At 47.7% G+C, this 70,207-nt stretch overlaps 4 protein-coding genes and 1 pseudogene across 6 annotated transcripts; 2 read left to right on the top strand and 3 right to left on the bottom strand.

Moving 5' to 3' along the window:
- The first annotated feature begins 16,968 nt into the window (after positions 1-16,968).
- Positions 16,969-19,379, top strand: LOC125548125 (putative polygalacturonase At1g80170). Its single transcript, XM_048711803.2, has 8 exons — positions 16,969-17,195; positions 17,322-17,453; positions 17,555-17,704; positions 17,953-18,160; positions 18,274-18,355; positions 18,494-18,605; positions 18,778-18,891; positions 18,987-19,379. Exons 1-8 carry the CDS (start codon positions 17,151-17,153, stop codon positions 19,218-19,220), a joined length of 1,077 nt encoding a protein of 358 aa, XP_048567760.1. The 5' UTR covers positions 16,969-17,150; the 3' UTR covers positions 19,221-19,379.
- A 14,923-nt stretch (positions 19,380-34,302) lies between these two features.
- LOC147978785 (secreted RxLR effector protein 161 pseudogene) lies at positions 34,303-34,797 on the bottom strand (annotated as a pseudogene).
- Positions 34,798-38,128: 3,331 nt separating this feature from the next.
- Positions 38,129-42,171, top strand: LOC147978784 (polygalacturonase ADPG2-like). Of its 2 annotated transcripts, XM_087546534.1 has the most exons (10): positions 38,129-39,903; positions 39,984-40,157; positions 40,281-40,412; positions 40,527-40,679; positions 40,797-40,817; positions 40,924-41,131; positions 41,248-41,329; positions 41,466-41,577; positions 41,698-41,811; positions 41,885-42,171. In XM_087546534.1, exons 1-10 carry the CDS (start codon positions 39,901-39,903, stop codon positions 42,116-42,118), a joined length of 1,233 nt encoding a protein of 410 aa, XP_087402660.1. In that variant the 5' UTR covers positions 38,129-39,900; the 3' UTR covers positions 42,119-42,171. The 2 variants fall into 2 exon arrangements, with proteins under 2 accessions (XP_087402660.1, XP_087402659.1); XM_087546533.1 differs by having other exon boundaries at positions 41,698-42,171.
- Positions 42,172-42,217: 46 nt separating this feature from the next.
- Positions 42,218-43,174, bottom strand: LOC147978783 (Putative thiol-disulfide oxidoreductase DCC). Its single transcript, XM_087546535.1, has 3 exons — positions 42,713-43,174; positions 42,538-42,630; positions 42,218-42,451 (listed from the first exon to the last, which is right to left on the bottom strand). The coding sequence occupies exons 1-3, from the start codon at positions 43,108-43,110 to the stop codon at positions 42,361-42,363; spliced, it is 582 nt and encodes a 193-aa protein (XP_087402661.1). The 5' UTR covers positions 43,111-43,174; the 3' UTR covers positions 42,218-42,360.
- Positions 43,175-43,434: 260 nt separating this feature from the next.
- On the bottom strand, positions 43,435-45,664 carry LOC147978782 (uncharacterized protein At2g34160-like). Of its 2 annotated transcripts, none has more exons than XM_087546536.1 (5): positions 45,314-45,664; positions 45,167-45,215; positions 44,077-44,139; positions 43,768-43,874; positions 43,435-43,697 (listed from the first exon to the last, which is right to left on the bottom strand). In XM_087546536.1, the coding sequence occupies exons 1-5, from the start codon at positions 45,512-45,514 to the stop codon at positions 43,608-43,610; spliced, it is 510 nt and encodes a 169-aa protein (XP_087402662.1). In that variant the 5' UTR covers positions 45,515-45,664; the 3' UTR covers positions 43,435-43,607. The 2 variants fall into 2 exon arrangements, with proteins under 2 accessions (XP_087402662.1, XP_087402663.1); XM_087546537.1 differs by having other exon boundaries at positions 43,810-43,874; positions 45,314-45,656.
- Between the last annotated feature and the right edge of the window lie 24,543 nt (positions 45,665-70,207).

Genomic DNA, 70,207 nt, shown 5'->3' with positions numbered 1-70,207 from the left:
CAATGTTGATGTAGGTCATTCAGAGCAATCCTTTGGAGTGAGTTGCACTTTCAATACCTACACGGGTTAGTTCCACAAGGAACAAACAAGGATATCCATAGACATAGAGTGATATTCACATGAGATGGTGTCCATGAATGCATTAGGTTACCTTGTCCCTTGTCTTACCAACAAGAGGGTTTGTGACTCCTTGAACTAGTGCAAGATATGTAAGTTGTTTGCACTTGTCCTTGCCAAAATGATAAGAGTGAAGTATGTTGGCGGAGTCACCCTCAAGAACTCTCTAGTTCTTCTTCTTTGGGATCCACACCATCTTGATGGGAATCCTTGGAGTTGTAGTCGTACTTGATGAAGTGGAACTTGATGTAGTCTTGGGAACCCACTTGACCAAGGCCTTAGGTGCTTCTTCAAATGCATCAATCTCCTCTTGAAGCTTGTCCTTGCCTTTTAGCTTGTGGTCTTGTGGTGGAAGGTCATCTTGAGCTTGTGTTCCTTGGAAAGAAGTAGGATCATACTTCGCTTGTTGAGGAACAAACTTCGTCTTGGGGTATTGATCTTCTTCCCACTCAACTCCATTGGCATTGAACTTTCGTTCAAAACCAACACCTTGATTCTTCCGGTGTCTTCCTTGCTTGCATACAATTTCCTCAAATTGCTTGCTTCCGGCAAGACTCTTGTAAACACCTTTCTCTATAATTCCCTTCAATAAGCTATTTTCTTGATCAAGTGTAACTTGGCTAAGAGAATCATTAGTGGAATCAAGAGAACTACTAGAAGCAACAACATTGGATTTAGCATGATTGTTGTTACTACTAGAGGAAGAATGTTTCTTGTTCTTGTTGCTAGATTTAACTTGTGGCATGTAAGTAGACCAGAGTAAACGCTTGGCAATGTAAGAAGAACTTTTCTTGCGAAGATCATCATTGATTGCTTTTAAGAACTCATGCTCTTGCTCAAGGTTGAGCTTTTCAAAGCGTAGCTTCTCATGAGTCTTTAAAAGTTCTCGATGATCTTCCAAGGTAGTTTCATGAGCTAACTTAAGAGTGTTTAGTTCTTTAGTTAGACGCCCAGTCTCCTTCTTATCATCATCATTCGTTTTATCTTGATTATCATGATTAATAGCAAATTCATCATAGTTTTCATAACTAGAGTTGTCAACAAGTAAATCATCATCTCTTAGCAAATCATCTTCATCACTATTAAAATCAACATACTCGAGGTGTGTTACCTTTGGACCTTTAGCCATGAAGCATCTTCCAATTCCTTCATTTGGTGAGTCAAATATATCATAGGAGTTGGTTGACACAAGTGCTAGACCGGCAACACCTTCATCTTGAGTATATTCGGAATCGGAGTGATAACTCCTTTCGGAGTGATTGTCGGAGTTGGAGCCGGATACCCATTCACCAGCATGAGCTTGATGTCTTCGTTTTGTGTAGCTCTTTGATGACTTGCCCTTCCTTTCCGAATCCTTGCTTCTCCGTGATGTTCTTCGTTCATAACGATCATCTCTACTCCTTCTCTCTCTTGGTGGTGATTCTTCTCTTCTACTTCTTCTTTTGGGAGAATATTCTCTTCTTTTGTAGGGAGCCGTACACTCATTGGAATAGTGTCCGGGTCTTCCACAATTGTAGCAATTGCGCTCACGACTAGAAGATCTTTTGTCATTGTAGGACCTTGACTTGGAACTTCTTTCCTTGCTTCTACTATTGTAAAACTTGTTGAAGTTCTTCACCATTAGGCTCAGTTCTTCGTTGAAGGTTTGTTTCTCACTTGATGATGTGGGAGCATCACATGAGGCTTTGTAAGCACCACTTGACTAGTTGTGAAGCTCTTCCTTATCCTTGAGTGACATCTCATGAGCAACGATTCTTCCAATGACTTCCATTGGCTTGAGATATTTGTAATTGGGCATAATTTGGATCAATGTGCACACAGTATCATATTTTCCATCCAAGTCTCTTAGGATCTTCTTGATGATGAATCGATCAGTCATCTCTTCACTTCCTAAGCTGGCAATCTCATTTGTGATAAGAGCAAGCCTAGAGTACATTTCAGCGACACCTTCACCATCCTTAATTTTGAACTTGTCAAGTTAACTTTGAAGCACATCCAATTTGGATTCCTAAACAGATTCGGTACCTTCGTGCATATCAATCAAAGTATCCCAAATTTCCTTTGCATTCTCAAGACGACTGATTTTGTTGAATTCTTCGGGGCACAATCTGTAGAAGAGAATATCACAAGCTTGAGCATTGTACTGCAGCATCTTCAACTCTTTTGCGGTAGCTTCATGGTTCGGTTCTCTTTCATCAAAGAATTCACCTTGCAAGCCAATACACACAACAGCCCAAACGGCGGGGTTATGTCCAAGAATATGCATTTTCATCTTATGCTTCCAACTAGCAAAATTAGTACCATCAAAGTAAGGACCTCTACGGTGGTAATTTCCCTCACTAGACGCCATACTCTCCTAGGTTGTGAAACCAAGGCTATGATCACCAAAAGCTATGGAAATCAAAGCAAATGAAGACCAAAGCTCTAATACCACTTGTAGGATCGAAAGTATGTCTAGAGGGGGGTGATTAGACTACTTGACCAAATAAAAATCTAGCCTTTTCCCAATTTTAAGTCTTGGCAGATTTTAGCAACTTAGCACAATTCAAGTAATCAACCTACACATGCAATTCTAAGAGTATAGCAGTTGAATGTAAAAAAATTGCATATGAAGGTAAAGGGAGGAGTTTGGAGGGAGCAAACGCAATGTAGACGCGAAGATTTTTTTATCCATGGTTCCGATAGGTGGTGCTATCCTACATCCACATTGATGGAGACTTCAACCCATGAAGGGTAACAGTTGCGTGAGTCCACGGAGGGCTCCACCCACGAAGGGTCCACAAAGAAGCAACCTTGTCTATCCCACCATGGCCATCGTCCACGAAGGACTTGCCTTAGTAGGGTAGATCTTCACGAAGTAGGCGATCTCCTTGCCCGTACAAACTCCTTGGTTCAACTCCACAATCTTGACGGAGGCTCCCAAGTGACACCTAACCAATCTAGGAGACACCACTCTCTAAAAGGTAATAGATGGTGTGTTGATGATGAAGTCCTTGCTCTTGTGCTTCAAATGATAGTCTCCCAACACTCAACTCTCTCTCATAGGATTGGATTTGGTAGAAAGATGATTTGAGTGGAAAGCTACTTGGGGAAGGCTAGAGATCAAGATTTATGTGATTGGAATGGAATATCTTGATCTCAACACAAGTGTAGGTGGTTCTCTCTCAGAAAATGTATGTTGGAACTGTAGGCATGTTCTGATGGCTCTCTCCATGAATGAAGAGTGGGTGGAGGGGTGTCGGTGTCAAAACCGGCGGATCTCGGGTAGGGGGTCCCGAACTGTGCGTCTAGGCCGGATGGTAACAGGAGGCAAGGGACACGAAGTTTTACCCAGGTTCGGGCCCTCTCGATGGAGGTAAAACCCTACGTCATGCTTGATTAATATTGATGATATGGGTAGTACAAGAGTAGATCTACCACGAGATCGAAGAGGCTAAACCCTAGAAGCTAGCCTATGGTATGATTGTTGATGTGTACATTGTCCTACGGACTAAAACCCTCCGGTTTATATAGACACCGGAGAGGGTTAGGGTTACACAAAGTCGGTTACAATGGTAGGAGATCTTCATATCCATATCGCCAAGCTTGCCTTCCACGCCAAGGAAAGTCCCTTCCGGACACGGGACGGAGTCTTCAATCTTGTATCTTCATAAGCCAACAGTTCGGCCAAAGGATATAGTCCGGCTGTCCGGACACCCCCTAATCCAGGACTCCCTCAGTAGCCCCCGAACCAGGCTTCAATGACGATGAGTCCGGCGCGCAAATTGTCTTCGGCATTGCATGGCGGGTTCTCCTCCAAATTTCGTGTACCTGTTGAATTAAGTCCGGTTTCTTGTAGATGTTTGCGCTCCTTGGCTTCTACGCCCAATAATGGCCGCTTCCCACGTGTCAAACGAATATGAAAAGTCTGAGTGTTTTTACATTCACACCCCTAGCCGCATAAATGAGCTGCCCTATTTAAGGGGACGAGGATTTAGATCCAATCCACACCTTCTCCCCTCCGCGAGTGTTCATCAGAGCGCATCCGACAAAGGTCCATTCCACCATGGCCAGCCGTCGCAACTCCTCCCCTCGCCCTTCCAGCCCTAAGCCTGGATATTGGGAGAGATGTTCCATCCCGCATAGCGAGCTAGTGACGCTCCAGACCAAGGGATTTCTCCCCCCGGCCTATATGGTCCCGGTTCGAGCCGGTCTTGCCGTCTACAACGGCGGAGAGCAAGCAGAGAATGCCCCTAATCCCTCCAAAGGAGAGCGGGTGTGCCTCGTCCCTTACTTAATAAGGGGGCTCGGATTTCCAATCCACCCATTTCTCCGGGGGCTGCTGGAGTTCTACGGCCTCCAGCTACATAATCTCACGCCTGCCTTAGTATTGCATATCGCGGGCTTTGTAGCCCTCTGCGAGCTGTTCTTGGGTGTTGAAGCTCATTTCGGACTGTGGAAGGAGCCATTTTGCCTCGTGCCCCGTTCCAAGAAGGGGTCAATGTATCAAGTGGGCGGAGCTGAAGTGTGGCGCATCGCCGGGACCGGATATCTGTCCGGAACCCCAAAGAAGGCGTCCGAAGACTGGCCCTCGGAATGGTTTTATATAGAAGACGTCCCGCTGCCGGATCCTGTCCGGATCGGCCTCCTTGAATTCAACAGTGCTCCCTTAAAGAAGCGCCTAAGCTGGCGCCCACGGAGCCCTCAGAGGGGAGGTGACAGGGACATCATTTACCTGATGGGCCGAATAAGATTGTTAGCCCATTCCGGACTAACCATGATCGGGGTTATGGCCGAATGCATTATGCGGGGGGTGCAGCCGCTTCAGTATAGAAGCCACCCCATGTGGGACTTCAACGGGGAGGACGACGCCACCCGCTACGGCCATAAGGGGCCGGATTCAGCTGCCGCTCTACTAAAGATCTTGTCCACTTTGTATAAGGGAGAAGAGGAGGAATTTCTCCGCGTCAACCCTCAGGGGGGATTCTCCATGCACAATCCCCCAAGCTGGGTAAGCGGCCATATTTACTTGTCCATCCATTTTGTATTCCCATTGTTAAATATTCAGTCTGACGACTTCAACACAGGAACTGCGCCGGGCTGTTAAGGAAATAAGCAGCCCTCCTCCACAACCCGAGGACCCAGGACGGTCCCTCGACCCGGCCTCTCAAGAGGATCCGGACATATCTGTGGAGCTGATTGATGGAGTGTTCCATCAATTGAGCAAGGACAACGCCTTGGTGGCCATTACGGCCGATTACCCAGGGCTAATCCTGACCCCCCAGGTACCTGAGATCGAGGTCCCAGTACCCCGAATAGGTGTCAGCCCACTCATGTTCAGTTTCCTGATTGCAACCGAACTTTGCAGGGGAGGTTTTTAAGGCGGAAGGCCGAACCTGCGGCGACAAGCCAACGAGGGGTCGTAGGGCCCCGCGGGCAGAAAAGAAGTGCAGTCCGGACCGAGGCGTCAGCGCAAAGGTATGGCGCGCCCCCTTATCCCAGGTGGTATACCTTCGAGGCATATTGACACTCGCGCTCTTTTCAGGACAAAGAGACCTCGTCGGACTATATCCGGAGAGGCTGCCAATCGCGCCTCCACCAGCCAGGCTCCAAAGCCTGGTCTGAAGGTGGAGGCGAACGCAAGGCGCGCGCCAGACGCTCCTCCGACGGAGGATGTGGACGGGTTGTCTGCCACCAACTCTGAGGTGGAGAGTGCCATGAACCACAGGCGTCGCCGGGCAATTCTTCGCGACGCTTGTTTCTCCCAAGGGGTGTTAGATGCCTTCAACTCGGGAGATGCGTACCTCCGTGCCGCTCAAAATGGTCTAGGCAGAGCCACGGAGCAGTATGTAAAAGACATACGGGTAAGAAAATTCTGGTAATTATATGTATATACCAGTAGCCCCCGAGACTTGAAACAGTTAGAATAACTGATTTAAGGATCATTTGTTATGCAGGTTCTTACAGAAAAGAATTCCCTACTGTCCAAGGAGCTGGAAGAGTGCAAAGCCCAACTTGAGGCCGCACTAGCCGTGGCAGGGGAGCCCAAGGAGACCCCCTCTGGTAATATACATTTCAAAAGATAAGTATTTTGCGAAGCACGGCATTGGTGCGAATCTGACAAATGAAATTGCAGACGGCGCCGGATTGAATCCGGAAAGGCAACACCTCCTACGCTAGCTAAAGGCTGGTGAGAAGGTGCTGACAAAGGTGAGGCAGGAGAAGAACGATCTCCAAGATGCCAACAGCAAGCTGGGCGTCGAGCTGAAAGATGTTCGTGCCCAGCTGTCAGACTCCGTGAAGGAGAGTCAGTGGCTTCGGCGCGGCATATTTAGTAAGTGCTTGAACGAACCTTTGAAAGAAAGTTTGGCGGGGAAGTCGACTAACAGAGCAATGTCTGTAGGTGTGCTAACAGGTCATCCTGCAGAGGAGATACCCGGTTCTATGGGTGACCTTCTTCCCGAGCTCTCGCAACTGCTCGATCGAGTTCGGCAGGCGATGCAAGGCGTCGCCCAGGCCCTGTGGCCATCCGTCTCCATGCCCGAAGGTCTTGGAGAGCTTGTGGAGAAGCTAAAGGGAGCACGGCGGCGCTTCCGATTGTGGAAGATATCAGCATGCCATCAAGGCGCTAGGGAGGCCTGGGCCATGGTGAAGACGCGGTACGCAAAGGCTGACCCCAACCACATGGCCGAGGTCGGTCCTGTAGGGCCCGATGGGAAGGAGATCCCTGTAAGCTTAGTATACGGCCAAGTAGAGTTGGCCGCAAAGTATTCCCAGCAGGACTGTAAATTAGACAGCCTGTTAGATGGTATTGAAGAGGAATACAATCAGTCAAAATGACTATGTAATTTAATTGACATTTATAATGCCTTCTAGCTGGATTGTAGATCATTTGTCATGGCCGACCTTTTCGCTTCAGCCTTGGGACCTGACGGTCCGGAGTGTGTCTGAATTCCCATGCGGTTATATAGGAACCGGGGAATGCATGAAGACCAGGCGTAGGGGTCATTAGGGCTTGAACAGACAAGTGCCCGACTAGTTATGTTATATTACATGATTAGTAAGAAATATCTTCCAGGGAGAATAGTTCCGTTAGGGGTTCCTTTCCCTGGGAGGCATGCCCTAAGGTGCATGTCCATGCTGCGAAAAGAAACACAAGAAAAACATCTGGGGGCGTATAGCTAAAAATAAAAAAAGATCATCTTTAGTTCACCGACTGAATATTCCCTTAAGAACGCTAGCTTTCGGCTTCACCCAGTCTGAGGTACACGTCCGGCTGACCCGGCAGTAACAATCGCAGAGGTGCTCCCTTTACCACCTAGCCGAACAATCAGGAACGTAGGGGTAAGCACAGGAGCCAGGCAACCCAGCTTGGCCAAAACTTAAGTCATATCGATGCATATAATGGTGAATAAAAGGTACATGCGAAAGTGTGACACATTTGTTGGGCATGAAGCCCGTATGAATAAGCTTCTGTTTAAAGAAGCCCCCAGGTTTAATGAGCACGGATAGCGCGTCACTTTATGAGCCTTTAGAGGCTATAAGAGAGAGAGAGAAGAAGAGAAATGTAAGACAGAAAATATATAAAAAATGGACAGAGGAAGGAGACGAACACAGAGTCTGGCGCTAGGCATAGAATCTACGGAGACGGGCTGCTTTCCATGGGTTTGGCTCGAGTCGGTTATCCGATGCATCCCGCAGGCGGTACGCTCCACCAGTCAGGACTTGGTCAATTATGAAGGGACCTTCCCACTTGGGCTTGAGTTTGTCTTTTTTCTTGTCCGGTGGTCGTAGAACTAATTTGCCAACGTTGTAATTTTTGGCCCGTACTTCTCTACTTTGGTATCTTCGAGCCTGCTGTTGATAGAATGCGGAACGGGATTTTGCCACGTCACGCTCCTCCTCCAATGCGTCCAAGCTGTCCCGCCAATCGAGCTCGGCTTCTCTTTCTTCGTACATGCGCACTCGAGGTGAGTCATGAATTATGTCGCAAGGCAAAATTGCCTCTGCACCGTACACCATAAAGAATGGTGTGTATCCGGTGGTGCGATTCGGTGTGGTCCGCAGCCCCCAGAGTACGGAGTCGAGCTCCTCTACCCAGTGCGTGTTAGATTCCTTGAGGGACCACACTAATCTGGGTTTGATGCCGCTCATGATAAGACCATTTGCACGTTTGACCTTGCCGTTAGTTTGTGGGTGATAGACGGAAGCATAATTGAGCTTGATGCCCATGTTTTTGCACCAGAGTTTTACCTCGTCGGCCGTGAAGTTTGTGCCGTTATCAGTGATGATGTTGTGGGGGATGCCGTAACGGTGTACAACCCCGTATATAAAGTCTATCACCGGTCTGGATTCGGCCGTCTTAACAGGCTTGGCTTCTATCCATTTGGTGAACTTATCCACCATGACCAGTAAGTATTTTTGCTTGTGGGTTCCGCCTTTAAGGGGTCCAACCATGTCAAGCCCCCAGACCGCGAAGGGACAAGTAATGGGGATAGTTTGGAGGGCGGTGGGTGGCATATGGCTTTGGTTTGCAAAGAGCTGGCAACCGGTGCATCGTTGGACTAAGTCCTGAGCGTCTGCCCGGGCCGTCGGCCAATAAAAGCCTGTACGGAAGGCCTTGCTTACACGGGACCGGGCTGCAGCGTGATGACCGCCGAGTCCGGCATGAATTTCAGCCAGGAGGTTCTGCCCCTCCTCTTTGAAGATGCACCTTTGAAGGACTCTGGTAGTGCTTTTCTTATAAAGCTCTCCCTCGTGGACTCTGGAGGCTTTGGATCGCCGCACTATGCAGCGTGCCTCATTTTGGTCCTCGGGGAGTTCCTGCCTAGTAAGGTAGGCGAGGAATGGTTCTGTCCACGGGGCGATGACGGCCATTATTACGTGGGCTGAAGGTGTTATTTCATTGGCAGAGCCTCCGATTCTATCAGAATGTTCGGTGTCGGGTAGTGCGGTTGGGTCCGAGCTGTTATTGTTCGGCTCCCCTTCCCATACTATGGATGGCTTGAACAGACTTTCCAAGAAGATGCTGGGGGGACTACATCGCATTTTGCGCCGATGCGTGCCAGGACATCTGCCGCCTGATTATTTTCCTGGGCTATATGGTGAAATTCAAGCCCCTCGAACCGAGCTGACATTTTTAGGACGGCGTTGCGGTAAGCTGCCAGTTTTGGATCCTTGGCATCGAAGTCTCCATTGATTTGGGATATTGCGAGGTTCGAGTCCCCGCGCACCTCTAGGCGTTGGATGCCCATGGATACTGCCATCCGGAGACCATGTAAAAGGGGCTCATATTTGGCTGCATTGTTGGAGTCCTTGTACATAATCTGTAGTACGTATTGAACTGTGTCTCCTGTGGGGGACGTCAAAATGACGCCAGCCCCTAGTCCGGCCAACATCTTGGAGACGTCGAAATGCATGATCCAATTTGAATATGTGACGTATTCTTTAGGGAGTTCGGCCTCCGTCCATTCTGCGACGAAGTCGGCCAAGACTTGCGACTTGATGGCTCGTCGTGGCTTATAAGTTATGTCGAACGGGAGGAGCTCAATGGCCCATTTTGCAATCCGGCCCGTTGCATCACGGTTGTTTATAATATCGTTAAGTGGTACTTCCGAGGCTACTGTTATTGAACACTCTTGAAAGTAGTGTCGTAGCTTCCGGGATGCCATGAATACCGCGTACGCAATCTTTTGATAATGCGGGTACCGTGATTTGCAGGGAGTGAGGACAGTGGACATGTAATAGACCGGCTTTTGAAGGGGGAATTTGTGTCCGTCCACTTCTCGTTCGACGACGAGCACTGCGCTTACAACCTGATGTGTTGCTGCAATGTATAATAGCATTGGTTCGCCAATGTTTGGTGCGGCCAAGACTGGGTTTGTTGCCAGTATGGCTTTTATTTCGTTGAGTCCGGCCGTGGCTGCATCCGTCCATTTGAAGTGTTCGGTGCGCCGAAGAAGGCGGTAAAGGGGTAGGGCCTTTTCTCCCAAGTGGGAGATAAAGCGGCTTAGAGCCGCCACGCATCCGATTAACTTTTGTATTTGTTTGAGGTCCTTTGGGATATCCAGTTGCGACAGAGCTCGGATCTTGGCCGGATTTGCTTCAATTCCTCTACCGGATACGATGAAGCCCAGGAGCTTTCCGGCTGGAACACCGAAAACGCATTTTTCCTGGTTGAGCTTGATGTCGTATGTTCTGAGGTTATAAACTGTGAGCCTCAAGTCGTCTACTAGAGATTCAACATGTCTTGTTTTGACGACCACATCATCTACATATGCCTCCACTGTTTTGCCGATCTGGCTTGCCAGACATGTCTGAATCATGCGCTGATATGTTGCGTCGGCGTTTTTGAGCCCGAAGGGCATTGTGTTGAAGCAGAATGGCCCGTATGGTGTGATAAATGCCGTTGCGGCTTGGTCTGGTTCTGCCATCTTGATTTGATGGTAGCCAGAATATGCGTCGAGGAAACACAATGAATCGTGTCCTGCGGTAGCGTCGATAATTTGATCGATGCGTGGGAGGGGGAAGGGATCCTTTGGGCAAGCCTTGCTAAGGTCTTTAAAATCAACACACGGGCGCCATGATTTATCCTTCTTTGGTACCATCACCAGGTTTGCTAGCCAGTCCGGATGTTTTATATCTGATGAATCCGGCCTCCAATAGCTTTGCTAGCTCCTCTCCCATGGCCTGTCTCTTAGGTTCGGAAAAACACCGAAGAGCCTGTTTGACAGGTTTGAATCCTGCTTGGATATTTAAGCTGTGCTTGGCCAGCCTGCGTGGGATTCCTGGCATGTCTGAAGGGTGCCAGGCGAAAATGTCCCAGTTCTCTCGTAGGAACTCTCGCAATGCGGCATCGACATCAGGGTTTAACTGTGCCCCGATGGAAGCTATTTTATTGGGGTCCATTGGATGGACTTGGAATTTGACTATTTCGTCCGCCGGTTTAAAGGAGGTGGACTTGGATCTTTTGTCAAGTACCACATCGTCCCTATTCACCGTAGAGCGCAGCGCAGTTAGCTCCTCAGCCGCTAGGGCTTCGATAGTGCCTCGAGGGCCAGTGCGGCTGTCTTGTTTTTGGCGCGGAGTGCTATGTCCGGTTCACTAACGAGAGTGATGATCCCGTTAGGCCCGGGCATCTTGAGCTTCATGTACCCGTAATGGGGTATTGCTTGGAAGATTGTAAACGCTTCCCGCCCTAGCAAAGCATGATAACCGCTGCTGAACGGAGCCACCTGGAACGTGACCTCTTCGGACCTGTAATTATGCGGCGTGCCGAACACCACATCTAGTGTGATTTTTCCTGTACAGCGCGCTTCCCGACTGGGGATTATTCCTCTAAAGGTTGTGCTGCTTCGCTCAATGCGGTTCCAGTCTATTTCCATTTTTTGAAGGGTCTCCTCATAAATGAGGTTCAATTCGCTACCGCCATCCATGAGTACCTTGGTAAGACGAAAGTCGTCCAATATTGGACTGAGGACCAATGCGGCTGGTGCTCGGGCTGTTCGGGATTTAGGTTCATCATTGGCGTTAAAGGTAATAGCCGTGTCACTCCATGGGTTTATTGTTGCTACTTGGTAGACTTCGGCAAGGCTGCGGAGTGTCCTTTTTCGCATATTATTTGATGTGAAAGTCTCGAAGACTGTTAATACCGTATTGGTGTCTCTGGGGTGGCTTTCTGTGGCCTCCGGAATTAGGAGATTTTCGCCAATTTTGGCCACTTGCCGGAGTATCCAACATGCTCTAAGGCTGTGAGTTGGTGTGGCGTCCTCTATACTGTGAATTTTACAGGGTCCATTAAGCCATCCTTCCAGTACAGTTCCATGCCCTGTAGAGGGTTTTTGCTTTTTAATGCTTGACCCGGGTGACTGGTGATGATGCACCCTTTTATTTCGGACTGGGTTTGTATTCAGGGCCGGATTGTCCCAAAATTTTATTTCGGTTTTCCAGGCGCTTTCCATCGCACAGTACTTTCGTACAATGGACGCCAAGTCAGCGAAGCGCGTAATATCACGGCGACTTATGGCGTTGAGTATTCCCTTGTCCGTGCAATTATTGTAGAAGATTGAGATTGCGTCTTCCTCGCGACAGTCCCTTAGCCTGTTCTTAACCAGGAGGAATCTAGCCCAGTAATGATGTACTGTTTCATCGGGTTCTTGCCTGATTTTGGATAGATCGCTTATGTTGGGGTGGGTGGGTGGAATTAAATCCGAAGCCTCACCCCATCTAAGGCTCAGAGGCCGAGGAATTTCCGAACTCGAAAAATTGGATTCCTGGATGTTATCCAATGAATCCAGCCCGTCGCCTGACTCTAAATTCAGGCCTTGAGTGATATCCTCCCCTCCGCGGGTATCCGGCTTGGAGGGATCGGGAATCCGGATGTAGCGAGTCCTTAAGATAGATGAAGGGTCGCCGCATTGTCCCTCTACCACGGCAATGTGATGGGTGACTTGGGGAGAGTTAATCTCTCTCAGATCGGATTTAGGCCCAATCTGGTCATAATCCGTGGCGACTCCCAGGGCGGCGAAGCGATCCAAGAGCTCGTTTATGGAGGAGAGCTCCATTGGATCTAACTGCTCGGCGAGTTCCGAGCTGACATGAAGATTGTTTTCGATGGCTCGAGAGGTCATCGTCGGCGCAGAAGCCAAACAGGCGGTCATAAGAAAACCACCTAGCCGGAGGGTTTGGCCAACAGCCAAAGCTCCCTTAGCAACGGTGCCGTCTTTAAAGACGGGGCGAGGCATCCTTCCTGATGGCGACGACACAGAGGAACTCTCAATGAAAGCACCAATATCGATGTCAAAACCGGCGGATCTCAGGTAGGGGGTCCCGAACTGTGCGTCTAGGCCGGATGGTAACAGGAGGCAAGGGACACGAAGTTTTACCCAGGTTCGGGCCCTCTCGATGGAGGTAAAACCCTACGTCCTGCTTGATTAATATTGATGATATGGGTAGTACAAGAGTAGATCTACCACGAGATCGAAGAGGCTAAACCCTAGAAGCTAGCCTATGGTATGATTGTTGATGTGTACGTTGTCCTACGGACTAAAACCCTCCGGTTTATATAGACACCGGAGAGGGTTAGGGTTACACAAAGTCGGTTACAATGGTAGGAGATCTTCATATCCGTATCGCCAAGCTTGCCTTCCACGCCAAGGAAAGTCCCTTCCGGACACGGGACGGAGTCTTCAATCTTGTATCTTCATAATCCAACAGTCCGGCCAAAGGATATAGTCCGGCTGTCCGGACACCCCCTAATCCAGGACTCCCTCAAGGGGTATATATAGCCTCCACACAAAATCTAGCCATTACACACAAATCACCAAACTCGGTGGGACCGAATTATAAAATTCGGTCAGACCGATTTAGTTCAAAATGTGAACGTTAGGATTTTCGGTGGGACCGACATGTCAACTCGGTGGGACCGACTCCATTAGGGTTAGGGCATAACATAATCTCGGTGAGACCGATTACCCAAACTCGGTGGGACCGATTTTGGTAATAGACAAACAGAGAGCTGGTCAGGCAAACTCGATGGGACCGATTCGCTCATCTCGGTTAGACCGAAACGTTACGAAGGGGAAACAGAGAGTTTGCATTGCAATCTCGGTGGGACCGATCGCTCATCTCGGTTGGACCGAAACGTTACAAAGGGAAATAGGGAGGTTGCAATTCCATCTCGGTGAGACCGAGATCCCTATCGGTGAGACCGAATTGACTAGGGGTTTGTGGCAGTGGCTATGTCAAGTGAACTGGGTGGCGCCGGATAGAAGATTTCGGTGGGGCCGAGTTTGACTTTTGGTTTGGGACATATGTGGATATGAGAAAGTAGTTGAGGGTTTTTGGAGCATATCACTAAGCATTTTGAGCAAGTAACTCATTAAGCAACTCCTCACCCCATTTTAATAGTATTGGCTTTTCCTATGGACTCAATGTGATCTTGGATCACTAAAAGTAAAATGTAGAGTCTTGTGCTTTGAGCTTGAGCCAATCTTTTGTTCTTAGCGTTTTGAGGGGTCCACTTTCTAATCCATGCCATGCCAATCATTGAGCTTTTCTGAAATATTTATCTTGAAATAGTATTAGCTCAATGAGCTATATGTTGTTAGGAATTACCAAAACCACCCAGGGATAGTTGCACTTTCACCTGGTCCTCGAGGCACTATGTGAGGCTCTCGCAGCCGAAGAGTTGACCATGCTACGAATAGTAGTGGACATGGATGATGTCACCCTCAACAAAAGACCCAAGTCTACATCTTTCAAACCTGTTGATGAAACCGTCAAGTTCCAAGTACATCCGACGGACCCCAATAAGACATCAACCATTGGAACCCAACTCAACCCGGAGGTTGGTACGTCTCCGTCGTATCTATAATTTTTTATTGTTTCATGCCAATATTACACAACTTCCACATATTTTTGGCAACACTTTATATGATTTATTGTACTAACCTATTGATCCAGTGACCAGTGACAGTTCCTATTTTTTGCATGTTTTTTGTTTCGCGGAATATCCATATCGAACGAAGTCCAAACGCGATAAAAAATTTCGGAGAATTATTTTAGAATATATGTGATTCTTGGGACTTGGAATCAACGCAAACGGGGCCCACGGCCCCCACAAGAAACCAAGGCGCGCCCTGGTGGGTTGTGCGCTCCTCGAATGTCGGTTGGGTCTCTACTTCGGGCGCAATGAAGCTTATATCCGGAAAAAATCATGTTAAAATTTCAGTGCAATCAGAGTTACGGATCTTCCGGAATATAAGAAACGGTTTACGGCCAGATCTGGGGAACGCGAAACAGAAGAGAATAGGGAGGGAGATCCAATCTCGGAGGGGCTCCCGGCCCTCCCCTCCCCTCCGCCGCCATGGAGGCCATGGACCAGAGGGGGAACTCTCCTCCCATCTGGAGGGAAGGCCAAGGACGAAGAAGGATGGAGGCTCTCTTCCCCTCTCTCCCGGTGGCGCCGGAGTGCTGCCAGGGCAAGGATCGTGACAACGATCTACATCAACAATCTTGATACCGTCAACACCAACTCTCTCCCTCTCTATGCAGCAGTGTAACCTCCCTTCTCCCCACTGTAATCTCTACTTAAACATGATGCTCAACTCCATATATTATTTTCCAAAATGATATTTGGCTATCATATGATGCTTGAGTAGATTCGTTTTGTCCAATGGGTTAATCGTGATCTTGGTTGGTATGAGTGTATAATTTATTTATGGTGTTATCCTACGGTGCCCTTTGTGTCGTGCAAACGGAGGGATCCTTGCTGTAGGGTGTTGCAATATGTTTATGATTCGCTTATGGTGGGTGGCATGAGTGACAGAAGCACATACCCGAGTAAGTGGATTGTTGCGTATGGGAGTAAAGAGGACTTGATACTTAATGCTATGGTTGAGTTTTACGACCTTAATAATCTTTAGTAGTTGCGGATGCTTGCTAGAGTTCTAATCATACGTCCATATGATCCAAGTAGAGAAAATATGTTAGCTCATGCCCCTCCCTCATGTAAAATTGCATGAATGATTACCGGTCTAATTATCGATTACCTAGGGACAAATGACTTTCTTGGTGACTAAAGCTATCCATTTTTACTACCTTACAATTTATCCGTAGTTTTATTCTTGCAAATTACTCATAGTTTTATTCTTACAAAATAGTTTTATACTTGTTTTAGGTAAAGCAAACGTCTTGTATCGGTGGTCGATAAAACTTGAGGGAATATTTGTTTTACCTTTAGCTCCTCGTTGGATTCGACACTCTTATTTATCGAAGAAGACTACAAACGATCTCCTATACTTGTGGGTTATCAAGATATTTTTCTGGCGCCGTTGCCGGGAGCAATAGCGTGGGGTGAATATTCTCGTGTGTGCTTGTTCGTTTTATCACTAAATAGTTTTTATTTTATATTCTAAATTGTTCTCTATCTTTAGCTATGGATATGAAACGCGAAATGAAATTAGCTCCGGCAGATAATAGGATGATTCATCTCGTGAAAAATTTTGTTAATTCGAGATAAATCATTAAATGATGCGCCGATCGTTTTTTAAAAAAGTACGACACTATTTTCGCTGACACACACACACGTGAGCCATCACGACTCGCCAGAAACGTTGCCGGTCAGTGTGTCTGCGGAGCATTCATTGGTAAGCGTGAAAAATAATACACGCGATATTCTGCCTTAAAAAATTACACGCGATATTCTGAAAATATTCGAATGTACGTTTAGATGCTGCAAGATCTTAGCTGCCCGGCCCGCGCCATCCAAGCCGTCCATCTCGCGATTGCACGGCCCAGAGCCGCGCTCACGTGCATGCATGCATTCGCCCGATCCCTCACCGCAGCAACGATATCCTCTGTATCTTGCTCCCCAAGGGGCTAAATTCGCGACACGGCCGCGATTGCATTCTGTAAATGGCGCGCATGCATGCAGCAGCTGTGCGAGGTAACCGCATGGCATTTTGGGGCTCGCGCACAGCTACATCTCCTCTTCCAAACCCGGAAAGGGCAGACGGCCGCGATCTCCTGCACTGATCCAATGAATTTCAATGCGAGATCTAAATACATGGAGATTTTGGATTTCCACGGCTTTTATTGGTACGACAAACGAGAGAGATTTGGTTTCAATTTCCCCCATTTGCTGCTGCTACGCCTGCGCTCGCGCGCGTATAAATTGATGCACAGACGACTGGCCGTATCGTCAGTACGACTACGACGGTGCTAGCATCCCCATTCGGCCAGTTCTTCTTCGACCGATCGATTCAGCTGCTGATCGTAGTGGCAGCGTGGGTGGTCATCATGGTATGCGCGTCGGCTCTGCTCTGCCATTGCTCACCAGCTCGATCGAAAAGTAGATTTTCGTTCTAATCATCTATATGTTGCTTTGCCTGACGCACGGATCTTGAACATGGCAGAGGGTTGCAGCAGCAGGACGCACTTCCTTGTTCCTCGTCCTGCCGCTGCTGCTGCTTCTTGTGGTATCGGCCACAGTTCGATCCGCGGCGGCGGCGGCGACCAAGGTGTGGAAAGGGGAAGGGACTCGATACAGCGTCATGGCTTTCCATGCCGCCGGGGACGGCGAGACGGATGATTCCAAGGTATAACAACAACAACGTAGCCTCGACCTACATATGATTCTCAACCTTCATGCTTCTTGGTCATTGCCGGTCAGTTCAGATCTTCCTGACCCACTCATCTGCATCCTCCGTCTTCGTGACCGACAGGCGTTCGAGGAGACATGGGAATCTGCGTGCAGGGACAGCGGCGGGGCGAACGTCTACGTCCCTGCAGGAAGGACCTTCCTGCTGCGCGACGCCACTTTCAACGGGCCCTGCAAGTCGCCCATCACCATGCAGGTAACCAACACCTACCTTCTACCGACGATTTGACCGTACTCTTATCGAAGTACAGTATAGTCGCCGACGGTATAAACCGAGGATGGAGTGCCGCTCTGCAGGTGGACGGGGACATCGTGGCGCCAAGCACCCTCTGGCAGCTAAGATCGTCAAGCGTGCTGACCTTCCACGAGGTGGACAACCTGACGGTGGACGGCAGCGGTCAGATCGACGGCCGGGGCGCCCCATGGTGGGATTGCCACAACCACAAGGTAACAACAACCCACACAAACATAGCCGTTGCTTCTTCAATCCATCTTCACGCATTGTCCACAATCTGATCAGCTGCCCCTCTCGTCTCTGACAGAAATGCAGTGTCCGGCCAATGGTAAGCACACACGCAACGCCTCTTCCAGCTGCCGAACCAAAAATACCCATTTCAGTTTAGACTTTAGACAGACATGTCTGCACGTACGCACGCGAAAACTAATTCAGGTGCATGTAATTGTAACGAACCCAGCTGGTGTCATTCTCGTTCTGCAACGGCCTGCGGGTGACCAACATACGTCTCAAGGACAGCGCCCTCAAGCACATCAGCGTGTACAGGTGCAGCCAGGCGCTGGTACACAACGTCTCCATCTCCGCGCCCGGCGACAGCCCCAACACGGACGGGATCACCATTGGGGCCTCCCACCATGTCCGCGTCTCCTCTTCCTCCATCCAGTCCGGTACAGTAACAGCTAGCCCTTGATAAAATCCTTTGCTTCATGTGTGTTGCACTTTGACGTCAAGTGTGTGTGCATTGTAATACTCCTGACATACATTGGACGAGTGCTCGCAGGTGATGATTGCGTGTCGATTATAACGGGAACCACCGATGTGAACGTCACCGACATCACGTGTGGGCCCGGTCATGGTATCAGGTACAGATGCACAACCATGCATGCATATATATATGCAGGTCTTACTGACCAAGTGCATAAGGGCTGATGAACTTCTCTAGTGATTGGTAGCATACATTAACCTAAGCAGCTTCTTCCTTTTGTTATCTTGTCATGTAGTGTGGGAAGCCTTGGAGGTGCTGGTGAAGGCCCAGCGATGGTGGAGAGGATTACAGTATCCAACTGCAAATTCTTCAATACGACCAACGGCGTCAGGATCAAATCGTGGCAGGTAACACTGAAGCAGCATCCACATGCCTTCTCTATGTTGTGCATGTGTGTGCCTCGCATCAGTTCAAAGATAGATATCAACTGATGGTGTGTGTGTGTGTGTGTGTGTGTGTGTGTGTGTGTATATACCACTGTTAATTCCCCTGATAACATATGTGATGTTATGAATGCAGGGAGGGCAAGGCAAAGCGAGCGGATTCATTTTCAGGGACCTCAACATGACTGAAGTCCAACATCCTATCGACATCGACCAGTTCTACTGCCCGCATGGAAACTGTCCAGAACGGGTAAGGAAACCTACTCAACTCAGTCACCAACACATTGACCGCTCCATCTTCAGGGCAATTGGTTGAGACTGAAACTATATTGGTTGCCTTTGCAGCAAGGTGGTGTGGCCATAACCGACGCGAGGTTCATCAACATCCATGGGACGTCCTCCGAGCGAGAGGCTATCAAGATCATGTGCAGCAATAGCGTGCCATGCCACGACATCTATCTCGATAATGTCGACCTATCCTGGTGTAGGCACACTGCCCCACCAAAAGCCAAGGTTATGAATGCCCATGGGAGCGTCGCGGGCACGGTGAAGCCACAAGTACGGTTCTTGGGACGTTGATCCCCAGTGCTCTTCGTTGTGAACATAGACAGAGGAGTAGTGCAAAAATTCTTACCTTAGGTGAGCGCCATGTAAGGTCAGGGTAGTAGTGTTAAAATTGGATTGGCTGTAAGGATGGTAGTTATGGCCGACTACACATACACACAAGTTGTAGGCATCAAGCACAATGTATGTTGTTCAAAGTTATGGATGTCCAACTCTTATTGATCTAGTGATTGTGGACATGCCTGAAGTCCCGATAGCTCCACCAATCATATTGGGTAGATCATCTATAAGAACTATTAAAAGCTATATATAATCAATGTTCATGAGGAAAATATAAGATTTAGTCTTCCCTCACGGAAGCCCTTATGCCTTGTACAATGCAAGGTGCTTAGGAAGTACCTAGAGAAATAAACCGTTTTTTTAAAAGCACCGTGCTTATATGTAAAGGATAGAGAATTAATTAGGTACCCCTTCTGTAGAGATAAGCACTATTGCTTGAGAAAAACTCAGCCTATTTTACTAAGCATCTCTCTAGACACCATGAGTTGTTCAAAGCCTTGGAGCATCTCAAATCGATCCCCTAAAAAGCTAAAGAGGAGTAAAATTTCACTTTTACTTCTCTAACCTGCACCTAACCGATCCCGAGGAGTAACAATTATCCTCCTTGGACGTCCAGACTTTTAAATATACTCGGCCGTCCACCCACGGAGTAAAAAACGTTCCTCTCCCCCTTGGCCACACCCTCCCCACCCTGCATCGCATCCACTCTGGCGTCGCCCTACATGCCTCCGCCGTCCACCACGAGCCATCGACGACTCCCCATAGCACCTTCCGCGCTCCTCCCCCACCTCGATTCAGTCGGTTCTCATCGTTGGCGGTGCCTAAATTGACGGAACTACGGCAGTCGCCGCCACCATCAGATTCGACGCAACCAACGTGTCATTACGTTTTGGAGGGATTTGACGGAAACCAAACCATGCATCCACCTCGACCGCTCCCCTGCCACCTCTTCGTATGTCCTCTCTTGCCGCTTGCATCTCAAGCGTCGATCGACCACAGACATCGTCCCGTCCCCCGTCACCCGGGCTCAGCCATTGCCCAACAACTAGTCGGCGTACCTCTACCGGTCATCAACTGTGATCATTGCTCGCAGCTGGTGTTGCGCCTCATCTCGAGCACGCCGAAACATTCCGGATGGATTTTCTACAAGTGTGAATAGGACGAAGTGAGTGCCATTTTCTACGGTTCTTGTTCGGATTCGTCGCAATTTGAAAATCATTGTTTTCTCTGTTGAACCGTGATATCTCTGTATTTATTACCGACTGATTCTCATATTATCTCTAACCTTGTAAAGCTGATTCCTAGAGATATTGTAGAGTTAGTTGGCTTATCACGCAAGACACCACCTGTATATATTGTAACAGACTCCAATGAATACAATTGAGTTGCATCCTATAGTCTTCTACATGGTATCAGTTTTCTACCAATCTCCATCGCTTCTGCCCTAGGCCGCCGCCGCGTCTCATGCCGCGGCCGCCTCCTCTCTCCTGGCGCCGCTGCTTGCTCCCCAAGCCGCCGCCGCACCACACCCTAACCCTCCCACGCCGCCACCGCCGCTTCTCCCAAGCCGCCGCTGCCGCACCAAAACCCTAACCCTCACACGCGGCCGCCGCCGCTGCTTTCTCCCAAGCCGCCGCTGCCGCCAAACCCTAAAGCCTTCCCCCAGCCGCCGCCGTTTCCATCATCATGGTGGGATCCAACTCCTCCCTCGGCAGCTCCACCACCGTCCTTGCGTTCACCTCCGACCGTCTCAACGAACTTCCCATCAAGGACCATGTTCCCGTCATCCTCGAGCTCGACTCCCCTTCCAACAACGCTTGGCGCACCTACTTTGCGCTTCTCTTCCGCTCCTACCGTCTCATTGAGCATGTTGATGGGAGTGTTGACATCCGCAACATGAAAGGCGATGACGAGTGGCTGGCCGTTGACGCCACGACATCTATCTCGACAATGTCAACCTATGATGGTGTAAACACACTTCTCCACCAAAAGCCAAGGTTCTGAATGCCCATGGGAGCGTCGCGGGCACGGTGAAGCCACAAGTGTGGTTCTCGGGCCGTTGATCCCCAGTGCTCTTTGTTGTGAACATAGTGCTTGGACATAGACAGAGGAGCAGTGCAAAAATTCTTACCTTAGGTGAGCGCCATGTAAGGTCAGGGTAGTAGTGTTAAAATTGGATTGGATGTGAGGATGGTAGTTATGGCCGACTACACATACACACAAGTTGTAGGCATCAAGCACAATGTATGTTGTTCAAAGTTATGGATGTCCAACTCTTATTGATCTAGTGATTGTGGACATGCCTGAAGTCCCGATAGCTCCACCAATCATATTGGGTTAGATCATCTATAAGAACTATTAAAAGCTATATATAATCAATGTTCATGAGGAAAATATAAGATTTAATCTTCCCTCACGGGAGCCCTTATGCCTTGTACAATGCAAGGTGCTTAGGAAGTACCTAGAGAAATAAACCGGGTTTTTTAAAAGCACCGTGCTTATATGTAAAGGATAGATGATTAATTAGGTACCCCTTCTGTAGAGATAAGCACTAGTGCTTGAGAAAAACTCAGCCTATTTTACTAAGCATCTCTCTAGACACCATGAATTGTTCAAAGCCTTGGAGCATCTCAAACCGATCCCCTAAAAAGCTAAAGAGGAGTAAAATTTCACTTTTACTTTTCTAACCTGCACCATGAATTGGTTATTTTTTAGAAACGAGAAAAATCAAAAGTTTTAATGAGCATCGAACTGCTCTGTTATTTTAATTTGACATTTTTGGTTTTATTTTTTGGAAATAGGGAAAATCTATTTCTTTATACAGACATCGAACTAATGTGCTATTTAATTTGAACTTGTTAATTTTATATATTAAAAAGGAAAATTGGATTACTATTAAATTTACCTTTTTCCCATTGTAAATATTGTTTCCGTATGTCTCAACCAAAAATATCTAAGCTACATGAATTGCACTGTTCTCTCACTGTTATTCGTTGTCGGCATTTTTTCTTTTTGTAGTTTCTCTTTTGTTTCTTTTGGGCGTGATTGTGCTACTTCCATCTCAGCACCTATCATTGGTTGTATCGGTGATGGTTGCTTTGTAATACAAAGCGGGGGGCAACCTTTTTTCGGAAATATAAGATTTAATCTTTCCTCACAGGAGCCCTTAGGCCTTGTACAATACAAGGTGCTTAGGAAGTACCTAGAGAAATAAACCAATTTTTTTAAGCATCGTGCTTATATGTAAAGGATAGATGATTAATTTAAGTACCCTTCTGTAGAGATAAGCACTAGTGCTTGAGAAAAACTCAGCCTATTTTACTAAGCATCTCTTTAAACACCATGCATTGTTGAAAACCTTGAAGCATCTTAAATCGATCCCCGAAAAAGTTAAAGAGGAGTAAAATTTCATTTTTACTTCTCTAACATGTACGTAACCAATCCCCTAAAAGCTTTAGAGGATTAACAATTATCCTCCTTGGCCGTCCAGACTCTTAAATATATTTGACCGTCCATCCATAGAGTAAAAAAAATTCCTCTCCCCCTTGGCCGCACCCTCCCCACCCTGCATGTCTCTATGTTCCACTTCCTCCATTCCTAAATATTTGTCTTTCTAAAGATTTCAACAAGTGACTACATACGAAGCAAAATAAGTGAATCTACTCTCTAAAATATTTCTATATACATTTGTATGTGATAGTCCATTTGAAATCTCTAAAAAGACAAATATTTAGAAACGGGGGAAGTATTTTGTATTCAATCTCCCTATACTGTGTTGAGTAAATAGGCAATTTCTCGATTAAATTAATCCACGAGTAAATCACTAGCACGACATTGACACAAATAAACACATACTGGTATCCAGTCAAGCTAGCACATACTACGCTAATTGCCGAAAGATCTACGTATAACGCTAGCATGGCTAAAACAGAAAACAGTAGGAGCGGGATAAACGAGTTATACCCTCCAGTAGGCCATGCAGAGGCCGCGGCTTTGGTGGCGGCAGCGGCGTCCTCGGCGGCCTTCTTGTCGGCTTCAGTTTTCTCGGTGGCGGCACGTTCGGCGTCGATGGAGATGGTGATGATGAAGGCGACGCGGACGTAGAGAAAGTAGACGATCGGAAGCGAGCAGTCGCGTAATCGCTGCCCAAAAACCTATTCGCCCCTCACCCCGTCGACCGTGTACGCGGCGGACGGGATGGAGTCACCGGCGGCAGCAGCAGCAAGGGGATCTGTTCGTGGCGGCTAGGGTTAGGAGACACCGCACACTTATATAGACGCAGCCGTCCGTTAGTGACTGGCAAAAATAAGCGCGTAGGTGTGAGCTCGGCTCGGCTCAATCCCGCAACCTTTATAAACCACTCCAACTCTCCTTCCAGTAGCGGGGTGGGACTAAACTTCCCACTACACCTAGTGCCATATAACCCACATGGGCCCTTAGAGATTTTTCAGAAATTGCTATATGGGCCTAGAGCCCATCTCAAATTTCAGCATATTGTAGTGTCCAAGCCTCTTTGTTAGACTTGTCTATTTGTATTGTTACTTAGTCATCAACCTTTCCTTTGTAATGATGTATTTATCTCAGTTCTGACCGCATTCTTACGTTGGTTTCTCTCTTCTTAGTAGTAGTGTTTTGTCAAAAGTTGTAATGTATTTTGCCATACTCTTTATATTACTTCTGGCTTACTCTATTTTTCTTTAAAGAACTTGCTTTTAGAAGAATTTGTCGCAATCTTCAATTCACCCCCTCTAGTCAACATATTTGATCTTACAATGCCAGACCGTGGCGCAAGTTTTAGTACGTAAGTAAGTCTAGAACAGAAGAGAGCGGGATTAGTCTGTCCCGTTGTTTTGCATGCATGCACACCATCCAGGGAGGTATTCAATGGATTTTCATAACTTTTTCGACAATTGAAAGACCATCATATAGTACTCTCTTCGTTTCAAAATAAGTGTTTTAATTTTAGTATAATTTTATACTAAAACTAGTACTAAGTTGAGACACTTATTTTGAGACGAAAGGAGTACGTAACTAGCAAGCCTAGAATGGAGACTAGGATTAGTCTCTCCTATGTTATCCCGCAAAAAATTAAGTCCAGCTCCTATGTTTAGCATGCGTACAAACCGTCCAAGGAGGTATTTGATGGATTTAGCGATAATTGGTTAGAAGGCAGAGGAAGAGTTTGTAGGGGAGGCAAAAGTGGGTTTAGGGAAAAGGGGGAAATGGGGTAGCTGGGGGGTTAAAGGTGTGGTTTGGGTTAGCTTCTCGTTAGTGTGCAAGGTGACGAAGGTTATTTTTTAGATTTTGAAGCGAGGCCGTTCACAAGGGAGAAGTCCTGGAAAATGTGTTTTATGTGCATGGCGGATGTCTGATTAGTTTGAGTGGGCTATGATGAGAGTATCATCGGTGTATTGTAGCACAATTGGGGGCAAATCCTAAATGTTGAGTGCATGCTACATGGCTCATGCACAGTCAGGTTGTGATATTCCCACCTGTTGTAATCTTGTCGGCCACGTCCTTATCTCCTTTGCTTGTTACATAACACAGTCTTGACTTGTGATGTCACATACATGAAGACCATGCTCGCACAAGCAACAGTCAAGCCACGACAAGAGCCAGTCACCACCAACAGGTCCAAAAACTAAAGGAGGGAGATCATGAGCACCGTCAAATCCCAATTCAGAACACTCCGGTTGTTTTAGGACTCTAGATATGGACGTAGGCTATACGTGCAACTGTTGGAAATATTAGCACTTTTCCGATTAGCAACTGTTGGAAATATTAGCAACTGTTGAAAACCTTGAAGCATCTTAAATCGATCCCCGAAAAAGTTAAAGAGGAGTAAAATTTCATTTTTACTTCTCTAACATGTACGTAACCAATCCCCTAAAAGCTTTAGAGGATTAACAATTATCCTCCTTGGCCGTCCAGACTCTTAAATATACTTGGCCGTCCATCCATAGAGTAAAAAAAAATTCCTCTCCCCCTTGGCCGCACCCTCTCCACCCTGCATGTCTCTATGTTCCACTTCCTCCGTTCCTAAATATTTGTCTTTCTAAAGATTTCAACAAGTGACTACATACGAAGCAAAATGAGTGAATCTACTCTCTAAAATATTTCTATATACATTTGTATGTGATAGTCCATTTGAAATCTCTAAAAAGACAAATATTTAGAAACGGGGGAAGTATTTTGTATTCAATCTCCCTATACTGTGTTGAGTAAATAGGCAATTTCTCGATTAAATTAATCCACGAGTAAATCACTAGCATGACATTAACACAAATAAACACATACTGGTATCCAGTCAAGCTAGCACATACTACGCTAATTGCAGAAAGATCTACGTATAACGCTAGCATGGCTAAAACAGAAAACAGTAGGAGCGGGATAAACGAGTTATACCCTCCAGTAGGCCATGCAGAGGCCGCGGCTTTGGTGGCGGCAGCGGCGTCCTCGGCGGCCTTCTTATCGGCTTCAGTTTTCTCAGTGGCGGCACGTTCGGCGTCGATGGAGATGGTGATGATGAAGGCGACGCGGACGTAGAGAAAGTAGACGATCGGAAGCGAGCAGTCGCGTAATCGCTGCCCAAAAACCTATTCGCCCCTCACCCCGTCGACCGTGTACGCGGCGGACGGGATGGAGTCACCGGCGGCAGCAGCAGCAAGGGGATCTGTTCGTGGCGGCTAGGGTTAGGAGACACCGCACACTTATATAGACGCAGCCGTCCGTTAGTGACTGGCAAAAATAAGCGCGTAGGTGTGAGCTCGGCTCGGCTCAATCCCGCAACCTTTATAAACCACTCCAACTCTCCTTCCAGTAGCGGGGTGGGACTAAACTTCCCACTACACCTAGTGCCATATAACCCACATGGGCCCTTAGAGATTTTTCAGAAATTGCTATATGGGCCTAGAGCCCATCTCAAATTTCAGCATATTGTAGTGTCCATGCCTCTTTGTTAGACTTGTCTATTTGTATTGTTACTTAGTCATCAACCTTTCCTTTGTAATGATGTATTTATCTCAGTTCTGACCGCATTCTTACGTTGGTTTCTCTCTTCTTAGTAGTAGTGTTTTGTCAGAAGTTGTAATGTATTTTGCCATACTCTTTATATTACTTCTGGCTTACTCTATTTTTCTTTAAAGAACTTGCTTTTAGAAGAATTTGTCGCAATCTTCAATTCACCCCCTCTAGTCAACATATTTGATCTTACAGTGCCAGACCGTGGCGCAAGTTTTAGTACGTAAGTAAGTCTAGAACAGAAGAGAGCGGGATTAGTCTGTCCCGCTGTTTTGCATGCATGCACACCATCCAGGGAGGTATTCGATGGATTTTCATAACTTTTTCGACAATTGAAAGACCATCATATAGTACTCTCTTCGTTTCAAAATAAGTGTTTTAATTTTAGTATAATTTTATACTAAAACTAGTACTAAGTTGAGACACTTATTTTGAGACGAAAGGAGTACGTAACTAGCAAGCCTAGAATGGAGACTAGGATTAGTCTCTCCTATGTTATCCCGCAAAAAATTAAGTCCAGCTCCTATGTTTAGCATGCGTACAAACCGTCCAAGGAGGTATTTGATGGATTTAGCGATAATGGGTTAGAAGGCAGAGGAAGAGTTTGTAGGGGAGGCAAAAGTGGGTTTAGGGAAAAGGGGGAAATGGGGTAGCTGGGGGGTTAAAGGTGTGGTTTGGGTTAGCTTCTCGTTAGTGTGCAAGGTGACGAAGGTTATTTTTTAGATTTTGAAGCGAGGCCGTTCACAAGGGAGAAGTCCTGGAAAATGTGTTTTATGTGCATGGCGGATGTCTGATTAGTTTGAGTGGGCTATGATGAGAGTATCATCGGTGTATTGTAGCACAATTGGGGGCAAATCCTAAATGTTGAGTGCATGCTACATGGCTCATGCACAGTCAGGTTGTGGTATTCCCACCTGTTGTAATCTTGTCGGCCACGTCCTTATCTCCTTTGCTTGTTACATAACACGGTCTTGACTTGTGATGTCACATACATGAAGACCATGCTCGCACAAGCAACAGTCAAGCCACGACAAGAGCCAGTCACCACCAACAGGTCCAAAAACTAAAGGAGGGAGATCATGAGCACCGTCAAATCCCAATTCAGAACACTCCGGTTGTTTTAGGACTCTAGATATGGACGTAGGCTATACGTGCAACTGTTGGAAATATTAGCACTTTTCCGATTAGCAACTGTTGGAAATATTAGCAACTGTTGAAAACCTTGAAGCATCTTAAATCGATCCCCGAAAAAGTTAAAGAGGAGTAAAATTTCATTTTTACTTCTCTAACATGTACGTAACCAATCCCCTAAAAGCTTTAGAGGATTAACAATTATCCTCCTTGGCCGTCCAGACTCTTAAATATACTTGGCCGTCCATCCATAGAGTAAAAAAAAATTCCTCTCCCCCTTGGCCGCACCCTCCCCACCCTGCATGTCTCTATGTTCCACTTCCTCCGTTCCTAAATATTTGTCTTTCTAAAGATTTCAACAAGTGACTACATACGAAGCAAAATGAGTGAATCTACTCTCTAAAATATTTCTATATACATTTGTATGTGATAGTCCATTTGAAATCTCTAAAAAGACAAATATTTAGAAACGGGGGAAGTATTTTGTATTCAATCTCCCTATACTGTGTTGAGTAAATAGGCAATTTCTCGATTAAATTAATCCACGAGTAAATCACTAGCACGACATTGACACAAATAAACACATACTGGTATCCAGTCAAGCTAGCACATACTACGCTAATTGCAGAAAGATCTACGTATAACGCTAGCATGGCTAAAACAGAAAACAGTAGGAGCGGGATAAACGAGTTATACCCTCCAGTAGGCCATGCAGAGGCCGCGGCTTTGGTGGCGGCAGCGGCGTCCTCGGCGGCCTTCTTGTCGGCTTCAGTTTTCTCGGTGGCGGCACGTTCGGCGTCGATGGAGATGGTGATGATGAAGGCGACGCGGACGTAGAGAAAGTAGACGATCGGAAGCGAGCAGTCGCGTAATCGCTGCCCAAAAACCTATTCGCCCCTCACCCCGTCGACCGTGTACGCGGCGGACGGGATGGAGTCACCGGCGGCAGCAGCAGCAAGGGGATCTGTTCGTGGCGGCTAGGGTTAGGAGACACCGCACACTTATATAGACGCAGCCGTCCGTTAGTGACTGGCAAAAATAAGCGCGTAGGTGTGAGCTCGGCTCGGCTCAATCCCGCAACCTTTATAAACCACTCCAACTCTCCTTCCAGTAGCGGGGTGGGACTAAACTTCCCACTACACCTAGTGCCATATAACCCACATGGGCCCTTAGAGATTTTTCAGAAATTGCTATATGGGCCTAGAGCCCATCTCAAATTTCAGCATATTGTAGTGTCCATGCCTCTTTGTTAGACTTGTCTATTTGTATTGTTACTTAGTCATCAACCTTTCCTTTGTAATGATGTATTTATCTCAGTTCTGACCGCATTCTTACGTTGGTTTCTCTCTTCTTAGTAGTAGTGTTTTGTCAGAAGTTGTAATGTATTTTGCCATACTCTTTATATTACTTCTGGCTTACTCTATTTTTCTTTAAAGAACTTGCTTTTAGAAGAATTTGTCGCAATCTTCAATTCACCCCCTCTAGTCAACATATTTGATCTTACAGTGCCAGACCATGGCGCAAGTTTTCGTACGTAAGTAAGTCTAGAACAGAAGAGAGCGGGATTAGTCTGTCCCGTTGTTTTGCATGCATGCACACCATCCAGGGAGGTATTCGATGGATTTTCATAACTTTTTCGACAATTGAAATACCATCATACAGTACTCTCTTCGTTTCAAAATAAGTGTTTTAATTTTAGTATAATTTTATACTAAAACTAGTACTAAGTTGAGACACTTATTTTGAGACGAAAGGAGTACGTAACTAGCAAGCCTAGAATGGAGACTAGGATTAGTCTCTCCTATGTTATCCCGCAAAAAATTAAGTCCAGCTCCTATGTTTAGCATGCGTACAAACCGTCCAAGGAGGTATTTGATGGATTTAGCGATAATGGGTTAGAAGGCAGAGGAAGAGTTTGTAGGGGAGGCAAAAGTGGGTTTAGGGAAAAGGGGGAAATGGGTAGCTGGGGGGTTAAAGGTGTGGTTTGGGTTAGCTTCTCGTTAGTGTGCAAGGTGACGAAGGTTATTTTTTAGATTTTGAAGCGAGGCCGTTCACAAGGGAGAAGTCCTGGAAAATGTGTTTTATGTGCATGGCGGATGTCTGATTAGTTTGAGTGGGCTATGATGAGAGTATCATCGGTGTATTGTAGCACAATTGGGGGCAAATCCTAAATGTTGAGTGCATGCTACATGGCTCATGCACAGTCAGGTTGTGATATTCCCACCTGTTGTAATCTTGTCGGCCACGTCCTTATCTCCTTTGCTTGTTACATAACACGGTCTTGACTTGTGATGTCACATACATGAAGACCATGCTCGCACAAGCAACAGTCAAGCCACGACAAGAGCCAGTCACCACCAACAGGTCCAAAAACTAAAGGAGGGAGATCATGAGCACCGTCAAATCCCAATTCAGAACACTCCGGTTGTTTTAGGACTCTAGATATGGACGTAGGCTATACGTGCAACTGTTGGAAATATTAGCACTTTTTCGATTAGCAACTGTTGGAAATATTAGCAACTGTTGAAAACCTTGAAGCATCTTAAATCGATCCCCGAAAAAGTTAAAGAGGAGTAAATTTTCATTTTTACTTCTCTAACATGTACGTAACCAATCCCCTAAAAGCTTTAGAGGATTAACAATTATCCTCCTTGGCCGTCCAGACTCTTAAATATACTTGGCCGTCCATCCATAGAGTAAAAAAAAATTCCTCTCCCCCTTGGCCGCACCCTCCCCACCATGCATGTCTCTATGTTCCACTTCCTCCGTTTCTAAATATTTGTCTTTCTAAAGATTTCATCAAGTGACTACATACGAAGCAAAATGAGTGAATCTACTCTCTAAAATATTTCTATATACATTTGTATGTGATAGTCCATTTGAAATCTCTAAAAAGACAAATATTTAGAAACGGGGGAAGTATTTTGTATTCAATCTCCCTATACTGTGTTGAGTAAATAGGCAATTTCTCGATTAAATTAATCCACGAGTAAATCACTAGCACGACATTGACACAAATAAACACATACTGGTATCCAGTCAAGCTAGCACATACTACGCTAATTGCAGAAAGATCTACGTATAACGCTAGCATGGCTAAAACAGAAAACAGTAGGAGCGGGATAAACGAGTTATACCCTCCAGTAGGCCATGCAGAGGCCGCGGCTTTGGTGGCGGCAGCGGCGTCCTCGGCGGCCTTCTTGTCGGCTTCAGTTTTCTCGGTGGCGGCACGTTCGGCGTCGATGGAGATGGTGATGATGAAGGCGACGCGGACGTAGAGAAAGTAGACGATCGGAAGCGAGCAGTCGCGTAATCGCTGCCCAAAAACCTATTCGCCCCTCACCCCGTCGACCGTGTACGCGGCGGACGGGATGGAGTCACCGGCGGCAGCAGCAGCAAGGGGATCTGTTCGTGGCGGCTAGGGTTAGGAGACACCGCACACTTATATAGACGCAGCCGTCCGTTAGTGACTGGCAAAAATAAGCGCGTAGGTGTGAGCTCGGCTCGGCTCAATCCCGCAACCTTTATAAACCACTCCAACTCTCCTTCCAGTAGCGGGGTGGGACTAAACTTCCCACTACACCTAGTGCCATATAACCCACATGGGCCCTTAGAGATTTTTCAGAAATTGCTATATGGGCCTAGAGCCCATCTCAAATTTCAGCATATTGTAGTGTCCATGCCTCTTTGTTAGACTTGTCTATTTGTATTGTTACTTAGTCATCAACCTTTCCTTTGTAATGATGTATTTATCTCAGTTCTGACCGCATTCTTACGTTGGTTTCTCTCTTCTTAGTAGTAGTGTTTTGTCAGAAGTTGTAATGTATTTTGCCATACTCTTTATATTACTTCTGGCTTACTCTATTTTTCTTTAAAGAACTTGCTTTTAGAAGAATTTGTCGCAATCTTCAATTCACCCCCTCTAGTCAACATATTTGATCTTACAGTGCCAGACCGTGGCGCAAGTTTTAGTACGTAAGTAAGTCTAGAACAGAAGAGAGCGGGATTAGTCTGTCCCGTTGTTTTGCATGCATGCACACCATCCAGGGAGGTATTCGATGGATTTTCATAACTTTTTCGACAATTGAAAGACCATCATATAGTACTCTCTTCGTTTCAAAATAAGTGTTTTAATTTTAGTATAATTTTATATTAAAACTAGTACTAAGTTGAGACACTTATTTTGAGACGAAAGGAGTACGTAACTAGCAAGCCTAGAATGGAGACTAGGATTAGTCTCTCCTATGTTATCCCGCAAAAAATTAAGTCCAGCTCCTATGTTTAGCATGCGTACAAACCTTCCAAGGAGGTATTTGATGGATTTAGCGATAATGGGTTAGAAGGCAGAGGAAGAGTTTGTAGGGGAGGCAAAAGTGGGTTTAGGGAAAAGGGGGAAATGGGGTAGCTGGGGGGTTAAAGGTGTGGTTTGGGTTAGCTTCTCGTTAGTGTGCAAGGTGACGAAGGTTATTTTTTAGATTTTGAAGCGAGGCCGTTCACAAGGGAGAAGTCCTGGAAAATGTGTTTTATGTGCATGGCGGATGTCTGATTAGTTTGAGTGGGCTATGATGAGAGTATCATCGGTGTATTGTAGCACAATTGGGGGCAAATCCTAAATGTTGAGTGCATGCTACATGGCTCATGCACAGTCAGGTTGTGATATTCCCACCTGTTGTAATCTTGTCGGCCACGTCCTTATCTCCTTTGCTTGTTACATAACACGGTCTTGACTTGTGATGTCACATACATGAAGACCATGCTCGCACAAGCAACAGTCAAGCCACGACAAGAGCCAGTCACCACCAACAGGTCCAAAAACTAAAGGAGGGAGATCATGAGCACCGTCAAATCCCAATTCAGAACACTCCGGTTGTTTTAGGACTCTAGATATGGACGTAGGCTATACGTGCAACTGTTGGAAATATTAGCACTTCTCCGAGTAGATTTATCTACGAATAAACAGTAAGCATGGCATAAACGGTATGCATCTCATAGCAATACCTAAGCATACTAGCACGTACAGAACATAGAATCGAACCTTCTATGAGCAGTACATATACGGCTAGCATAAGTATGAGTAAACGAGGGATGAGCAGATCATACCTTCCGGTTGGCCAGGCCAACACGGCGGCTGTAGCAGCAGCCTCGGCGTCGTCCGTGGCCTTCTTCTTAGCGGCGGCGGCGGCGGCCATGGTGTCGATGCATAGGAAGTAGTGGAAGCAAAGGCGAACAGAGTTGGGGACGGATCGGGAGCAGTCGCGTCGAGACGCTCCCCAAAAACCTTATTGACGTTCTCCCGGGCAGGATCTCGAACAACAGGGTTCCGGAGGCACCTGCTCTCCCGACCAGCCGTGCACGCGGTCGTCGAGATGGGATCACCGAAGGCAGCACAGAGTGAGGAACAGTAGATGACGGCTAGGTCAAGCGAGAGGGAGTGAGTGAGCGGAGGCCCACGACCGAGTCGGCCCACTCCCGGCAAGGGAGTCGTTGTTCCCGGCAAACGTCGCACCCCCGGCAAGGGGTCGACGAATCCTGGCAACGCGGGTCCCGACAAGAGTCGCACCCCCAGCAAGGGGTCGACGAGGCAACGCAAGTGAGCCCACAATCCAATGTCTTGGATAGTGGCCCTCATGTTAGCGACTCGTTAATTAATCCTTGATTAATTATTTCGTTCCTGAGTGGCAAAAATAAGCTTCGGCTCGGCTCATTCCCGCAACCCGCAACCCGCGGCGCGCGCGCGTCGTGACGAGGCGAGGCGGGCGGCGGAGGAAGAGGAGCGCGCGTGTACCACTCCTCTTCCCAAGCTCCCAATGGCAAGTGGTAGAGCAGCCCTTATAAAGGGGTCTCAACTCTCCTCAACTAGCAAGGTGGGACTAAACTTCCCACCACCTGCCATCTCATACATGGGCCTCAAGATTAACCAGGGATTAGTGTCTTATATGGGCCTAAGCCCATCCATAATCCAACAATCCCCCACCAGATCTCGAGGCACATAAGTTTGTCAACTGTTCCAAACAATGTTTGATATACTAGTATTTTCAGTGGAGACTGTTAAGTTGAACTTCCACCTAGAGCGACAGGATTAGACTTCTTCACAACTGAACAATGGGCTATCCCTTGAATTGTCAGTTTGGCGTGCAGAAGTTTCGCCTATTGTCAGTTGATACATGGCTGCCGAAGGCTAAACCCCACGGGTGGAGCTTATTAGTCATACTCTGTACCTTCTCATGAGCTTAATAGAGATTCCCCAATCTCATAGACTGTGACCGGTAGTCGGGCTCACATAGGTGTATTCCTCTAAAGAATACTCTGTATGTTAGCATCTTGCTTACACAAGTTTTGGAACACATTAAGACAAAAGTCAGTCTGCCTTACAGAATTGAGAGTATTGTGCATCTTCAACGGAGTGGGTTAATTAAGGATACTCTCCTCAGTTGACTGCTGGATTGTTTTCCCAGGTCCTAATTCACGGGATCTCCGATCACATAGGTCGGGTTACCCCCATGGCAACTTACGTGGGTCTCATACCCATTTCCCTCGATGTATTTTCTATCACAATCCGTGATAGCCCTTTCATAAAAGGGTATGCCAGATTCTTAGCCGTCTGGATATAATCCAACGCTATTACTCCGGAGTTTCTTCATTTTCTGATAGATTTCAATCTTCTTCTTATGTGCTTTGTGGATTTCATGTTATCCTTTGAACTCTTAGCCTTGGCAATCACTGTTTGATTGTCACAGTTCATAAGGACAGCTGGCACTGGTTTATCAACCACCGGCAAATCCAACAAAAGCTCTCGAAGCCATTCTGCTTCGACGCATGATGTGTCTAATGCTGTGAGTTCTGCTTCCATAGTCGATCTGGTTAAGATCGTCTGCTTGCAAGACTTTCAGGAAACAGCACCACCACCAAGTGTGAAGACATGTCCACTTGTGGCTTTCATCTCATCAGCATCAGATATCCAATTCGAATCACTATACCCCTCAAGTACCGTCGGGTACCCAGAATAGTGAATTCCATAGTCCGTAGTACCTTGCAAATAGCGCATCACTCGCTCAACAGCATGCCAATGCACATCTCCCGGATTGGAAACAAACCGGCTCAGTTTGCACACAGCAAATGAGATGTCGGGACGAGTAGCACATGCCAGGTACATCAGTGAACCAACCACTTGAGAATATCTCAATTGATCTACAGCCGTGCCTTCGAATTTTCGAATCCGCACGCTAGGATCATATGGTGCTGCAGAAGGTTTGCAGTCCGAATATCCAAAACGGCTCAAAATCTTCTCAACATAGTGGGATTGCAAAAGTGTAATTCCACCTTCAGAATTTCTCAGTAGCTTGATGTTCAGGATAACATCAGCCACACCCAGGTCCTTCATCTCAAAGTTGTGAGATAGAAAAGACTTGACCTCCTCAATGACCTTGAGGTGGGTCCCAAATATCAGTATGTCATCGACATACAGACACAGTATAACTCCTTCGCCCCCACCATAGCGATAGTATACATATTTGTCAGCTTCGTTCACAACAAAGCCAGCAGATGTCAGAGTAGTGTTGAACTTCTCATGCCATTGCGTAGGCACTTGTTTCAGGCCATACAAAGATTTCACTAGCTTACACACCTTTCCTTCCTGACCATTTACTACAAAGCCATCCGGTTGTTGCATGTAAATTTCCTCGTCTAGCTCTCCGTTAAGGAAAGCCGTCTTAACGTCCATCTGATGAACGAGAAGACCATGCGAGGCAGCCAAAGCGAGTAACACTCGAATGGTTGTCAGTCTACCCACAGGTGAATAAGTGTCAAAGAAATACTCTTCTTCTTTCTGGGTATAACCCTTGGCCACAAGCCTAGCCTTGTACTTCTCAACAGTACCATCGGGCCTAAGCTTCCTTTTGAACACCCACTTACATCCTAATGGTCGACAACCATAAGGACGATCAGTGATCTCCCATGTCCCGTTAGCCAAGATGGAATCCATCTCGCTGCGGACCGCATCCTTCCAGTAGTCAGCATCCGGAGATGCATAAGCTTCTGAAATGGAACTGGGAGTATCATCATCCACGAGGTACACGAGGAAATCATCACCAAAGGACTTTGCAGTCCTCTGTATCTTGCTCCTGACAGGAGCTTCCTCGTCATCCTCCGTGAAACTCTTATCACTTTTATGTTCATAATATTCCATCGGAATAGCAGGTTCAGGAGTCTCATCAGATTCCAGTCTAGAATTGCTTTGCATATCTCTCATGGGGAAAATATCCTCAAAGAATGTAGCATCCCTAGACTCTTAATTGTACCGACCTTCTGGTCAGGTACCTCAGATTTCACCACTAGAAATCTATAGCCAACGCTATGCTTGGCATAGCCAAGAAAAACACAGTTCACGGTCTTTGGTCCCAACTTGTGCTTTTTGATTATCGGCACATTGACTTTCGCCAAACAGCCCCAAGTGCGCAAGTAAGAGAGTGTAGTTCTTTTCTTTTCCCATTGCTCATAGGGAGTAGTCTCATTATCCTTTGTGGGAACTTTATTCAGACATGACAAGATGTCAATACAGCCTCCCCCCACCATGCCTTGGATAAACTCAATGTATCTAACATGGCGTTAACCAAATCAGTTAGAGTACGATTTTTCCGTTCGACAACCCCATTTGACTGGGATGAGTAGGGAGGCGTCCTCTCATGAATAATACCATGTTCCGCACAGAATAAATCGAACGCATTAGAAAAGTACTCTCCACCACGATCAGACCGGACTCGTTTTATTTTCTTCTCAAGTTGGTTCTCAACTTCAGCCTTATAGACTTTAAAGTAGTGTAGAGCCTCATCCTTAGTATTTAACAAATACACATAGCAGAATCTATTGAAATCATCAATCAGAGTCATGGAGTACTTCTTTCCACCTTTAGTCAACACACCATTCATCTCATAGAGATCTGAATGTATGAGCTCTAGAGGTGCCAGGTGTCTCTCCTTCGCAAGCTTGTGAGGCTTACGAGGTTGCTTAGCTTGCACACACGCATGGTACTTAGAGCCTTTGGCTAAAGTGAAACTAGGGATTATATCCATCTTAGCTAGCCGCGTCATACAACCGAAATTTATGTGACAAAGACGTGAATGCCAAACTTCGGATTTTTTCACATTAGAATGAATTTGGTTCACGACTTTATTACAGAAATCCTCTAGGGAAAGGCGGAACAAACCACCACAATCATATCCTTTTCCAACAAATAGTCCATACCGAGATACGACCACTTTGTTAGACGCGAATACTAACTTAAACCCTTCTTTACATAGAAGGGAGCCACTAACGAGATTCTTCCTTATGGCGGGGACATGCTGCACGTTCTTCAGTTGCACGATCTTTCCCGAAGTAAACTTCAGATCTACTGTGCCAACACCATGAACAGAAGCATGCGAGCCATTCCCCATCAGGACGGAACAATCTCGTGCGGCCTGGTAGGAAGAAAACAAAGACACATCAGCACACACATGAATATTGACCCCAGTGTCAATCCACCAATCGGTGGACTGACAAACTGAAAGTATGGTAAACGGATTACCATACCCAGATGCCGCATCATTGTTGCTCAGAGTGACATTCACAGACTTAGAGTCCTGTGCTGGCTTCTTGTACTTGTTTGGGCACTTGTTTGCCCAATGTTCATCGGAACCACAAGTAAAGCAGCCATCTCTCTTTTTGTCTTTCTTCTTACCCTTCTTCTTAAAGGTAGCATTCTGCTGGACAGAGTTCTTTCCCTTGAACTTGTGGAAATTCTTCTGCACCACATTGGCGCTAGAAGAACCCTCTGCCCCTTTCACGTGTGAGTCCTTTGCTCTCGAGTTCTGCTCAACACTGAGATGACCAATGACATCCTCAACAGAGAATTCACGTCTCAGTGCTTGAGAGAAGTAGCAAAGTTCCTCCAACTAGGAGGGAGTTTTGCAATAATGCAACCCGCGACAAACTTGTCCGGTAACTCACACTTCAGGAGCTCCAGCTCCTTAGCAATGCACTGTATCTCATGAGCCTGGTCCAATACAGAACGGTTATCAACCATCCTGTAACATGGAACTGCTCCATGGCATACAGCTCACTGCCAGCATCAGTTGTGCCGAATTTGACTTCGAGCGCATCCCACAAGTTTTTGGCAACGCCCATATGAATATAGGCGTCAACCAACTTGTCTCCAATCACACTCAGAACTGCTCCCAGAAAGATTGTGGTTGCGTCTCTAAACGCCTTCTCCTGTTCAGGAGCAATCGTTTCTGTGAGGGACACACCACCAACACAAAACACGTTCATCACTGTGAGCCACAAGGTGGTCCTAGTTTGCCAACGCTTAAAATGCGTCCCGATAAACTTTTCCGGTTTCAGAGTAGCAGCAAGGCCTTGAATCGAAAAGTGCCTAAAATAATGTTTTTGGATTGTTGGAAATATTAGCACTTTTCCGATTAGACTTATCCACGAGTAAATAGTAAGCATGGCATAAATGGTATGCATCTCATAGCAATACCTAAGCATACTAGCACGTACAGAATATAGAATCGAACCTTCTATGAGCAGCACATATACGGCTAGCATAAGTATGAGTAAACGAGGGATGAACAGATCATACCCTCCGGTTGGCCAGGCCAATGCGGTGGCTGTAGCAGCAGCTCGGCGTCGTCCATGGCCTTCTTCTTAGCGGCGGCGGCGGCCATGGTGTCGATGCAGAGGAAGTAGTGAAAGCAGAGGCGAACAGAGTTGGGGACCGATCGGGAGCAGTCGGGACGCTCCCCAAAAACCTTATTGCCGAACTAGGTTACTTCACTCCCGGCAAGGGAGTCGTTGTTCCCGGCAAGCGTCGCACCCCCGGCAAGGGGTCGACGAATCCTGGCAACGCGGGTCCCGGGAAGAGTCGCACCCCGGGTACCACTCCTCTTCCCAAGCTCCCAATGGCAAGTGGTAGAGCAGCCCTTATAAAGGGGTCCCAACTCTCCTCAACTAGCAAGGTGGGACTAAACTTCCCACCACCTGCCATCTCATACATGGGCATCAAGATTAACCAGGGATTACTGTCTTATATGGGCCTAAGTCCATCCATAATCCAACAGCAACAACATATATGGGCACTAGATGATTGGCAATACAATCACGTCGGATCTCATCTGTTGTAATTTTGGCCGGCCACGTCCTTATCTCCTTTGCTTGTTGCATAGGACTCTAGATGTGGACGTTGACAATACCTGCAACAACATATATAGGCACTAGATGGGTGGCAATACAATCACGCCCCATCTCATCTGTCTCTACAATAACGAATGAGGTGGGTTGGTTGAGACGTTGCGGGTCTCCCTGGATTTGCAACCGATGCAATGTCGGCGCACGCCTTTGGAAAAGAATGGAAGTCTTCCCAATTTGGAGTAGGCTTTCGAATCCACGATGGGTGAGTGATTGCGCACGGTGAGCGAGAGATTTCATAGGATCAAAAACTGGCTGACACATACACACGCGCGCGCGCGCGCGAAACGTCGCCTGTCGCCGAGCATTCATTTGTAAGCGTGGGGTTCGGCTCCTCTACAGTTATGTTACTACTGCACCACCCGTAGTTACTTGTTCAATCTGCCGTTCAATCTAATCGGAGGGCTTCCCTTTCTCTCCATCCTTCTCATCGCAGCGACGTGTACTTCCCGAGGAAGCGGGCGTTCTTGCTGTCCACCGACCAGTGATGAACTCGAAGAACTCGGCCTCAACGGCCGTGTACTCGACGTGCTCCAGCTGGGGCTTCTACTTGTATTTCTAGCCACGACGATCTTGTAAAATTTCAGCAAGAAGGCGATCTTGGTGCGTGACCCACACCCATGCCATTAGCTGTGAAGGAAAATCCTAGCTACCCAGACCGCGCCGCCCAAGCCGTCCATCTCGCGATCGGACGGCCCCGGACGTGCACCCGTGCATTTGCTCGATCCCTTAACGATATCCTCCCTCTGTATCTTGTTCTGCAATTCGGGGAATGAAATACTACACCCATTTAATAAATCATCAAGCCATCGCAAGAGGAGAGGAGGGACGGACGCGATTACATGCTGGAAATGGCGTCGCGTCGCGTTTTTGGCAAGGCGCAAACGCAGGCAGCTGGGCGGGATAACCGCATGGCATTTCTGGGGCTCGCGTGCAGCTAATCTCCTCTTTCAAACGGGGAAAGGACAGACAGACGGCCGCGGTCTCCTGCGCTGATTTGGATATCTATAACATCCGCGGCATTACTGCCACGACAAACGAGAGGTTTGGCCTGAATTTTTGCCCCATTTGCTGCTGCGCCTACGCTCGTGTCGTGCGCTCTCGTCTCGCGCGTGTATGTATAAGTACATACACATGAGCACACGGCTGTCGGCGTCATCGGTCGGCACGGCGGTGCTTGCAACCTACTACCAGCAGGCATCCCCAGCCAGCTCTTCTTCCACCGATTCAGCTGCTGATCGTGGTAGCATCGGTGATCATCATGGTATGCGCGTCAGCTATGCTCTACCATCGCTCATCATCTATGTGTTGCTTTGCCTGACGTGTGGATCTTGAAAATGGCAGAGGGCTGCAGCAGGACATGGCGCCTCCTTCCTCGCGCTGCCGCTGCTACTGCTTCTCGTGGTGTCGGCCGAAGCCCGATCTGCGGCGGCGGCCGGGCGGCGGAAACGGGAAGGGACTCGGTACAGCGTCATGGCTTTCCACGCCGCCGGGGACGGCAAGACGGATGATTCCAAGGTATAACATCAGCGTACTCCCATACGATTCTCGACGTGCATGCATCTTGGTCACCACATTGCCGGTCAGATCAGATCTTTCTTACTTGCTTATCTGCACCCTCCGTCTTCGTCTCGCCGGCAGGCGTTCGAGGAGACGTGGGACTCGGCATGCAGAGACAGCGGCGGGGCGACGGTGTACGTCCCTGAAGGAAGGACCTTCCTGCTGGGAGAGACCAAGTTGCAGGGACCCTGCAAGTCGCCGATCACCATGCAGGTAAAAACCATCCGGCGATCGACGACGATCAGGCCGTCCGTCCTGCATGACCCATCTTCGTCTCTAGTCTCTAGCACAAGAGATATCATATAACCGAGGCTGGTGCTTCCGCAGGTGGACGGGGACATCGTGGCGCCAAGCTCCATCTGGGGCCTAAAGTCGTTAACAAGCCTCCTGGCCTTCTACAGGGTGGACAACCTGACGGTGGACGGCAGCGGGCAGATCGACGGCCGAGGCGCGCCGTGGTGGGACTGCTACAACAAGAAGGTAACAGCAGCATACCTGGGCAAACAAATATGGCCGTTGCCTTCTTCATTCTATCTTCATATATACATACATTGTCCACAACCTGACGCTGACGCCCCTCCTCTCTTGTTCCCACAGAAATGCCATTACCGGCCACAGGTAAGCGCACACACAATCCCTCTTTCAGTTTCAATCTGGAACTAGTCAGGCATATGTATGTGTGTATGTTGAAACTCATCCAGGCTTGCACATACTTGTAACCCAGCTGGTGTCATTCTTGTTCTGCAACGGTCTACGGGTGACCAACATACGCCTCAAGGACAGCGCCGACAAGCACATGAGCGTGTTCGAGTGCAGCCAGGTGCAGGTGCACAACGTCACCGTCGTGGCGCCCCACGACAGCCCCAACACGGACGGGATCACCATGGGGGCCTCCGACCATGTCCGCATCTCCTCTTGCAACATCCACAGCGGTACACCCCCCTCCTTCACTGCATGCACATTGCAGTCTCGCATCAAGGGTGTTTGCAACACTCCTGAAGCATGTTTGCAACACTGCTGCTGACATGGATACATTGGACAAGTGCAGGTGATGATTGCGTGTCGATTCTAACGGGCACCACCGATGTCAACGTCACTGACGTCATGTGTGGGCCCGGCCATGGCATCAGGTATACAGATGCACAACACAGCCATGCTTATATATGCAGGCCTGTGCTTACCAAGTGCATAAGATATTTCTGATAAGCATTGTCTACTGAGTAGCATACATTGAGCAAGGTTAGCTGTTTTGACCTTATTGTGTAGTGTGGGAAGCCTTGGAGGTGCCGGTGAAAAACAAACGATGGTGGAAAGAATTACAGTATCCAACTGCAACTTCTTTAATACGATGACCGGTGTCAGGATCAAATCGTGGCAGGTAACACTGAAGCCGTATCTACATGCATGTGTGTGCCATCAGTTCGAAGATACCAACCCATGGTTGCATACACCATGGTAGTATTTTCCCCAAACTTATATGATGTTATGAGAAATGCAGGGAGGGCGAGGCAAAGCGAACACGTTCCTTTTCACGGACCTCAACATGACTGAAGCACGGTATCCTATCTACATCGACCAGTTCTATTGCCCCCAGGGAAACTGTCCAGAACGGGTGAGGAAACCCACTCAATTGAATTCAGTCACCACCACTACCTCAACTGAAACCATATTGGCTGCATTTGCAGGAAGGTGGTGTGGCCATAACGGACGCGAGATTCATCAACATCCGGGGGACGTCCTCGGAGCAAGAGGCCATCCAGATCCTGTGCAGCAAAAGCGTGCCGTGCCACGGGATTTTTCTCCACAACGTGGACCTCTCTTGGGCCAACCACACGGCCCCAACAAAAGCCAAAATCCTAAATGCCCAAGGAAGAGTCGCGGGCAAGGTGAAGCCACAAGTACGCTTCCGTGGCCTCTGATCAGAAGTGCTCTCCGTCGTGAACATAGTGCTTGGACATAGACAGAGGAGCCAGTGCAGAAATGCTTACCATAGGTGAGCGCTACGTGAGGCAGGGTAGTAGTGCTAAAATTGGATTGGTTGTAATGATGGTGGTTCATGCCATCTCATATCTGTCATGCCTACAACTTCTCAATGTATGGCCATTCTTCTATCTATAATACTATAAGCAAGAGCACTGAGGTGCTTATCTGCGGCACCAATTCAGAGTATCTCGCATGATTCTGTCTCTGACCGGCCGAACACCACATACCGGTTGTTCGCGACGTTGTCGTAGGCGAAGTCCCTCACAAACCTAGCCATGGCACCGCCAAGAATTAGTAGTTTGCAATTGCAGTGGTTCAATTGAAAGCATGCCGTGTGTGTGTGAATTGAGCTTACAGAGGGGCAATTTTGAGGAACGCGGCGAGCTGCGGGAACGGCAGGTTGAGGTACTCCATTATCCTCAGCACAGCTTCAGACTTGATGTAGGACCTGCACAGCAACAACATTTCTGATACTTGGTCCATGGCTGATGTCCATTAACAATAGCAGAGCAGCTAGAGGCGATGGTTACTTGTCCTTCTCGACGAGGACGACGCTGGAGATGTCGTCGGGGCTTCTGCCGGACCGGCGCAGGAGCTTCCTCCCGGAGTCGCTCTGGAGGGGGATGTACCTGATGCTCCGGCCAGGGTCGCGCTCCCGCACGAACCGGACGCCGCCGTTGCAGAGGTTGCACACGCCGTCGAAGAGCATGATGGGCCTCGAGTCGGCGGGCTGGAAGAACTCGGCGTCCGTGGCCGCCTTCACGGGCTCCCCCGCCGCCGACGCGGCCGCCCGTAGGCTCGGTCGCCGGAGTCCCCTTCCCCGTCCTCCCGTGTGTCGCGGCTGCAGCGGAGGCCCGCGCTGCCGCTGGGGCGGCGGCGCAGAAGGCGAGCTGTAGCTGCACCAGTAGCGCCCGGCCATGGTCGCCATCGCCTCCTTCCTTTCTCCCGTGTATCTGCTGTGCAGTGGCTTGTTGAAGCTTCATTCTCTTCGGAGCCGAACGCACGGTGCGCCTGAGGCTACGTGGCACGTCCAGCAACGGGTAATTTGGCCAGGGTAAAACGGGCTTGCAGCCGAGCGGATTTGCTCCCAGACTTTCACATTCCAAACTAAAATTACATGAGAAGGACAGCGCTTGCATTTGCACCATAGTGGTATCCATCAACAACATTATAAACGTAGAGCCACCAGATTGGGACCAAGCAGAGCACACGCGAAAAAGATTATTTCCAGCCAGCGGTTTGGAGAAAAAAATGCACGCGGAACAGATTCATCATCTGCCAAAGAGTTCACAAACACTGACACTAAGAAAATACAAGTTAAACAGGGACACACACCATGTCTCGTGCATTGGTTCTGAAGTTTTAAACAACAGCGAAAACAAAGTAGAGCAACGGGATGCGGTCGCTACGGCTTTGTTTGGTTCTTCAGGCCTCCTCCTCGCCTTCTTCGGCGTCTGCCGCAGCAGAGGCCATCAACTCGTCGAATTTCTCGCTCTTCCCCAACTCTATCTCAATCTGCGTGAACATATATCCATGTCAGTTTTAGTTGTTAAGTCGAATTTCATACATCAGAGAAATGACACACCGGCAACCAAAGAGACAAGCCAAACTGTTGTTCTTCTCTGACCTTGGCCTTTTGGAATGGGCGGCCTCTAGATTCGTCATTTATTTCCACTGTGGATGTCCTAATCTCTACACACATCAAGGTTAAAAGAGGAAAGTTCAGAGCACATAATGATAAACGGTAATGTTAACTGGCTGACGTTCCCTGGGAGGGAGGCCCCAGCGAACGCCCGCACAGCCGTTTGATCATGATCAAACGTAGCAATTTTCGCATAACAACGCCATTTGATCAGACATAGTCTACATTACAGGGAAAGAAGAAGATTCTTACTCTTCTCAACAGCGAGGCCGTTGTTCTTTAGAATCTCCGCCACAGTCACAACCGTCGCAATGGCTGCAAACACATCTTGGTTAGTGCCAACTTAAACAATAAAGAAAACAGAAACTCAATGAATGCGGAAGTGCCACTAATAAGTCCAGATGGCAGCCCATAACTTACATATGTAATCAATCAATTTTACTTGACAATCCTAAAGACTGATGTGTTTTCAACATCCAAGTCAAAGTGCCCATGGTTTGCAGAAGTATTGTGGATAGAGTCATAGTTATATGAGATTACTCAAGAGCGCAAGAGCGAAAGGGTCCATAGTGTAACGCTTGTGGCTCCAGAGTAGCACCTCCAGCGCATGATTCCCCGTAGAAGCAAATTTCAGGGCTGGTTAAAAAACCTCCCTCACTGGCAAACCATTATATCTGCATGGCGCCGGCCCAGCCAGTAGTAATGTGGCGGCTGGCCTGTGTGTGCGGCCTGTCAGGGTTTGTGGGGTTTCTCAGTTGGGAAGTGAGGTTTCTTCTTCTTGCAAAAAATATGTGGGAGGCGATCTTCCCCCCACTGGCTGAGTAATCAAGAACGCGGTCTTTCCCCAACTGGCCCCGAGTACTCAAGAGTGCGAGATACAATCCGATTGACTTTTGCACAACTGAATACACAATATTCAGTTATGCAAACAGGCATATCCCATGACAGAAGACTATTTACAACAGATTAAGCAAAAAATATCACAGGAGCACGTTAGTGTGCAAATATTTTTATCAAATGAACTCACCAGTTTCTGAAACTAGCAACAACACAGTCCAGGGGAATTGTTAGGGTTTAAGCAATAACAGAATATTTTACGGATCCTAGCTGTGCCGAAAGTCTAGTGGTTAACTACACATCTAAGCTACTCCCTCCGATCCATAATAAGTGTCACAGTTTGAACTAAGGCCGCACAATCACTCGATCAAATTCGCGAAAACACGAGGCACAAATCACACCATAAATAGTGTAAACATAGCAATCGGTTGCGCAGGCGGCGTTACCAAAATTACATCCCTACTGGCATTCAATCAATCAGAGGCACGGGAGAAACGAGACTCACCCATCCCGAGCGCGGAGAGCTCGACGTCGCCGTGCTGCTGCATATACCTCTGCAACCAACAAACCAACAAAGCAAAATCGTTTCAGAGACGGCGCCGACGAACGAACAGGGGATCGAACCAAAAAGGTGGACTGGCCGGCGCGGTACCTTGGCGAGGTTGACATAGAAGAAGAGGGGCTTCTTGGTGTTGGACACCTGGATGCGGTTGCTGCTGCCGCTGGCGCCCCGCCTCTGCCCCTCCCCGGCGGCGGCGGCGGCGGCCGGCGCGTCGGCCGCGGCGCCCGCCGCCCCCTCGCCGTCCTCCACCTTGAGGCCCCTCACGCCCTCGGTTATCCCCTCCACCGCCATGAGTGCTGGCTGGTTTGCTGCCGCGCCGCAAAGCTAGATCGACAGGATTTTTTTTTCTAGGTTTCTCGTTCTAGGTTGTAGTCTCGACCACGTTGCGTGCTGCGTTCGCAGAGAGAAACGGACGGAGGCGAAGGAAGAAGGTAAGCAAAGTACCAAACCCAGCAAACGCGTAACCCTACTTTGCTTGGGCTTTTCTTGGTCGTTGCAGCTGGCCGACGTGAAAACAACGCGAGAGCTGTATCCTGGCCCGGCCTGTTTTCCATTTTTCCGTATCTGTTTTTCTTTTCTCTTTATCACATCTATTTTACCAAGTGACACATATGTGGTAAGCAATCAACTATTCAAAAAAATGTTTTTTCTCATTTTCCTAAAAATATTCAGAAATTTCACAAAGTTTTCATTTAAAAAACAAAATCTCAAAAAATGTGCCGGTTTTCAAAATTTGTTCAAAATTTTCAAAACAAATCAGAGGTAAAAGAACTTAGGATTCAAAATTGTTAGCTTATTTAAAATGTCCGAAATTTCTTTAAAAATAGAATTGCCAAATTCAAAAAAATCTTTATATTTTTAAAATTTGCTCAAACTCAAAAAATCTTTAGGAATTCCGAAAAATGCTCATGTTTTCGAAATACTTTCGAAAATTTAGAAAATGTTCATGTTTTGAAAATTTGTTCAAAAATGCAAAAATAAATTGGGGAATTTAAAAAAAATCATAGTGTTCTTAATTCCAAAAAAATGTTCACATTTTAAAAAATAATCAAGATTCCCAAAATATGTTTGCGTTTTTTGAAAAAATTGTTCAAAATTTTGAAAATTATTCATGTTTCAAAAAATATTCACTTTTTAAACAATAAATCATTTTCAGAATTTCAAAAATGTTTAAATCTATCGGGGCTTATAGTTTTTATATCCCCACGCTGCCTATTTGGACACCGAAGCTTACAAGTTACAGTGGCTAGCTGGTAGGATCAGCAGCGATAGGTCCGTAGTTTGATTCCTCACTCGCGCAAGCCACTAAGATTAACAACGATAGGTCTGTAGCTTCAATGGCTCGAGGGCTCCTTCGTGGAGACCATAAAGGGGTGGCAATCGAGGTGGTTCTACATCACCAAGCCGCGTGACGCCAACTGGGTGGCGGCCCCCGAGTTTCGATCCGGAATCCCCACGCGGCTCACTTCCTGGAAGGAGAAGGGCCTGTCCTGGGGCTCATCGGTGGAGCTGGGCGGACTCTAGAAGTGTATCCGGAACATGACAAGCAAGAAACTTAAGCTTGTCAACATAGTCCAAGTCATGCTCTTCCGCCGGATCCTCCCATGTCAACAATGGGCTTTCAACTTATGGGAGTTCGACTCGGCCCAACACTAGACTCTACGTGAACTCTTCAACACGGCGCATAAGGACATCTGGAAGGTGCTGTTCAAGGGCACCGAGGTCCCTCCTTCTCTTACCGAGGACCGCGGGCTAAGCGCGAAGCGCCCTGCGAATCCGGTAAGCTATGTGCATAGGGTATTTATTTCCCATAGCTTAACCATATGCGGGGTCTGAGCTCCCATGCCTTTGACAGGTCTGGGTGGAGACATCGAAGCAGATTAACTGTCCGGCCCCTCTGCCCGAAGACCCTGCGGACGCTCTCCTGACGGAGATGCAGACTCCGGCTCCTTATGAGGTGCCGGAGAAGACTAAGAAGAAGGCCAAGGGAACCCGAAAGAGTTCCCGACGCCAGGTGGTATCGGACTCATCGTCCAATAACTCCGAGACGCACTCCTCCCGTGAAGACGAGGAGAAGGAAGATGAAGATTATCCCCCTCCAGCCAAGGGAGACAAGAAAAGGAAGGCCGCCCTAACCGGGAAGGCCGAAGGGTCCAAGAAGGGAAGGACTCTCCTTCCGGACTGCTCCACTACCGCCGCCGACGGCGAAGATGAGTGGCTGCTCAGGGCCAAGCCCCTGGCGAAGTCGTAAGTATTCGGATACCAGAGTAACTCATAGCATACTTTTGTTGCACTGCTTCCCCTAACGTCGAACATGATTATGCAGTCCGCCCCAAGCCCGTATCGACGTATCCTCGTCGGACGGTTCCTTGGACTCGTCGGACATGGATAGTGATACACTTCCAACCGCCTCCTCTCCTTGTCCTACGGACAATGCCGAGGTATTGTCTCAAGGGGCACCAAGCCAGGGGGAGACAGTCCCGGAGGCGCCTCAAGGCAACCTTCCGGACTCCAGGAGCAAAGGGAGTAAGGCTCCTAGGGGCTCCAAGTTCGGCCCTCGGCCGAACACAGCGCCGGAACCTCCCGTGGTTCCAGACTCGGGCAGGCGGCCCCCTTCCAAGAAGGGAAAGCCGTACGTGCCGGTGACCTCTGTCCAACCAGAGGCACCGGACGACCTGCTGGGAGCGCTTCGGGGCACTTCCATCGACGAAGAGCACCGCACTATTATGAGTGCGGTGATCAAGAAGGTTCAGTTTGCAAAGAGCGGACTGACTGAAGTCTGTGCCAGCCTTCTAACAGGCTTTGAGGTAAGTATTTAAAATATAGGAAAAATATTACCGCATAGACAGTAGCCCCTGATGCTCTGTTTGGTGTCCACAAAGAAAAGCCGAATAGAGGATCAATAATATCTGCAAGAGTCTAATATAAGTATGTCTGTATGCGTATGCAGGCTTCGCTGCTAATCTCTGCCGCACTGACTGTGGAGGTCGCCGCACTGAAGCAGGACCTGGAGCGCTCCGAGAAAGAGCTCGGCCTTGACAAGAGGCAGCTCGAGGAGAACAAAGGTAAGTAATACCTTGTCTATATAAAAAAAGAAAATGTGGTTGCGAACTGACAGGATCATCATGAATGTGCCAGGGGCCACGACCGAAATGGCGACCCTGAAGCAATCGTTATCCGAGGCCGAAAACAAAGTGGCCAAGGAGCGCACCGAGCGGGAGAAACAAGAGGCACGGGTGGGCGAGGTGCAGCAAGAGCTCCAGGCTCTCGTGAAGAAACACGAGACTTTGGAGCTTGACTCAAAGACGCGAGAGTCTGAGCTTGCCGCGGCCCTCGAGAGCACAAAGCATGCCAAGGCTGAAGCCTAAAAGACCCTCCAGGAAATTGAGGCGATGAGGAAGATACCGGCGGGTAAGGCATTCAATATGCAAAGCAAGCATGTGAAAGTAAATTACTTGTTACTTACCCGAGTCCGGAGCTCTCTAGGAGCATTCGCAGATTTGCCCCGCAGCGTGTCGGATGCCGCGAAGTATCACCAGGCCGAGGAGGGAAGTTCGACGGAGAAGTTGTTCTGGTCTCAGTACACTGGGACCGAACACCCGATGCCTATGAGCGACCAGCTGAAGCAACTGGTCGAGGTGCACAAGGCGGACGAACAGGCCATGAGGGGCCTTATAGTCCGGATGTGGCCTGGCGACTCCCTTCCCAACAACTACTTCGGCCTGGTGAGGCGGCTTGTGGATGCCTGCCCATGGCTGGAAGTCATCAAGCGGTCCGTCTGTATCGAAGGTGCCCGCCGGGTTTTTGCCCGTGCAAAGGTGCACTGGGCCAAGATGGACGCCGAGAAGCTGGTGAAGGAGGGGCCGCCGTAGGGCAAGGAGCATCGCCACCCCGACATGTATTATGAGGGTGTCCTGAAGGGTGCCCGTCTTGTGGCGGACGAGTGTGCGAAGGATGTAATATTTGAATGAACTCGCTCGTGTGATCCTGTATTATGAAAACTTGTTCATATGCGCTATGCAACGCTTGTTTGAATTTGAAATATTACCTTCTGTGCGGCTGTTTCTTAAATCTGAGAGATGGCTAGTCGTCGGCTTCTGCCCCCATGCCACGAGTGCTGGGGTGTTCGGGATGAATCTGAGCACTCTTGTTCCCATTGTTGGGTCCTTCGAGGGAGGTGCTCAGCGCAACGAACAAGGCAACCGGGCTATAATGCTTTATCACTCTCACTTAGCCATAGAAGTCTACAATTTTCAATTTTGGCGAAGCCCCTAGTATTCGGAAGGCCGAATTCGGGGCGCTATACACGCCTTAAGCCGGACAAAGCGACTCCTCGCTCTAAGCGGCATAAGTCTTTAGGGACTCGAGACCTCTCGAACAGCGACCGGCTATCGCCTTATCATGACAGTCAGTTTTAACTTTCTCTACTGAGGTGCTTAGCCTAGACGAACCGGGGCACAATCGCAGTAGTTCTCCCAGTGCTACCTTAGCCGATATAGCGGAACGTAAGGTACCAAAACATGGGAGCCGGGCAAACCCAACTATTGACCCAAGACATGATTCGGAGTCGATGCATATAATGCTATAAGTTCGGGGTGCCGCACTGTCGAAAGTGTTCGGACTTCTCACGCCGTATTATGGGGTATGCTTGAGCCCCTGGCGTATTGGCTGTACCAGAGTGTACGGGTGCTGAATGTCATGAATGAACATATATATATATATATATAAAGAAAGAATAGAGAATGCGGTAATAGTCTAGTGCTATGTATTGTTTATTCAAAAAGGTGCGTCGAAGCAGAATGATACAACTAGTGCGATAAGCAAAAAGTAGGACTATTTGACATGTCCCCTCCAAGGGCAACCTGAGGAACGTTATTTAAAGCAGGTATTTCACTCGTTATCACAAACCACCTGGGAGTTCCGTGGTGCGACGTAGCTTTCTGCCTCCTTGGTTGTTGCATCGTGTGTCCGGCGATCGCTGTCGGACTGGGTTTCCAGAGATTAAAGTCCTGAAAGAGAGAAAAATAACAACGCGGGAAGCCCCTACTGCGGTTTAGCCGTGTCTTGGGGCGTGCCGTAGTCGTGCCCCCCTCCCTACCTGTGCCCATGGTATTTTCAACGCGTAATTATGTACACGTGGCACGGATTTCGCCGTTTGGCTGGTACTGGGGTGGGGGCCGCATTGCTATGTGAGCTCTGAACGTGCCAGGCGGTCTTGTTGTCGATTACTCCGGGCGCACTTGAAGGTGTCCAGGTCTTTAATCGCTGAACTGGTGGATTGCCTTAAGAGGCTGCTTTGCGCTTCTGCTGCGAGGGCCGCAGTGTGCTCTTCCGTGCGGAGAGAGCGCTCTATGTTTCCATTGAATTTGATGACTCCCAGAGGTCCTGGCATCTTGAGTTTGAGATATGCATAGTGCGGTACCGCGTTGAATCTCGCAAATGCGGTTTGCCCGAGCAGTGCATGATAGCCGCTGCGGAACGAGACTATATCGAAGATTAACTCCTCGCTTCGGAAGTTATCTGGGGATTCGAAGACCACTTCCAGTGTGACCGAGCCTGTGCAATGGGCCTCTACACCTGGTATGACGCCTTTGAAGGTCGTTTTTGTGGGTTTGATCCTTGAGGGGTCTATACTCATTTTGCGCACTGTGTCCTGATAAAGCAGGTTCAGGCTGCTGCCGCCGTCCATAAGGACTCTAGTGAGGTGAAATCCGTCGATGATTGGGTCTAGGACCAGTGCGGCGAATCCGCCATGACAGATACTAGTGGGATGGTCCCTGCGATCGAGGGTGATCGGACAGGAAGACCATGGGTTGAACTTTGGGGCGACTGGCTCCAACGCATATACATCCCTTAACGCACGCTTCCGCTCCCTCTTGGGGATGTGGGTTGCGTGCGTTAAGGGATGTATATGCGTTGGAGCCAGTCGCCCAAAAGTACTACCCATGGTCTTCCTGTCCGATCACCTTCGGTCGCAGGGACCATCCCACTAGTATCCATCATGGCGGATTCGCCGCACTGGTCCTAGACCCAATCATCGACGGATTTCACCTCACTCGAGTCCTTATGGACGGCGGCAGCAGTCTGAACCTATTTTATCAGGACACAGTGCGCAAAATGGGTATAGACCCCTCAAGGATCAAACCCACAAAACGACCTTCAAAGGCGTCATACCAGGTGTAGAGGCCCATTGCACAGGCTCGGTCACACTGGAAGTGGTCTTCGGATCCTCGGATAACTTCCGAAGCGAGGAGTTAATCTTTGATATAGTCCCGTTCCGCAGCGGCTATCATGCACTGCTCGGGCGAACCGCATTTGCGAGATTCAACGCGGTACCGCACTATGCATATCTCAAGCTCAAGATGCCAGGACCTCTGGGGGTCATCATAGTCAATGGAAACACAGAGCGCTCTCTCCGCACGGAAGAGCACACTGCGGCCCTCGCAGCAGAAGCGCAAAGCAGCCTCTTAAGGCAATCCACCAGTTCGTCGATTAAAGACCCAGACACCTTCAAGCGCGCCCGGAGTAATCGACAACAAGACCGCCTGGCACGTTCCGATCTCGCATAGCAATGCGCCCCCCACCCCAGTCCCAGCCAAACAGCGAAATCCGTGCCACGCGTGCATAATTACGCGTTGAAAATACCATGGGCACAGGTGGGGAGGGGGCACGACTACAGCACGCCCCAAGACGCGGCTCAACCGCACTAGGGGCTTCCTGCTTTGTTATTTTTTCTGTCTTTCAAGACTTTAATCTCTGTAAACCCCGTCCGGCAGTACGATTGCCGGATCACGATGCAACAACCAAGGAGGCAGAAAGCTACGTCGCACCACGGAACTCCCATGTGGTCTCTGATAACGAGTGAAATACCTGCTTTAAATATCATTCCTCAGCTTGCCCTTGGAGGGGACATGTCAAATACTCCTACTTTTTGCTTATCGCACTACTTGTATCATTCTGCTTCGACGCACCTTTTTGAATAAACAATGCATAGCACTAGACTATTACCACATTCTCTATTCTTTATATATATATATATATATGTTCATTTATGACATTCAGCTCCCGTACACTCTGGTACGGCCAATACGCCAGGGGCTTAAGCGTACCCCATAATACGACGTGAGAAGTCCGAACACTTTCGACAGTGCGGCACCCCAAACTTATAGCATTATATGCATCAGCTCCGAATCATGTCTTGGGTCAATAGTTGGGTTTGCCCGGCTCCCATGTTTTGGTACCTTACGTTCCGCTATATCGGCTAAGGTAGCACTGGGAGAACTACTGCGGTTGTGCCCCGGTTCACCTGGCTAAGCACCTTAGTAGAGAAAGCTAAAACTGACTGTCATGATAAGGCGAGAGCTGGTCACAGTTCGAGAGGTTTCAAGTCCCTAAAGACTTATGCCGCTTAGAGCGAGGAGTCGGCATTGTCCGGCTTAAGGCGTGTATAGCGCCCCGAATTCAGCCTTCCGAACACTAGGGGCTTCGCCAAAATTTAAAATTTGTAGACTTCTATGGCTAAGTGAGAGTGATAAAGCATTATAGTCTTATTGCCTTGTTCGTTGTGCTGAGCACCTCCCTCGAAGGACCCAACAATGGGAAAAAGAGTGCTCATATTTATCCCGAACACCCCAGCACTCGTGGCATGGGGGCAGAAGCCGACGACTGACCATCTCTCAGATTTAACAAACAGCCGCACAGAAGGTAATATTTTAAATTCAAACAAGCATTGCATAGCACATATGAACAAGTTTTCATAATACAGGATCACACGAGCAAGTTCATTCAAAAATTACATCCTTCGCACACTCATCCTCCACAAGATGGACACCTCATAATACATCTCAGGGTGGCGATGCTCCTTGCCCTGTGGCGGCCCCTCCTTCACCAGCTTCTCGACGTCCATCTTGGCCTAGTGCACCTTCGCACGGGAAAGCCCCGGCGTGCACCTTCGATGCAGACGGACCGTTTTATGACCTCCAGCCGTGGGCAGGCATCTACAAGCCGCCTCACCAGACCGAAGTAGCTGTTGGGAAGGGAGTCGCCAGGCCACATCCGGACTATAAGGCCCCTCATGGCCTGTTCGGCCGCCTTGTGCAGCTCGACCAGTTGCTTCAGCTGGTCGCTCATGGGCATCGGGTGTTTGGTCCCAGTATACTGAGACCAGAACAACTTCTCCGTCGAGCTCCCCTCCTCGGCCTGGTAATATTTCGTGGCATCCGACACGCTACGGGGCAAATCTGCGAATGCTCCTAGAGAGCTCCGGACTCGGGTAAGTAACAAGTAATTTACTTTCACATGCTTGCTTTGCATATTGAATGCCTTACCCGCCGCTATCTTCCGCATCGCCTCAATTTCCTGGAGGGCCATTTGGGCTTCAGCCTTAGCATGCTTTGTGCTCTCGAGGGCCGCAGCAAGCTCGGACTCTTGCTTCTTCGAGTCAAGCTCCAAAGTCTCGTGTTTCTTCACGAGAGCCTGGAGCTCCTGCTGCACCTCGCCCACCCGTGCCTCTTGTTTTTCCCACTCGATGCGCTCCTTGGCCACTTTGTTTTTGGCCTCGGACAAAGCTTGCTTCAGGGTCGCCACTTTGGTCGTGGCCCCTGGCACATTCATGATGATCCTGTCAGTTCACAACCACATTTTATTTTTTATATAGACAAGGTATTACTTACCCTTGTTCTCCTCGAGCTGCCTCTTGGCAAGGCCGAGATCTTTCTCGGACCGCTCGAAGTTCTGCTTCAGTGCGGCGACCTCCGCAGTCAGTGCGGCAGAGGTCAGCAGCGAAGCCTGCATACGCATACAGACATACTCATATTAGACTCCTGCAGATATTATTCGATCCTCTATTCGGCTTTTCTTTGTGAACACCAAACAGAGCATCAGGGGCTAATGTCTATGTGGTAATATTTTTCCTATATTTTAAATACTTACCTCACAGCCTGTTAGAAGGCTGGTACATGCTTCAGTCAGTCCGCTCTTGGCGGACTGAACCTTCTTGACCACCGCACTCATAATAGTGCGGTGCTCTTCGTCGATGGAAGCGCCGCGAAGCGCTCCCAGCAGGTCATCTGGTGCCTCTGGTTGGACAAAGGTCACCAGCACGGACGGCTTGCCCTTCTTGGAAGGGGGCCGCCTGCCCGAGTCCGGAACCACTGGAGGTTCCGGCGCGGTGTTCGGCTGAGGGCCGAACTTGGAGCCTCTAGGAGCCTTACTCCCTTTGCTCCTGGAGTCCGGAAGGTCACCTTGAGGCGCCTCCTGGACTGTCTCCCCCCCCCCGGCTCGGTGCCCCTTGAGACAATACCTTGGCATTGTCCGTAGGACAAGGAGAGGAGGCGGTTGGAAGTGTATCACTATCCATGTCCGACGAGTCCAAGGAACCGTCCGACGAGGATACGTCGATACGGGCTTGGGGCGGACTACATAATCATGTTCGACGTTAGGGGAAGTAATGCAACAAAAGTATGCTATGAGTTACTCTGGTATCCGAATACTTACGACTTTGCCAGGGGCTTGGCCCTGAGAAGCCACTCGTCTTCGCCGCCGGCGGCGGTAGTGGAGCAGTCCGGAAGGAGAGTCCTTCCCTTCTTGGACCCTTCGGCCTCCCCGGTTGGGGCGGCCTTCCTTTTCTTGTCCCCCCGGCTGGAGGGGGAGAATCTTCATCTTCCTTCTCCTCGTCTTCACGGGAGGAGTGCGTATCGGAGTTATCGGACGATGAGTCCGATACCACCTGGCGCCGGGAACTCTTTCGGGTTCCCTTGGCCTTCTTCTTGGTCTTCTCCGGCACCTCATAAGGAGCCGGAGTCCGCATCTCCGTCAGGAGAGCGTCTGGGGGATCTTCGGGCAGAGGGGCCGGACAGTTAATCTGCTCCGATGTCTCCACCCAGTCCTGTCAAAGTCATGGGAGGTCAGACCCCGCACATGGTTAAGCTATGGGAAATAAATACCCTATGCACAGAGCTTACCGGATTCACAGGGCGCTTCACGCTTAGCCCGTGGTCCTTGGTAAGAGAAGGAGGGACCTTGGCGCCCTTGAACAGCACCTTCCAGACGTCCTTATGCGTCGTGTCGAAGAGCTCATGTAGAGTCTGGTGCTGGGCGGGTCGAACTCCCATAAGTTGAAAGCCCGTTGTTGACACGGGAGGATCCGGCGGAAGAGCATGACCTGGACTATGTTGACAAGCTTAAGTTTCTTGCTTGTCATGTTCCGGATACACTTCTGGAGTCCTTCCAGCTCCACCGATGAGCCCCAGGACAGGCCCTTCTCCTTCCAGGAAGTGAGCCGCGTGGGGATTCCGGATCGAAACTCAGGGGCCACCACCCAGTTGGTGTCACGCGGCTCGGTCATGTAGAACCATCCCGATTGCCACCCCTTTATGGTCTCCACGAAGGAGCCCTCGAGCCATGTAACGTTGGGCATTTTGCTCACCATGGCTCCGCCGCATTCCGCTTGTTGGTCGCATACTACCTTCGGCTTGATATTGAAGGTCTTCAGCCATAGGCCGAAGTGGGGCCGTATGCGGAGGAAAGCCTCGCACACTACGATGAATGCCGAGATGTTGAGGATAAAATTCGGGGACAGATCATGAAAGTCCAGCCCATAATAGAACATGAGGCCGCGGACGAATGGATGGAGGGGAAATCCCATTCCACGGACGAAGTGGGGGAGGAAAACCACCCTTTCGTGAGGTTTCGGGGTAGGGACGATCTGCCCGGCGGCTGGCAGCCGGTGCGCGATATCCGCGGCTAAGTATCCGGCTCCACTTAGCTTTTTTGATGTGTCCCTCCGTGATGGAGGAGGCCATCCACTTGCCTCCCGCTCCGGACATGTTTGGAGAGAGTTGAGGAGAAGGATGCGGACTTGGGCGGTGGAGCTCGAGTGCGCGAGAATGGATGAGCAAGGAGGAAGAAGGCGTGGGTAGAAAAAGGTGAGACCTTATCCCTTTATAAGGGCGGACTAAACTATGCGCCCCCACTAGCCTTGTAAAACTCGCTTATCCCCCAAGTGCCATAATTGATGGCGCGGTTGGATTACCCACGTCCGTATTGATGGGAATCCCGTAATAAGGGGACACGATCTCTGCTTCGACAAGACGTGCCAAGGAAACCGCCTCGCGAAACACGCCGAGATAGGTTGTGAAAAACGATTCGAATAAAGACCTGGTTGTGGTGTGAAGTCACGCTACGGGGTACGTCAGCAGATCAGATTTGTGGAAATATTATTCTCTCTACGGTGGTATGTGGAACTTATTTTGCAGGGTCGGACACTATCCTTGTATTCAAACTCTTACGTGGTGTATTCGGAGGAGGAACCCGCCTTGCAATGCCGAAGACAACACTGCGCGCCGGACTCATCGTCATTGAAGCCTGGTTCAGGGGCTACTGAGGGAGTCCTGGATTAGGGTTCTCCGGACAGCTGAACTATATCCTTTGGCCAGAGTGTTGGACTATGAAGATACAAGATTGAAGACTTCGTCTCGTGTCCGGATGGGACTCTACTTGGCGTGGAAGGCAAGCTAGGCAATACGGATATGGATATCTCCTCCTTTGTAACTGACCTTGTGTAACCCTAGCCCCCTCCGGTGTCTATATAAACCGGAGGATTTTAGTCCGTAGGACAACATACAATCATACCATATGCTAGCTTCTAGGGTTTAGCCTCTCCGATCTCGTGGTAGATCAACTCTTGTACTACTCATATTATCAAGAATAATCAAGCAGGACGTAATGTTTTACCTCCATCAAGAGGGCCTGAACCTGGGTAAAACATCGTGTCCCTGCCTCCTGTTACCATCCACCTTAGACACCGACTGTCAGGAGATTCCTGGCCGAACTATGTAGGGGATCTCGGGTAGGGGGTCCCGAACTGTGCGTCTAAGGTGGACGGTAACAGGAGGTAGGGACACGATGTTTTACCCAGGTTCGGGCCCTCTTGATGGAGGTAAAACCCTACGTCCTGCTTGATTATTCTTGATAATATGAGTAGTACAAGAGTTGATCTACCACGAGATCGGAGAGGCTAAACCCTAGAAGCTAGCCTATGGTATGATTGTATATCGTCCTACAGACTAAAACCCTCCGGTTTATATAGACACCGGGGGGGGCTAGGGTTAGACAAGGTTGGTTACAAAGGAGGAGATATACATATCCGTATTGCCTAGCTTGCCTTCCATGCCAAGTAGAGTCCCATCCGGACACGGGACGAAGTCTTCAATCTCGTATCTTCATAGTCCAACAGTCCGGCCAAAGGATATAGTCCGGCTGTCCGGAGACCCCCTAATCCAAGACTCCCTCACACGATGATGGAGGTCATGGTGTCATGCCGGTGACGATGATGATCGTGGCGCCCCGAAGATGGAGATCAAAAGGAGAAAAATGATATTGGCCATATCATGTCACTATTTGATTGCATGTGATGTTTATCATGTTTTTACATCTTATTTTCTTAGAACGACAGTAGCTTAAATAAGATGATCCCTCACTATAATTTCAATAAAGTGTTCCCCCTAACTGTGCACCGTTGCGAAGGTTCGTTGTTTCGAAGCACCATGTGAGGATTGGGTGAGATAGATTCTAACGTTCGCATACAACGGGTGTAAGCCAGATTTACACACGCAATACACTTAGGTTGACTTGACGAGCCTAGCATGTACAGACATGGCCTCGGAACACGGAAGACCGAAAGGTCGAGCATGAGTCGTATAGAAGATACGATCAACATGAAGATGTTCACCGATGATGACTAGTCCGTCTCACGTGATGATCGGACACGGCCTAGTTGACTCGGATCATGTATCACTTAGATGACTAGAGGGATGTCTATCTGAGTGGGAGTTCATTGAATAATTTGATTAGATGAACTTAATTATCATGAACTTAGTCTAAAATATTTACAATATGTCTTGTAGATCAAATGGCCCACGCTAATGTTGCCCTCAACTTCAACGCGTTCCTAAAGAAAACCAAGCTGAAAGACGATGGCGACAACTACACGAACTGGGTCCGTAACCTGAGGATTATCCTCATAGCTGCCAAGAAAGCATATGTCCTTGAAGCACCGCTAGGTGACGCACCCGTTTTCCCAGCAACTCAAGATGTTATGAACGCGTGGTAGTCGCGTAGTGATGATTATTCCCTGGTTCAGTGTGGCATGCTTTACAGCTTAGAACCGGGGCTCCAAAAGCATTTTGAGCAACACAGAGCATATGAGATGTTCCAAGAGCTGAAAATGGTTTTCCAAGCTCATGCCCGAGTCGAGAGATATGAAGTCTCCGACAAGTTCTACAGTTGTAAGATGGAGGAGAACAGCTCTGTCGGTGAGCACATACTCAAAATGTCTGGGTTGCACAACCGCTTGTCTTAGCTGGGAGTCAATCTCCCGGATGACGCGGTCGTTGACAGAATCCTTCAGTCGCTTCCACCTAGCTACAAGAGCTTTGTGATGAACTTCAATATGCAGGGGATGGAAAAGACCATTCCTGAGGTATATTCAATGCTGAAATCAGCGGAGGTGGAGATCAAAAAGGAACATCAAGTGTTGACGGTGAATAAAACCACTAAGTTCAAGAAAGGTAAGGGTAAAAAGAACTTCAAGAAGGACGGCAAGGGAGTTGCCGCGCCCGGTAAGCAAGCTGCCGAGAAGAAGCCAAAGAATGGACCCCAGCCTGAAGACTGAGTGCTTTTATTGCAAGGGAAACGGTCACTGGAAGCGGAACTGCCCCAAGTATTTAGCGGATAATAAGGCCGGCAATACCAAAGGTATATGTGATATACATGTTATTGATGTGTACCTAACCAGCGCTCATAGCAGCTCCTGGGTATTTGATACCGGTGCGGTTGCTCATATTTGTAACTCAAAACAGGAGTTGCGGAATAAGCGGAGACTGGCGAAGGACGAGGTGACGATGCGCGTCGGGAATGGTTCCAAGGTCGATGTGATCGCCGTCGGCACGCTACCTCTACATTTACATACGGGATTAGTTTTAAACCTCAATAATTGTTATTTAGTGCCAACTTTGAGCATGAACATTGTATCTGGATCTCGTTTAATAAGAGATGGCTACTCATTTAAATCTGAGAATAATGGTTGTTCTATTTATATGAGAGATATGTTCTATGGTCATGCCCCGCTAGCCAATGGTTTATTCTTGTTGAATCTCGAATGTGATGTTACACATATTCATAGTGTGAATGCCAAGAAGTGTAAGGTTGATAATGATAGTCCCACATACTTGTGGCACTGCCGCCTTGGTCACATTGGTGTCAAATGCATGAAGAAACTCCATGCAGATGGACTTTTGGAGTCTCTTGATTATGAATCATTTGACACATGCGAACCGTGCCTCATGGGCAAAAATGACCAAGACTCCGTTCTCCGGAACAATGGAGCGAGCAACCAACTTATTGGAAATCATACATACTGATGTGTGCGGTCCAATGAGCGTTGAGGCTCGCCGTGGCTATCGTTATGTTCTCACCCTCGCTGATGACTTGAGTAGATATGAGTATGTCTACTTAATGAAACACAAGTCTGAGACCTTTGAAAAGTTCAAGGAATTTCAGAATGAGGTAGAGAATCAACGTGATAGGAAAATAAAGTTCTTACGATCAGATCGTGGGGGAGAATATTTGAGTCACGAATTTGGCATGCACTTAAGGAAATGTGGAATTGTTTCACAACTCACGCCGCCTGGAACACCTCAGCGTAATGGTGTGTCCGAATATCATAATTGCACTCTATTGGATATGATGCGATCTATGATGTCTCTTACCGATCTACCGCTATCATTTTGGGGTTATGCTTTAGAGACTACCGCATTCACTTTAAATAGGGCTCCGTCGAAATCCGTTGAGACGACACCATATGAATTATGGTTTGGAAAGAAACCTAAGCTGTTGTTTCTGAAAGTTTGGGGATGCGATGCTTATATCAAGAAACTTCAACCTGAAAAGCTCGAACCCAAGTCGGAAAAATCCGTCTTCATAGGATACCCTAAGGAAACTACTGGCTATACCTTCTACCTCAGATCCGAAGGCAAGATCTTTGTTGCCAAGAATGGATCCTTTGTAGAGAAAGAGTTTCTCTCGAAAGAAGTAAGTGGGAGGAAAGTAGAACTTCATGAGGTATTTCCTCTTGAACCGGAAAGTAGCGCAACTCAAGAAAATGTTTCTGTGGTGCCTGCACCGATTAGAGAGGGAGTTAATGATGATGATCATGAAACTTCGGATCAAGGTACTACTGAACTTCGTAGGTCCACGAGGACACGTTCCGCACCAGAGTGGTATGGCAACCCTGTCCTGGAAATCATGTTGTTAGACAACGGTGAACCTTCGAACTATGAAGAAGCAAAGGCGGGCCCGGATTCCAACAAATGGCTTGAAGCCATGAAGTCCGAGGTAGGATCCATGTATGAAAATGAAGTGTGGACTTTGACTGACTTGCCCGATGATCGGCAAGCCATAGAAAATAAATGGATCTTTAAGAAGAAGACAGACGCGGATGGTAATGTGACCATCTATAAGGCTCGGCTTGTTGCTAAGGGTAACCGACAAGTTCAAGGGGTTGACAACGATGAGACCTTCTCACCCGTAGCGAAGCAGAAGTCTGTCCGAATCATGTTAACAATTGCCGCATTCTATGATTATGAGATATGGCAGATGGACGTCAAAACGGAATTCCTTAATGGTTTCCTTAAGGAAGAATTGTATATGATGCAGCCGGTAGGTTTTGTCGATCCTAAGAATGCTGACAAGGTGTGCAAGCTCCAGCGCTCAATCTATGGGCTGGTGCAAGCATCTCGGAGTTGGAACATTCGCTTTGATGAGATGATCAAAGCGTTTGGGTTTACACAGACTTATGGAGAAGCCTGTGTTTACAAGAAAGTGAGTGGGAGCTCTGTGGCATTTCTCGTATTATATGTGGATGACATACTATTGATGGGAAATGATATAGAATTCTTGGAAAGCATAAAGGCCTACTTGAATAAGTGTTTTTCAATGAAGGACCTTGGAGAAGCTGCTTACATATTAGGCATCAAGATCTATAGAGATAGATCGAGACGCCTCATTGGTCTTTCACAAAGCATGTACCTTGACAAGATATTGAAAAAGTTCAATATGGATCAGTCCAAGAAGGGGTTCTTGCCTGTATTGCAAGGTGTGAGATTGAGCACGGCTCAATGCCCGACCACGGCAAAAGATAGAGAAAAGATGAGTGTCATCCCCTATGCCTCGGCCATAGGGTCTATTATGTATGCCATGCTATGTACAGACCTGATGTGAACCTTGCCGTAAGTTTGGTAGGAAGGTACCAAAGTAATCCCGGCATGTAACACTGGACAGCGGTCAAGAACATCCTGAAGTACCTGAAAAGGACTAAGGATATGTTTCTCGTTTATGGAGGTGACGAAGAGCTCGTCGTAAAGGGTTACGTTGATGCTAGCTTCGACACTGATCTGGATGACTCCAAGTCACAAACCGGATACGTGTATATTTTGAATGGTGGAGCAGTCAGCTGGTGCAGTTGCAAGAAAAGCGTCGTGGCGGGATCTACATGTGAAGCGGAGTACATGGCAGCCTCGGAGGCAGCACATGAAGCAATCTGGATGAAGGAGTTCATTATCGACCTATGAGTTATTCCCAATGTGTCGTGCCCGATGACTCTCTTCTGTGACAACACTGGAGCCATTGCCCTTGCCAAGGAGCACAGGTTTCACAAGAAGACCGGGCATATCAAGCGTCGCTTCAACTCCATTCATGAAAATGTTCAAGATGGAGACATGGATATTTGTAAAGTGCATACGGACCTGAATGTCACAGATCCGTTGACTAAACCTCTTCCACGAGCAAAACATGATCAACACCAGAACTCTATGGGTGTTCGATTCATCACAATGTAACTAGATTATTGACTCTAGTGCAAGTGGGATACTATTGGAAATATGCCCTAGAGGCAATAATAAAATGGTTATTATTATATTTCCTTGTTCATGATAATTGTCTATTGTTCATGCTATAATTGTGTTATCCGGAAATCGTAATACATGTGTGAATACATAGACCACAACATGTCCCTAGTGAGCCTCTAGTTGACTAGCTCGTTGATCAATAGATGGTTACGGTTTCCTGGCCATGGACATTGGATGTCATTGATAACGGGATCACATCATTAGGAGAATGATGTGATGGACAAGACACAATCCTAAGCAGAGCACAAGATCGTGTAGTTCGTCTGCTAAATCTTTTCTAATGTCAAGTATCATTTCCTTAGACCATGAGATTGTGCAACTCCCAGATACCGTAGGAATGCTTTGGGTGTGCCAAACGTCACAACGTAACTGGGTGGCTATAAAAGGTGCACTACGGGTATCTCCGAAAGTGTCTGTTAGGTTAGCACGAATCGAGACTGGGATTTGTCGCTCCGTGTGACGAAGAGGTACCTTTGGGCCCACTCGGTAGGACATCATCATAAAGAGCTCAATGTGATCAAGGAGTTGATCACGTGATGATGTGTTACAGATCGAGTAAAAGAGACTTGTCGGTAACGAGATTGAACAAGGTATAGGGATACCGATGATCGAATCTCGGGCAAGTATCATACCGGTAGACAAAGGGAATTGTATACGGGATTGATTGAATCCTCGACATCGTGGTTTATCCGATAAGATCATCGTGGAACATGTAGGAGTCAACATGGGTATCCAGATCCCGCTGTTGGTTATTGACCAGAGAGATGTCTCGGTCATGTCTGCATGCCTCCCGAACCCGTAGGGTCTACACACTTAAGGTTCGATGACGCTAGGGTTATAGGGAAAGTTTGTATGTGGTTACCGAATGTTGTTTGGAGTCCCGGATGAGATCCCGGACGTCATGAGGAGTTCTGGAATGGTCTGTAGGTAAATAATAATATATAGGAAGTGAGGTTTTGACCGCCGGAAGTGTTTCGGGCGTCACTGGTAATGTACCAGGACCACCGGAGGGTTCCGGGGGTCCACCGGGAGGGGCCACCAGCCCCGGAGGCTTGCATGGGCCAAGAGTGGGAATGGACCAGCCCCTGAGTGGGCTGGTGCGCCTCCCACCTGGGCCCAAGGCGCAACTAGGAGGGGAAGGGGGGAAACCCTAGGCGCAGATGGTCCTAAGGCCCACCCTAGGGCGCGCCCCCCCTCTTCCCCTCTTGGCCGCCCCTCCATCCCATCTAGGGCTGCCGCCCCCCTAGGGGTGGGAACCCTAGAGGGGGCGCACCCTCCTCCTCTCCTCCTATAAATAGTGGGGGTTTTGGGGCTGCCAAGGACACGAATCTCTCTCTCTCTCTCTCTCTCTCTCTCTCTCTCTCTCTCGACGCAGCCCTACCTCTCCACATCCTCGTTCTCCGTAGTGCTTGGCGAAGCCCTGCTGGAAACCACGCTGCTCCACCACCACCACGCCGTCGTGCTGCTGCTGGAGTTGTCTTCCCTAACCTCTCCCTCCTTGCTGGATCAAGGCGCGGGAGACGTCACCGGGCTGCACGTGTGTTGAACGCGGAGGCGCCGTTGTTCGGCGCTTAGATCGGAATCGACCATGATCTGAATCGCTGCGTGTACGACTCCTCCAACCGCGTTCTTGCAACGCTTCCGCATCGCGATCTTCAAGGGTATGAAGATGCACTCCCCTCTCTCTCGTTGCTAGTTTCTCCATAGATTGATCTTGGTGATGCGTAGAAAATTTTAATTTCTGCAACGATCCCCAACACTAAGAACATCAAAATCATTGCCCGATAACTATACACAGTTATCTCAACAACTATTCATGCTAATGTGGCAATCACTATAACATAACATAAAAAATGTCAAAACATGACGACAAGAAATCTTAATTAACCACAAAAGGTTTCTAAAAGACTATTTGTCTATTCATAAAAATCATGGCAATAATCTTCTAGAAAACTTTATACAATATTTTACACTAGAGTTGTCTCAAAATAGAGGAAAATGTGATAGGGTATGGATTGCATATTGTGAAGAGGTTGATAGAAAATATTGTTGTTGCACATAAAAAAGTGGCACGAAAAAAGCCAATTAGCAAATGAGGGTTCCATGTGCCAGACTTTGAAAAGCATGAAACAAGTGCAGAAGATGTTATGAATATGGCTAACTTCTCTGGATGCAAAAGAACCAAACAATTGATGAAGTTGTTCAACGAGAACTTCAAAACTAGGGGAACGTTGGAGAAATGTTTTGTGTAGAATTATCCTAACTAGGAATTTTTTCACTAAACATAATCTAGCATTCCGTGGCACTAATAGCAACTTGTACCAAGAGAGCAATGCCATTTTCTATAATTGCTTCAATAAAATTAAAATTTAATTTCAAGATATACTAGACTGGCCCCGTTCGGATCTTCTCCTGCTCCTAGCTTCCTCGGCTTCGCGCTGGAGCCAGCCCGAACGCCACGGCTCCGAGAAGACCGCTTCGCGGAGCGAAGTCCCCTCGTAGTGCAAAAAAGAGAAGCTGGTCGAGCCTCACTCTCAAAAATCGAAGGAGCTGGAGTTGGGGATTATTACACAATATGCCACCACCAAGTGACCAGGGGGCAGCGTACCGGTTCGCTCGACTTCTTCTTTCTCCTCGATACGTTGCTATTCCAACGAAACCTGGCCTGCCTTTCCTTTGAACGGGCCTAAAGCAAGTTTATCGGGCTATCAACCCAACTAACCAACTGGAAGTGGAAGCTGGCCTCCCGAACGGTTTCTCGTGAGCCAGGTTTTGTACGAGAAGTAGGATTTGGTAGGAGGAGCAGAAGCTGGCTATTTGGAGAAGTTGGACAACATCCGAACGGGGCCTAAGTTTGTCAGAATCGTGATTCCGAATCAGATCAGAGCTCCGATCGTAGGATCACAAATCATAGAATCTTAACTATCATAATTGTAAAAACGTAGATTCTACTAACCAAAATCATAGAATCAAAGTGGTTAGTTTGGATCATAAAGTTTTAGAATCATACAATAAAATCGCGATTCTGACAACCTTGTACTAGACCTATCTGTTTTTCAGTACAAAATTGGGCTCAATTTTTCTATTGCTTGAATACTAAAATTGTTGTTTCAACATTAATATCTAATATATATACTACTAAATAACATATAATAAATTTATGTAATTAAATTGAAATATTATACAATATTGTGCATCAAGCCCGACAAAAATGAATATTCAATGCATCAGGCATCCGTCAAGTTAATGGAGCATTGCACATCGAGTGTAGCTTAGCTGGTCAGGTTCCTTGTGGTGGTACCAGCCCATCAGGGTTCAAGTCCTACAATTGTGGTCATATGTGTGTTTAGGTGAGCACATGTGATCGTGTTGTGTTTAAAAAGTTAATGGAGCCTTAGGGCGTGTTTGGTTGCCGTAGTAAATAGTAGTTGCATTGCATAGACATCTCAACCCAGCCTGGCTATGGAAAAACGGCCTCATATGCAACATCTGCGAGTTGTTTGGTTGCCTGCATATGGACTTCCTGCATTAGGGGATCAACTTTGACACGTTATTTGGTTGCCTGCATTGTCTCGGCGCATGCAACTACACGCTGTTTGGTTGCTTACATGAGGAGTTAGCACTTGCACTTAGCACACAGGGTTAAGAGATAGCAGAGGAAGTGGGAGAAGAAATGCAGTGTGCGCTGGACCATGGCGACAACAGTGGATAGTGGCCGTGGCGCCGTGTCCGACATGACGAGCATGGAGTCGTGAACGAGCGACCCCGTTGACGGCACGGCGAGCGACAGCGTCGACGAACTAGTCGCGGTGCTCGCGCAAAGACAGTGGGCAGAGGAGGAGAATGCAGTGCTCGCGCTATGATATCATCCGTGCAGTAGGACGAGAGAGGAGGCCGAGATAATCGATGCCGGAACGACTCCAGTGTAGTGGGACGAGAGAGAGGAGGCCGAGATGATCTACCCCGTCGGTGGCAGAGAACAGAGGAGAAGAACTTCGTCAGTGTGTGTGCGCCATGGCGGCTGAACTGCAGTAGGATCATGGAGAGAAGGCCGAGATGAACAACGGCGATGATGACGCTACTGCAGCAAGATGCAAGAGAGGAGACCGAGAGAAACACGCCGACTAGAGGAATACTTAAGGTGTCTTAAATCACAGTACACATATTCATATGTACAGTCATGAGAAATATATAGATCTTCTCGTCTACGATCGTCGAAACAAAAAACTTACAACACAAATGTTGTGTAGAACGACGAGATTAGGCTGTTGGTCAAAGAAAATTTCAAACAATCGATCGTGTGCGACGAATCTGAAAAAAATCGTCCAAAACAACTCCAAACGGAAACAAGAGATTGAGCATGTACGGTCGACGAAACTACGAACCGATCGTCTAAATAGAACTGTAGCATCAATGTACATCTTTTTTATGTAGAGCTTACCTTAAATCGAAGTATCGTTGTGTAGATTAGAAAAGAAAACGCAAAAAGTATTGCTATTTGCAGGTTTCAAACTCACCTCGCCAAGTTCGCGCACAGGTACCACAAGCCACACGAGCTACTTGCCTTCTATGATTTGTTACATAGGAAAAGGCTTAATAACAAAGGACGCAGCGCTATTTCATTGCAGAAATCTATTGCATCACTTAATTTTTTGAATTGTCTGGCAAAAAGATCATGATTTAAAAAAAGTTCATCCTTTTATAAGAAAAGTTCACAAACCTGAAAAAGTTCATCGATTTTAAAAAAAACCATCCATTTTGCAAAACAGTTCATCAAATTTGAAACATGTACCCAGATTTTGAGAAGTTATCAAATTTGAAATAAAAGTTCATCGATTTGAAAAAAATTCACTGAATTTGAAAAAAGTTCAACAATTTAGAAACAGTTCATCGAATTTGAAAAAAGCATCAAATTCGAAAAAAGCTCATTTGAACTCAGAAAAAGTTCATCGAATTTGAAAAAAAATCTTGTAATCCGAAAAAAGTTTAATGATTTTGAAAAAAAGTTCATCGAATTTGAAAAACGTTCATCAATTTCGAAAAAAAGTTCATAAAATTAGGAAAAAGTTCATCATTTTTGAAAAAAGTTCATCAAACTTTAAAAAAATCATTGAATTTGAAAAAGTGTTCATCGAATTATAAAAAGTGTTCATCAAACTTAAAAAAAATTCATCAAATTTGAACAATGTTCATCAATTTAGAAAAAAAGTTCATTAAATTAGAAAAAAAGGTCATCTTGTTTTAAAAAAACAAAAATGGAAAATCAAAAATTTAGACACATTTAGAAAAGAACAAAAAAACAAAATCAAAATGAAAATCACCCCGAAAATGACAATAAACTAAGAGAAAACCCGGTTTGGGAAGCTTCTAGAAGCTTCTCAAAACCGGAGGATTCCCGCGACTGTAGAGAACAAAGAAAAGGAAAACAAGTTATGAATCAGTGGTTGCTGGGTGGCGTAGTGCTTGCTGTTGTTGGAGGTTTAGGAAGAGGTCGCGAGTTTGACTCCGGCTCTTCCGTTCGGCCTGGCTCTAGAGAAACTGCTGATTCCTGGATTTTCAGCAAGCCAGGTTCAGAGATACTTTAAGAAACGTGCGTTGCAGTTTCAGTAATGTATGCAGACTACTAAACAGATCGGATCCTTCCCGCACGGGCCTGATTGGATCTTATGCGGGCAACTAAACACGCCCTTAGTATTCCCTTACACTCTTCGATCTCGTTCATGCTCATGATGCATGCATGCATGCACGCATACGTCCCTTCCACTGCTCATACTAAATCATAATCCCATGTGCACTTTTCCAGCACACGCATGTAGCACAGCCGCATGATCGCAACGACACGGCATGCAAGTACACATGATTTTTTTCTGCAACAACTTTTCAAGCTTCGATCCACTAATTTCGCTCGAAAGTACGAAAGCTCGGCCCACTCTCGGTGCTCACACATGTTCGTCAACTTGCGTGTTGACGATCCACCGATCGACTGTGCCACCTACTAATCGGTTGCTTCTGTTTCTCTGTACCGGAGAAGGGATCCCTGACAGCGAAATTGGTAGGAACGCCGGAGACCCGCATCTTGGGCTTTGTTTGCTTCCCTCAGTTAGAGTTAATTTGGGTTAGTTCGTGAACTAACCCATTCAAACGGGAGGGTTAATTTGAATTAGATGCATCTAACCCATTAAAAAAAATCTAACCCATTCAAAAGATGCTTATTTGGATTAGTTTTTCTTAGGATCATTAAAAAATATATTTTTCTCTCACTCTGCCTGTAACATATCTCTTTCACTTTTTTGAAGCTTGTCGTCCTCTCCCTCCTTTCCTCTCGCATCGTTCGTGAAGACACCTTGCCGTATCCGCGCTTATGTCCGCCGCCGGTAAGCAGCCCTGCCCTATCCTCCCTTTTCAACCCCCTCGTCTCCCCGCGGCCCGTCCGTCCGGCGGTAAGCAGTCGTGGCTCCTTGCACGGGGACGGCGGATTCGGTCGGCGGGCTGCACGAGAGGCCAGCGCGGCTCCTTGCCGGGCGCATCCCCATCTGCCTCGCCCAGGGCTCGCTCCGCCAAATTCGGCAGGAAATAGGGTCCAAAGTAGCCAAATGATTGAGAAAGAGCATTTATTGTCCATCTAACCCTGCCATCCGTATAATAGCATCAAACAATAAGGCTCCCGGACCGGATGGATTCCCGGCAGAGTTCTATAAAAAGTGCTGGCACATTATTAAGGGGGATTTACTACCTATGTTCCATGATCTGTTCTTTGGACAGCTTCAATTATTTTACTTGAATTTTGGGACTATCACACTGCTTCCCAAGAAGACGGATGCGGTGAGAATTGAGCAATTCAGGCCGATCTGTCTCCTCAATGTTAGTTTCAAAATTTTCACCAAGGTCGGGACTAACATACTCACACAGATTGCGCATTCTGTGGTGCAACAGTTTCAAACTGCTTTCATGCCGGACAGAAACATCCTTGAAGGGGTGGTCGTCCTGCATGAAACACTCCATGAAATCCATTCCAAAAAATTAGATGGAGTAATTTTTAAGGTGGATTTCGAGAAAGCGTACGATAAGGTCAAATGGCCATTCCTCCAACAGTCATTGCGTATGAAAGGTTTTGATGAAGCCTGGCGCCGACAGGTTGAATCATTTACGCAAAAAGGTAGTGTGGGAATTAAAGTTAATGATGACATAGGTCATTATTTCCAGACACATAAAGGCCTAAGACAAGGAGATCCGATGTCCCCTATCTTGTTTAACATTGTGGTGGATATGTTAGCAATTTTGATAGGAAGGGCTAAGGAAAATGGTCAAGTAGGTGGATTGGTACCTCATCTCATTGATGGAGGTGTATCCATCCTTCAGTACGCTGATGATACAATCATCTTTCTGGAGCATGCCTTGGCCAAGGCGAGAAATATGAAGCTTGTGTTATGCCTATTTGAACAATTGACCGGGTTAAAGATTAACTTTCATAAGAGCGAGCTGTTCTGTTTTGGTAGGGCCAAAGATGAACAGGAGGCTTATAGGCAATTGTTTGGGTGTGAGTTGGGAGAGTTATCCTTCTCTTACCTGGGGATTCCAATCCACCATCGTAGGCTGACAAACAGAGAGTGAAAGTGCATCGAGGACCGATTTGAGAAGAAAATGAGTTGTTGGAAGGGTAAGCTCATGTCATACGGAGGCCGATTAATCCTGATTAATTCGGTGCTCACGAGCATGCCAATGTTTCTCCTATCGTTCTTTGAGGTCCCAGTTGGTGTTACGAAGAGACTGGACTTCTATCGATCGCGTTTCTTTTGGCAGGGTGATGAGCTTAAAAGAAAATATCGGCTTGCTAAACGGGATATCATCTGTAGACCGAAAGACCAAGGGGGTCTAGGTATTGAGAATCTAGAAGTTAAGAATAAATGCCTTCTTAGCAAATGGCTGTGGAAGCTCTCATTGGAGAATGATGCTATGTGGGCTCAAATCCTTCGCAGCAAGTACCTCCAGACAAAAACTTTGTCCCAGGTTACTGTCAGGC

This window comes from Triticum urartu, chromosome 3A, assembly GCF_056163025.1.
Source record: "Triticum urartu cultivar PI428250 chromosome 3A, HENAU_Tu73, whole genome shotgun sequence".
NCBI lineage: Eukaryota > Viridiplantae > Streptophyta > Magnoliopsida > Poales > Poaceae > Triticum > Triticum urartu.
Note: the sequence above shows the minus strand (reverse complement) of the source record. Positions and strands in the feature narration are given on the sequence as shown.

Coding starts and splice junctions, on each gene's coding strand:
- LOC125548125 (XM_048711803.2), top strand. CDS start 17,151: ATGGCTTTCCATGCCGCCGGGGACGGCGAGACGGATGATTCCAAG. Junction 18,356..18,493: donor GGGCCCGGTCATGGTATCAG/GTACAGATGCAC, acceptor CTTGTCATGTAG/TGTGGGAAGCCTTGGAGGTG. Junction 18,606..18,777: donor TCAGGATCAAATCGTGGCAG/GTAACACTGAAG, acceptor TTATGAATGCAG/GGAGGGCAAGGCAAAGCGAG.
- LOC147978784 (XM_087546533.1), top strand. Junction 40,818..40,923: donor AATGCCATTACCGGCCACAG/GTAAGCGCACAC, acceptor CTTGTAACCCAG/CTGGTGTCATTCTTGTTCTG. Junction 41,330..41,465: donor GGGCCCGGCCATGGCATCAG/GTATACAGATGC, acceptor CTTATTGTGTAG/TGTGGGAAGCCTTGGAGGTG.
- LOC147978783 (XM_087546535.1), bottom strand. CDS start 43,110: ATGGCGACCATGGCCGGGCGCTACTGGTGCAGCTACAGCTCGCCTTCT. Junction 42,631..42,712: donor GTCCTCGTCGAGAAGGACAA/GTAACCATCGCC, acceptor GTTGCTGTGCAG/GTCCTACATCAAGTCTGAAG. Junction 42,452..42,537: donor TTCCTCAAAATTGCCCCTCT/GTAAGCTCAATT, acceptor TGCCATGGCTAG/GTTTGTGAGGGACTTCGCCT.
- LOC147978782 (XM_087546536.1), bottom strand. CDS start 45,514: ATGGCGGTGGAGGGGATAACCGAGGGCGTGAGGGGCCTCAAGGTGGAG. Junction 45,216..45,313: donor TCTATGTCAACCTCGCCAAG/GTACCGCGCCGG, acceptor TGTTGGTTGCAG/AGGTATATGCAGCAGCACGG. Junction 44,140..45,166: donor GCTCTCCGCGCTCGGGATGG/GTGAGTCTCGTT, acceptor ATGTGTTTGCAG/CCATTGCGACGGTTGTGACT.